The sequence below is a fragment of the Marmota flaviventris genome, chromosome 7, assembly GCF_047511675.1.
Source record: "Marmota flaviventris isolate mMarFla1 chromosome 7, mMarFla1.hap1, whole genome shotgun sequence".
NCBI lineage: Eukaryota > Metazoa > Chordata > Mammalia > Rodentia > Sciuridae > Marmota > Marmota flaviventris.
Window position 1 is genome coordinate 75,810,504 of NC_092504.1, and position 60,948 is coordinate 75,871,451.

Consider the following 60,948-nt stretch of genomic DNA (forward strand, 5'->3'; position numbering starts at 1 on the left):
TTTAAAAGCTACAAGAGAAAGGAAGCAGATTACATTTAGGGGTAAGCCAATCAGGATAACAGCTGATCTTTCAACACAGACTCTGAAAGCTAGAAGATCCTGGAATAACATATTTCAAACACTGAAAGAAAATGGGTTCCAACCAAGAATTGTGTATCCAGCGAAATTAAGCTTCAGGATGGAAGATGAAATTAAAACCTTCCACGATAAACAAAAGTTAAAAGAATTTGCAGCTAGAAAACCATCTCTTCAAAACATCCTTGGCAAAACATTACAGGAGGAGGAAATGGAAAATAACAATGAAAACCAACAGTGGGAGGTAGGACAGTAAAGGGGGGAAAATAATCAAAGAGGAAAACAAACCATGTTTAGTAACATAAATAAACAAATATGGCTGGAAGAACAACCCATATCTCAATAATAACCCTAAAGGTTAATGGCTTAAACTCACCAATTAAGAGACACAGGCTAGTAGAATGGATCACAAAACAAGACCCAACAATATGCTGCCTACAGGAGATGCATTTGATAGGAAAAGACATACATAGGCTGAAGGTGAAAGGTTGGGAAAATCATATCACTCATATGGACTTCGGAAACAAGCAGGTATGTCCATACTCATATCAAATAAAATAGATTTCAAACCCGAGTTAATCAAAAGGGATAAAGAGGGACACTACATACTGCTCAAGGGAACCATACACCAACAAGACATAACAATCATAAATATATATGCCCCTAACAATGGTGCAGCTATGTTCATCAAACAAACTCTTCTCAAGTTCAAGAGTCTAATAGACCACCATACAATAATCATGGGAGACATCAACACACCTCTCTAACCAATGGACATATCTTCCAAACAAAAGTTGAATAAGGAAACTATAGAACTCAATAACACAATTAATAACCTAGACTTAATTGACATATATAGAATATACTACCCAACATCAAGCAGTTACACTTTTTTCTCAGCAGCATATGGATCCTTCTCAAAAATAGATCACATATTATGTCACAGGGCAACTCTTAGAGAATATAAAGGAGTAGAGATAATACCATGCATCTTATCTGATCATAATGGAATGAAACTGAAAATCAACGATAAAAGAAGGAAGGAAAAAGAATACATCACTTGGAGAATGAACAATAGGTTACTGAATGATCAATGGGTTATAGAAGACATCAAGGAGGAAATTAAAAAAAATTCTTAGAGATAAATGTAAACACAGACACAACATATCGGAATCTATGGGACACATTGAAAGCAGTTCTAAGAGGAAAAGTCATTGCGAGGAGTTCATTCCTTAAAAAAAGAAAAAAAAAAAAAACAACAAATAAATGATCTCATACTTCATCTCAAAATCCTAGAAAAAGAAGAGCAAAACAACAGCAAAAGAAGTAGAAGGAAAGAAATAATGAAAATCAGAGCTGAAATTAATGAAATCGAAACAAAAGAAACAATTGAAAAAATTGACAAAACTAAAAGTTGGTTCTTTGAAAAAATAAATAAAATTGACAGACCCTTAGCCATACTAACGAAGAGAAGAAGAGAGAGAACTCAAATTACTAGCATACGGGATGAAAAAGGCAATATCACAACAGACACTTCAGAAATACAGAAGATAATAAAAAATTATTTTGAATCCTTATACTCCAATAAATTAGAAGATACTGAAGGCATCGATAAATTTCTTAAGTCATATGATCTGCCCAGATTGAGTCAGGAGGATATAGACAACCTAAACTGACCAATATCAATTGAGGAAATAGAAGAAACCATCAAAAGACTACCAACTAAAAAAAGACCAGGACCGGATGGGTATACAGCAGAGTTTTACAAAACCTTTAAAGAGGAACTAATACCAATACTTTTCAAGCTACTTCAGGAAATAGAAAAAGAGGGAGAACTTCCAAATTCATTCTACGAGGCCAACATCACCCTGATACCTAAACCAGACAAAGACACTTCAAAGAAAGAAAACTACAGACCAATATCTCTAATGAACCTAGATGCAAAAATCCTCAACAAAATTCTGGCCACTCGGATACAAAAACATATCAAAAAAATTGTGCACCATGATCAAGTAGGATTCATCCCTGGGATGCAAGGCTGGTTCAATATACGGAAATCAATAAATGTTATTCACCACATCAATAGACTTAAAAGTAAGAACCATATGATCATCTCGATACATGCGGAAAAAGCATTCGACAAAGTACAGCATCCCTTTATGTTCAAAACTCTAGAAAAACTAGGGATAACAGGAACATACCTCAATATTGTAAAAGCAATCTATGCTAAGCCTCAGGCTAGCATCATTCTGAATGGAGAAAAATTGAAGGCATTCCCTCTAAAATCTGGAACAAGACAGGGATGCCCTCTCTCACCACTTCTGTTCAACATAGTTCTCGAAACACTGGTAAGAGCAATTAGACTGACGAAAGAAATTAAAGGCATAAAAATAGGAAAAGAAGAACTTAAATTATCACTATTTACTGATGACATGATTCTATACCTAGCAGACCCAAAAGGGTCTACAAAGAAACTATTAGAGCTAATAAATGAATTCAGCAAAGTGGCAGGATATAAAATCAACACACATAAATCAAAGGCATTCCTGTATATCAGCGACAAATCCTCTGAAATGGAAATGAGGACAACCACTCCATTCACAATATCTTCAAAAAAAATAAAATACTTGGGAATCAACCTAACAAAAGAGGTGAAAGACTTATACAATGAAAACTACAGAACCCTAAAGAGAGAAATAGAAGAAGATCTTAGAAGATGGAAAAATATACCCTGTTCATGGATAGGCAGAATTAACATCATCAAAATGGCGATATTACCAAAAGTTCTCTATAGGTTTAATGCAATGCCAATCAAAATCCCAACGGCATTTCTTGTAGAAATAGAGAAAGCAATCATGAAATTCATATGGAAAAATAAAAGACCCAGAATAGCAAAACCAATGCTAAGCAGGAAGTGTGAATTAGGCGGTATAGTGATATCAGACTTCAAACTATACTACAGAGCAATAGTAACAAAAACAGCATGGTACTGGTACCAAAACAGGCGGGTGGACCAATGGTACAGAATAGAGGACACAGAAACCAATCCACAAAACTACAACTATCTTATATTTGATAAAGGGGCTAAAAGCATGCAATGGAGGAAGGACACCATCTTCAACAAATGGTGCTGGGAAAACTGGAAATCCATATGCAACAAAATGAAATTGAATCCCTTTCTCTCGCCATGCACAAAAGTTAATTCAAAACGGATCAAGGAGCTTGATATCAAATCAGAGACACGCTGTCTGATAGAAGAAAAAGTTGGCTATGATGTACATACTGTGGGGTCGGGCTCCAAATTCCTCAATAGGACATCCATAGCACAAAAGTTAATAACTAGAATCAACAAATGGGACTTACTCAAACTAAAAAGTTTTTTCTCAGCAAAAGAAACAATAAGAGAGGTAAATAGGTAGCCTACATCCTGGGAACAAATATTTACTCCTCACACTTCAGATACAGCCCTAATATCCAGAGTATACAAAGAACTCAAAAAATTAGACAATAAAATAACAAACAACCCAATCAACAAATGGGCCAAGGACCTGAACAGACACTTCTTAGAGGAGGACATACAATCAATCAACAAGTACATAAAAAAATGCTCACCATCTCTAGCAGTCAGAGAAATGCAAATCAAAACTACCCTAAGATACCATCTCACTCCAGTAAGATTGGCAGCCATTATGAAGTCAAACAACAACAAGTGCTGGCGAGGATGTGGGGAAAAGGGTACACTTGTACATTGCTGGTGGGACTGCAAATTGGTGCAGCCAATTTGGAAAGCAGTATGGAGATTTCTTGGAAAGCTGTGAATGGAGCCACCATTTGACCCAGCTATTCCCCTTCTCAGTCTATTCCCTAGAGACCTAAAAATAGCATGCTACAGGGACACTGCTACATCGATGTTCATAGCAGCACAATTCACAATAGCAAGACTGTGGAACCAACCTAGATGCCCTTCAATAGACGAATGGATAAAAAAAATGTGGCATTTGTACACAATGGAGTATTACTCTGCATTAAAAAATGACAAAATCATAGAATTTGCAGGGAAATGGATGGCATTAGAGTAGATTATGCTAAGTGAAGCTAGCCAATCCCTAAAAAACAAATGCCAAATGTCTTCTTTGATATAAGGAGAGTAACTAAGAACAGAGTAGGGACGAAGAGCATGAGAAGAAGATTAACATTAAACAGGGATGAGAGGTGGGAGTGAAAGGGATAGAGAAGGGAAATTGCATGGAAATGGAAGGAGACCCTCAGGGTTATACAAAAGTACATACAAGAGGAAGTGAGGGTAAAGGGAAAAAATAATACAAGGGGGACAAATGAATGTCAGTAGAGGGGGCAGAGAGAGAAAAGGGGAGGGGAGGGGAGGGGAGGGGGGATAGTAGAGGATAGGAAAGGCAGCAGAACACAACAGACACTAGTATGGCAATATGTAAATCAATGGATGTGTAACTGATGTGATTCTGCAATCTGTATATGGGGTAAAAATGGGAGCTCATAACCCACTTGAATCAAAAGTTGTAATATGATATATCAAGAACTATGTAATGTTTTGAATAACCAACAATAAATAATTTAAAAAAAACCAGTTGACTAGAGATGAATGGGTTTACTTCCATGCATAGAATTTACTCTCTAGCCCAATTAAACAGTGGAACAAAAAGGCTGTTTTCTAATAGGACTTTTTAACAATAAAAGAATAATTTGAGCCAGCCACAGTGGCATCCACATGGAATCCCAGCAACTCAGGAGACTGAGGCAGGAGGATTACAAGTTCAAGGCCAGCCTCAACAATTTTGTAACATCCTAAGCAAATCAGCAAAATTCCCTATTAAATATTTAAAAAATAAAGGGGCAAGGGACTGGGATGTATCTTAGTGCAAAAGTGCCTCTTGGCTCAATCTGCAGTATGGGGGTGGGGTGGCAAAAATCTGACAGGACATATCAAACTCAATATATAAATTATAAATAAGTTAATGTGTGCTATAATGATTATCAGCATGATATGGAGCTTTTATATTCTGAGACATAATATACCCCTAGGAGGGTTTTGTAAACCCTATTTTCCTTTTCAACAGTTAACTCTCTCAATTGTAAAACATGTGAATCGTCTGCAAGTCATGAGCTTGCTTCCCTCTGGGACATCTTATTATGAACAATTCCTTAAAAGCTGCTTGTTATATAGCCTGCCTTGCAAAGGCAGAGTTTTTTAATTGCCAGAGTTTCACTAATAACATCAGGGAATTTTTAGAAAAGTTATAACTTATGGGAACTATTTTAATAAGAAATTTGGTGTGGGTTGCAGCATTATTGATCTCTTCAAAGAAAATAATCCGAATTATGAAAATAATTAAGTATTACAGCCTTGTGGATGTAAATGTGGACCCATTTAACTTGTAGCACATAATTGTCTAATACACAGTTGCCTACTTACTTTGTTAATGAGGTCCCATGCCATGTACCATAATGTTCTACAAAGTTCCCCTCCCCAATAGACAGTTTCCAATGTAACTACTTGCACAGACACTGCTAGGCTCTGGCTCTCCACACAAAATCCATGACCATTGTCAGTGCATCACAGTGCACTAATGTCTCAGGAAACAAAAGCTTTTGATGCAATTGGTCTCTGCTGTGGTCTATGGCTGCTGAGAACAGGTTTTATAAGTGCCTTCAGATTTAAACAAATTCGTTTTTCTCCTGTCCCAAAGACAACTTCCAACCTCACAAATTTAAGATTGTCTTTTTCACTACTGTTAAATAATCTGGGATAAACTGCTGAATTTTAAAATTACTTGATTTCATACTCAATTTTCTGTAGAATCTCCAGATTTAAAGTTAAAGCTTAGAGAGCAGCATTTATAATCAGAATGTTGAGGTTTGTAATCAAAGCCCATTCTCACTGACAAGATAACTTTATGATAGATGCTTCATATCTCCAGTTTCTCATTTTTCACTATGACTCACAGCCTGAGTGGTAATGAATCAGGATCACTCTGTGTGGTTTTGGCAGAGAAAATGGTCTAGATAGATAAAGCACTACTATTAATATAATAAGCACAAATAGTATCTATTTATATTATCATAAGCTATGGGTTGAATGTATGTTCCCCCACCCCAAAAGTCACCCTAGAACCTAAGATTCAGTGTTAAACTATTAAGAGATGTGGTCTTTTGGGGGGGTTTATAAAGTAATGAGGGTGGAGTCCTCATGAATGACCTTAGTGGCCACAATCCTAAGACCTTTTGCCTTTCCATCTTTCTGCCATGTGATGACACACATTTGTCTCCTCTGCAGTGACATTTTGCAAGCAGAGGGCAGCCCTCATCCACATCAAACTTTCCAGTGTTTTGATCTTGGACTTCCCATCCTTCAGAAATAGAAGAAGGAAAAAAAATGCTTTTGTTTTCAATTACCCAGTCTCAAAGATATTATTATAGAATCACAAATGAACTGAGAAGGAAATCAGTGCCAAGAGTGGGGTATTGCTATAGCAGACAGCTAAAATTGTGGACTAGTTTTGAAACAGTGTACAGGGTTAAGGCTGGAAAGGTTTTGAGGTACATATAGCGAAAGGTGAGATTGACAGTAATAGAATTAAAGGCAATTCCAGTGAGGACTCAGGCTCAGAAGAGAAGAGTTGTAGGGAAATCCTCTCTTCTCAGAGACTACTTAAGTGGTCATGAACAGAATGGTGTTAGAAATATGAACAATAAAGCCCATCCTGATGATGTGTCAGGCAGAAATGAGAAATATATTACTGGAAACTGGAGTAAAGTCAATCCTTGTTAGAATCTAACAAAGAGCTTGACTAAATTTTGTCCTTGTCATAGCCTTTTGTGAAAGAATTAAGAGACACCAATATCATGTAAACCTTAATAGTATTTTAATAAAATATTATTAGAAATTTAACAAAAATATTTATGTGAACAATGCTGAGCACTTTGTGTTTTATAAAATACTTTTATCTTAGTATTTCCAGAAATCTTGTGAGAAAAGATTCTCCCCATTTATTTAAAAAATAAAAATAAAGTGCAGAAAACAAGGAGCTTATCTGAGATTATGCAGGTAGTTATTAGTAGAATCAGATTCCAAACCCAATAAATTTTTTTAAACATTGTATTTATATATTTAAGGTACACAAAATTGTCATGAGTAAATGGGGACAGGAAGCTTCAAGTCTCATCTCTTGTGTTCCAACAAAAGAAAATGTAAAGTAAGGCACAAGAAGCCAAGCAAGAGACTTTTATTTTAAGTAAAGTAATTTTCAGGCAACAACAAAAACACTCACAAGAGAGAGTGAATTGTATCCAAGTGGAGGAAACATAATGCTTCTTCCAAATTTATGACTGTTTGATGTTTGGCAGGAAAATGGGAGTACACCTTCTGCATGGGCCGCGTTGTTGGGGACAAAGGAAACGTGGCGCCGTCCATCAGAGTGGCGCGAAGGAGCCCATGGTGGAGAGGCTGGGAGTCCTGTGAAGGCCCAGGCCCTTGAGAGGGGACAAAGGCCCCACCTTTGGGGAACTGTTAACAATGACCCAGGAGCTTGGAAAACACGGTTCTGCAGCCCTCGCCTGGAATTCTGGTGCAGGGAGCAAGCATTGTAGTTCAGCACCTGGATAGATCTATTGCACGTTTTGATAAAGTAATAAAATATCACTGAAATGTAAAAAAGACACTGACTTCCCTGAAATTCCTCCCAGGGAGACCACTGCATTTTGCTGGAAGCCACTTCTTCCAAGCGCTGAGTAGAAGTGGAAACCACCTGCCTCAAGGGAAAATTGGCTAGATTTGGAGTGCCTACCTGACCAGAGCCAAACTGCTGATGAAATAATGATGAAAGGCTGAGCTCTGCCTGCAATACATGCCCTTCCTCGCCTTAATCCTTGGCTTTTTCTCTAAATGAAGAAATACTTAAGAAATTTCAGATTAGAAGGGCCACACATTAAAGTTGTCTGATTAGAAGCAAAGAAGTCTTACAACCTCACTGTTTAAACAATATGAAGATGACTCAGGGAAAACTGATTCAAGAAAGCTAATATTTTCATCTGTGTTAGTGGAAGAACTGGCAAACCCCTTCCCTTGATCATCATCAATCAGAATAAGGATTAAAATAAAAATAATGAAATGGAGTCTTTCGAAAAGCAAGCAAGCAAAAAAAAAAAAAAAAAAAAAAAAAAAGCTTGAAAAGATTATACCACTCAATCAATGTTCTTTGACTACGATGGAATTAGAAAATAATAATAAAAAGATATACATTTGATATATATCTTTTTAATATGGATGCTAACAGACAACAAGAGGAGAGAATACAAGTTTAGTGCATTAGATAAAGCGGAATGAAGGGAAGGCAGTAGAATGAATCTGACATAACTTTCCTATATACAAATATGAATACAGTCAGTGAATCTCCCCATTCTGTGCATACACAAGAATGGAATCCTAATTAAAATAAGATATACTCCGTGTTTGTATAAATATATCAAAATATACTGTACTGTATACTTTGAGCGAATAAAGTTTATAAAAATATCAAATTAAAAAAATATATATATATTTGAGGTGAATGATATGCTAATTATTCTGATTTGATTATTATAAAATGTATACATATATCAAAATATCAGAGTGTACTCCATAAACACACAATTATCATGCACTAATTAAAAATGAAATAAAATTAAAAAGTCTATATTTTATTTCAAGAAGCTAAATAAATGAATGAGTGAATACTAAAAATAAACATAAAAGTGCAATAGAAAAAATTCAACACATCTAAAACAGTTATTTGAAAGTGATAAACTCAGTAAGATGAACATTGCCAAATTAAAAAGTAATATTATACACACTATCAGTGTCAAAAATTAAAAGGTGTAATTACAAGAAATTTTTACCAATGAATTTAACAGTTTAGGTGAAATTTGTGAATTATCTCAATCCAAAAATAATTTACAAAAAAAACTCTAGGTAAAAGAAAAATTTGAATATTTTGATAACGCGTATGGAAAGCTGAAGTTGTTATTTAAAATCTTTCCAAAAAGGAAATACCAAGTCCAGATTTTGCTGGTGAATTCTAATAAAAAAGGAAGCAACTATCACAATCTATACAAATTCCTGCAAAGAAAGAAAAAGGGAGCCTTTATCCATTTCCTCTATAAGGAAAGAATAACTTTGACTTATACTTGAATGACCTAGGAAGGAAAATTCCAGACTATTCTGATTCATGAATATAAATGCAAAAATCTTGAAATACATATATAATATGCAAAGTAACAAATCCAATTCTGCAATATATATACATATGAACATTTATATAAACGTATATATGAATATATACTCAATGTACATATTAATAAAACAGAAACTATATCACAACCAAATAAAATATATTTCAGGATGCAAGACTAAATTAATATTCAAATATTAATAAACACAATATCCACATTAGAGAAAGAAAAGAACATCATAATTGCTACTACACTTCATAGGTTCAATTCCCAATCATGATTTAAAAAAAAATAATTCCTTGCAAACTTGTAATACAAGAGGAATTACTTTACTTAATAAAGAGGAACTATAAAGCCACTAAAATAAAAGATCATATTCAATGTGTAAATATGAAAAGTTTCATATCAGGAATGAGACAAAGATTTATGTTACCATCACTTCAAATACTGTACCAGAACTTCCAGCCAATGCTAAAAAGCAAGAAAAAAATAATAATAAAAGACCTTAAATTATAAAAGAAGAAATAAAACTATCATTTTTACACAAGATATTCCCATATAATTGGAATTTTGCTATAATATGAACATATTAAGCACTAATCAGTAATGTTTTATATGCTAGCAACAAAATAAAAATAAAATTTAAATGATATTTTAATAGCATTAAAAACAACACATGCATGGGAATTAATCTACTGAAAGCTGTATAAGACCATTATATAGAAAACCATAAAACATCACTATGAAAAAATAAAGAGTATTAAAAAAATAAGGATTATATAAAAGCAAGGAATAATTTTATATATTCATGAACAGATTGAAAGACACAATATAATGACAACTTCAACTCTTCTAAAACTAATTTAGCCAGTCAATGTAATTTCAATAAAAATTTCAGAACATTTAAAAAAAATTAAATGTTGATGGGCCTCTATTTTATTCATTTATTTATATGCAGTGCTGACCATCAAACCAAGTGCTTCACACATGCTAGGCAAGCGGTCCATCAGCTTTTCATACAGGTTTTCAAAATATTCAAATGTTTCTTTTACCTAGAGTTTTTTTTTTTTTTTGTTGTTGTTGTTGTTGTTTATTATTTTTGGATTGAGAGCATAATACCAGCCCCTGGAATATTTTTTTAAAAAAACAAAATTGGCAAGTAAATTCTAAAATTTACATGGAAATGTAAAGGATAGAGAAGATCCAAAACAACCTTGTAGTAACAAAATAAAGCTGGGGACTCACACAGATATAAATATCAACATCTAAAATAGAGTTATATTAAGTAGGACATTGTGGACCTTGTGCAATGATTGACAAAAAACAAATGACAATTAATAGGAAGTCCAAAAGCAAATACACACACACACACACACACATAAATATTCATACAATTTGTTACAAAAACACTGCAGTGACAAAAAGATGTTCTTTTTCATAAACAGTGCTGGGTCAATCAGAGAGTCTTATTGAAACAATAGCTCTAATGAATATAATAAAAAATGATCAGTGAAATATTAGTAAACAATGCAATGTATAAAATGAATAGCTGGGCACATTGACACATACCTGTAATCACAGAATTTAAGATATTGAAGCAGAAGAATTGGTTGGGCCCAGCAGTTTTCAGATCAACTTATGCAGCAAAGTGAAACCCTGTCTCAAAAGTGTAAAAAGAAACACACACACACACACACACACACACACACACACACACACCAACTGGAATTTATTTCAGTACACAGTGCTGGTTAAACATCAGAAAGTCAGTCATTGAAAACCATTATATTAGAAGAGAGTTAAAATTATATCAGTTGAGACAGAAAATCTTTTGACAAAATCCAATACCCACTCATGATACAAAAATTAAAAAAAAATAACCTCTCAGCAAACTAGAAATAGAAGAAAATTATGTGAACTTGGCAAAAATCATCTATTAAAAATCCTCCAACTAAATGCCTTCTTCTAACATCAGGAATGAGGACAGAATATGTTCTCTCACCATTCATTTTTAACATAGATCTCAAAGTTTTAGCCAATGTAGCAAGGCAAGAAAATATATATACTGAAAATGAAGAAATTAAAAAGGCACTTATTTTCAGATTAGATGTTTCTCTATGTAGAAAACTCGAAGGAATTTACATTGAAATTCTTTTAACTAGTAAGTGTGTTCAGAAACATAACAAGATCTGAGAGAAATACACAAAACACAATCTCATTTTATATACTATGAACATGAAGAAATTGACTTTTTAAATACAACTTAATTTAAAATCACTCAAAAATTGAAATATTGATATAAATCTAATGACACAAGTACACAAGTTGCACACTAAAACTTCAAAGCATAAATGAAAGAATTCAAAGATTTATGTCAAAAAAGAAAATGCTGTGTTCATGGATTGAAAGATTCAACATGGATTGAAGATGTCAATTCTTTCCAAACTGGGGTCCAGGTTTAATATAATTTCTATCAAAATTCCAGAAATATTTTTGTAAAGCTAGATAAGATTATGCTAAAATTCATGTGAAAAGAGAAAAGGACTAAAGTAATTTTGAAAAAGAATAAATTGAAAGAAATATTTTTACTCATTGTCAAAGCTTATTATTTAGCTACAGTTATCAAGATTCTATGGTATTGACAAAGGGATGATCAATGGAGCACACCAAAGTACCCATAAGTAGGTACACACAAACACACTCAGGTTTTGAAAAACCTACAAAGTAATTCAACATTTGTCTTTTGAACAAATGGTGCCAAGGCAATTGGGTATAAATAGAAAAAGAAAAAATTAAACACAACTTAAATTTTACTTCATAAATAAAATGAATAAAAGTTAATCTTGGAATTATATTTAAATTTAAAAAAATAAATTTCTTAAATAAGACAGAAGAAAATATTCAGGATCTAGAGCTTGGTGAAGAATTCTTAAACTTTAAGCCAAAAGCATGACCCATAAAGAGGAAATTTTAAACAACGATCTTACCAACCCCCTAAAATAATATTGCTTTGTAAAACACTCCACTAAAAGATTGGAAAGAGATAAGTTACAGACTGGGAGAAAATATTTCCAAACCACATACACAATAGAATTCTCACAATTCAACAGTATAAAAACAAAAAAGTCCAATAAACAATCAGTAAAACACAAATAGATATGAACAGAAAATGATATGCAGATAGCAAACTATCACATGTAAAGATGTTCAACATCATTTTTCATTAGCACAGTGCAAATTAAAATAATGGAAAGATATCACCACACATTTGTCAGAAAGACTAGAATAAAAAAAAATAGTAACAACACCAAATGCTAGTAAGGATACAGAGAAAGTGGATCAAAAATTTAACATTAGCCAAGATGTAACATTCTTCAGCCATTTTGAAAAGTGTGTCACTTTCTTACTAAATTAAATATGAACCTATCATGTAAACGAACAGATGCACATCTGTGCCGCAGTCTGGCTGGGCACAAATCACGAGCCACTGAAGCAGGAACAAACTTTATTTTTGAACTGCAGGAAAACACTTCACACAGCTCCCGGGGAATCCTCCCGAACGCCACGCGGCTTGTCCAGGAACCCCCAGCCGGAACTATCTCTCCGGGAAATCCCTACTCCTGCACTTCCCCAACCAATGGGAACTCTCGGGTAATCCCCGGAAATCCCCACGAGAACTCCAAAAGAGTGCGAGAACTCAAAAGTTGCGGCAGAGGCGGATAGTAATGCCTCACCTGTCAATCAATACTGTTGGCAAAATGCCAGGGGCCATACAGACTCGGCTGTGGCTCTCAGCATCTCCCCCTTTTTGTTTAATTAAACAACAAGCAATGTGGCTTAGGGACCATGCCTGTTAGGCAGTCCAATTCAACATATGGTCCTTACCCGTCATCAGTCATCAGATGAACTGACCTCTAGGCGTCAGCCTCCTGTCTTAGTTGGTACCACTGCAATTGGATCATACCCGTCACTGACTACCAGTCCAGCATACAGCCATACTTGTGGATAGGCCTTTGCACCAGTGGGGGGGTGAGGTTCTTTGCCTCACCTCTATTGGCCCCCAAATTTGGCCTTGGTGCCAGTGGGGGGGTGAGGTTCTTTGCCTCACCTCTGTTGGCCCCCAAATTTTAGACCATCACTAGTAGAATGGAGGAGGATGCAAAATGCCATGACACTAAGCCAATTGAGGGCTCCTTTGAAAAATTGTACCACCGGTGACACCATCAGCAAAAATACTCCAGCACTACCACAATTCGCTGCACCAACAGATAGTTCACAATGCATACAAGTGATACATAGTCCAGGCAAGTTCTGGAAGCAGTTAAGAGCAGAGGAATCTGTCAATATGTCCATTTCCTCCCAAAGTAAATCTACTCCTTGATTGAGCATTACTTGTTGAGTTATTATTCATTGATGCATCAGTTTATAGAGTTTGTTGTGATAACTATCGAAGAAGCTGTAGTTTGGTTTTATGTTTGTCTTCACCGGCACTGGGATGAAGATAGGAATTCTGGCAATGATGCTAAGAAAAAAATTATGTAACATTCCAACAGGCACTAAGAAAACAATTTTTTGAACAATTTACATTATCCTGAACAGAATTATTAAATATAATGAGAAGGAAAGGTGAAAGTAAACAAACAGATCTGTTAACCTCCTTATTTGTTCACATATTAAAACAATTTTCAACAGCTGTTTACCCAATCTAAATTAAACCATTAAAATCACGTGAATAAAAAAATTCGGATCCATTTATTCATGAGTGCTCCTCATATATGATATATGGACATATGCACATATGCACATACAGACATACAACACAAAACAGAAGTGTGCACACATAACATACAACACATAAGACAATAGTGAAGGCCTTGTAGCTTTACCTAGGTGAAATCTCCATTGCAATGCTTAAAAACTCCACAGTCAAAAAATAAAACTGATCAGAAAAACATTAACCTAGGTCTGTATGAGCTCAAAAATAAAATAGAACTTTATGATGTGGGAAAAGGCAAATAATAAAATAAATATTGAAAAAAGCATCCTGGTTAATCACTGTCACAGATGTAAGAATAGCCAAACTGGAGCTCTGGATATCAGCTGTTATGGATTTGAGTCAAATCATCTTCCTTTTGGTCTGTAGAAATTGTTTTAGTTAATCTCTCTGGAATCCAAATTGGCTGCTGTTCTCCCTGTGGAAAAACACAAACAGAACCCCGACTCCAGACAATCACTGCGTCAGGACCTTTCCATTGTCCTGTTAGAATATCCTTCCAAAGTACCTTAGGCTTATGTACATTTTTTGTACACGTATGCCTTTCCGCAGCACTAAGCCCTGATGAATCCAAATTTAAAAAGTTTAGAGTAAAAAGGGTTATTTTAAGTTTATCTCTGGGTGATATATACCCCTTTCCAATTCCCTCTTTTTGCTTTAGTAAGTACATTTTAATATTTTGATGAGCTCTTTCAACTATGCCTTGTCCCTGAGGATTGTATGGGATTCCTGTTATATGAGTAATGCCAAATGATGAGCAAAATTGTTTAAAAGAGGTAGAAGTATAACCAGGACCATTATCAGTTTTTAACTGTTTTGGAACACCCACAGTGGCAAAATTTTGTAAGCAATGAGCTATAACATCTTTTTTTTTTTAATTTTAATATTCATTTTTTAGTTTTCGGCGGATACACCATCTTCGTTTTGTATGTGGTGCTGAGGATCGAACCTGGGCCGCACGCACGCCAGGCGAGCACGCTATCGCTTGAGCCACATCCCCAGCCCGAGCTATAACATCTTTAGTTTTTTCTCTGGAATGAAGGGAGCCCATCAAAATCCGGAAGAAGTATCAACTGTAACACGCAAATATTTTAATTTTCCAAATTCTGGCAAGTGTGTGATGTCCATCTGCCAAATATGGTTAGGTATCAGTCCTCTAGGATTGACTCCAAGATTAACTTGTGGTAAAAAGTCACACAATTTTGACATTGTTTTATTATTTGTCTAGCTTGTTCCTTAGTTATTTTAAAACGCTTTTGTAAAGTATTAGCATTGACATGGAACCTTTTATGAAAATGTGTAGCTTCTTCTAGTGTAGAGAAAATATGTATGTCATATGTAGTTTTATCTGCTAAATCGTTGCCAAAACTAAGGGCTCCAGGCAATCCTGTATGTGCTCTGATATGTCCTATAAAGAATGGATCTTTTCTGTCCCAGATTAGACTTTGTATAGCAGAAAACAAAGAGAAAACAGTAGAGGAAGGGGAAATCCTGCCAGCATCATCAAGGGATACTATAGCATTAACTATATACTGACTATCAGAAAATAAATTAAATACAGAATCTTTAAACATCACAATAGCCTGTAAAACTGCATTAAGCTCTACCTTTTGAGCTGATTGTTTGGGTACTAAAAATGTAAAAGTTTGATCAGGGGTAACTACTGCTGCTGTACCATTATTTGACCCATCAGTGAATACATTTGGAGCATTCATGATAGGTGTTTTTCTTGTCATTTTTGGAAAAACTACAGGATGCGAAGACCAAAAAGACAACAAAGGATTAGATGGTAAGTGGTTATCAAATGAAACATTAGATTTACACATGATTATTGCCCAAGTATTTAACTCATTAGCTAACTCATCAATTTGATCCATAGTATATGGAGTAATAATTTTACTGGGAGAAATTCCAAACACTCCCTTCGCTGCTTTTATTCCTTTGAGTATTAATTGTCCTACAGCCTCAGGATACCTAGTAAGAATAGTGTTAGGAGAATAAGATAAATGTATCCACAATAATGGACCTTCTTGCCAAAATACTCCTGTAGGAATATTTTTTGTTGGTAGTACAATAAATAATAAAGGCAAGCTTATATCAATTCTATCCAAATGCATATTTTCCATATATATTTCAATAATTTTTAATGCCTTTCTTGCTTTAGGTGTTAACATGCGTGGTGAATTTGGATCTGATGGACCTTTTAGGATATCAAATAAAGGTCCCAACTCTCCTGTTGGTATGCCTAGATAAGGCCTTATCCAATTTATGTCTCCTAATAACTTTTGAAGTCGTTAAGTGATTTGAGTTGATCTACTCGTATTTGAATTTTTGGTGGACGGACCATGGTTGAGGATAATAGAACTCCTAAATAATTAATTGGAAAATTTAATTGTACTTTATCTATTGCTATCTCTAGATTATAATTTTTTAATAATTTTTTAAGTGTGGCATAACATTCTAGCAATGTGTTTTTATCTTTGTGTGCTAACAATACATCATCCATATAGTGAAATATTTGTAGTTTAGGATTTTGATTTCAAAGTGGCTGGATTGCTTTGTTAACATAAATTTGACACATAGTTGGGCTGTTAGCCATCCCTTGAGGAAGTACTTTCCATTCATATCTCTGATCAGGACCTTCATGATTAAGTGCAGGGATAGTAAATGCAAAATGTGGACTATCCTCAGGATGAATTGGAATTGAAAAAAAAAACAATGTTTAATATCTATAGCTAAAACATACCAGGTTTTTGGCAAAGCAGACAATTGAGGAATACCCGATTGAGCAGGTCCCATAATAACCATCTCATTATTAATGGCTCTTAAATCTTGCAATAATCTCCATTTACCAGATTTCTTTTTAATGACAAAAATGGGAGTATTGTAAGGAGATACGGAAGGTTGTATATGTCCCTCCGCTAATTGTTGTTTAACCAGGTCATGGGCTGCTTGTATCTTTTCTTTAGTCAGGGGCCACTGAGGAACCCATACTGGTCTATCTGATTTCCAAGTAATTTTTATTGCCTCAGTGACCCCTTCTGAAAACCCAGTCCATGTCTCTTTATTCCTTTATCTATTTGAATTGGTGCTTCTATGCCTTGTTCTCCTAATCTTTTTTCTTTCCTGAAACCTTGTCTAGCCCTAATAGTGGGTGCATTTGGATTGATGTTATTTGTTAATGTCAAACCTAATTGATCTAGGACATCTTGTCCCCATAAATTTATAGGAAGATGATCCAATGCATATGGCTGTATAGTTCCTTCACATCCTTCAGGATCCTTCCAATCTAATACCATTGCACTTCTATGGGGATTAGTTGACACTCCTAGGCCTCAAAGCGTTTGAGTGGCTTGTTGTAACGGCCAATGTTTTGGCCATTCTTGACGAGATATGATGCTAAGGTCTGCACCTGTATCCAGTAGCCCATTAAATTCATGTCCTTGAATATTTAGTTTTAGCATGGGGTGAGAATCTAAATTTAAAGACAGCATAGCCCAATCTACACCTCTGGAGCCTAATCCCCTGGAACCTCTTTCTATAGTACTACTGGAGAATTTATCATGTAGGCTGGGTATTATTAATAACTGTGCTATTCTATCTCCTGGTGAAATTACTGACATACCCTTTGGAGAACTAGCTATAATTTTTATTTCACCTTCATAATCGGGATCAATTACCCCAGGACTTATCATAAGTCCTTTTAGCGTAGAAGAACTGCGTCCTAACAATAAGCCTACTGTTCCTTGGGGAAGAGGTCCTTTTACTCCTGTGGGAATGATTTGAACTCCCACCTCTGGAGTTAGTACTGCTCTGGTGGAGGTGCAGATGTCCAACCCTGTGCTCCCTCTGGTTCATCTGATGAGAGATCTGATGGATAATGTGTCCTTGGCACTACCATGATGGTGTTGCTGGGTTCCTCCATGGTGTTTCTGGGTTCCTCCAGTGCCCCGTACATTTGTGGTCATGGGCCCCAGAGCATTGGGCCCCCTGTTCATTTTTTGACAATGGAGCCTGATGCCTTTCTCCATGATATGGTGGGTAAACACTTGGTCCTTGTCTGTTTTTTGATAACAGAATACCCTCTATGGTGGTTTGAGAACGGCATTCATTAGCCCAATGTTTCCCTCTATGGTATCATGGGCAAATACCCGGTATTCTATTCCTTTGATACCTAGCTTTGTTAAACCCTCCTCCTATGGGGCAACTCCTTTTAAAATGTCCTGTTTGATCACAATTATATCATATTTTTGTCCTGGCATCTAAAGCCTGTGGTACTGCTGCTAAGACTTGCCCTTGTTCATTAATGTCTCTACATAATTTAATATATGTGTTTAAATCTTCATGTCTCCATGGTCTAATGACCTCTCTGCAGCAACGATTTGCTTGGTCATAAGCCAGTTGCTTTATAAATGGCATTGCCTGTTCTGTATCCCCAAAAATTCTGGAAGCTTCTTGAATAAGCCTATCTACAAATTCAGCGTAAGGTTCATTAGTTCCTTGTATTACCTTAGATAATTGACCTTGTAAATCTCCATGCCCCTGTAAAGTTTTCCATGCCCTAACCACATCTACAGCAATTTGTGCGTATATGCCAGGATCATATTCAATTTGTTGCCGTTGACCCTCATAAGGTCCTTTTCCTAACAACATATCTAGATTTCTTTGAGGGTAACCAGCTGCTGCATTTCGCCTAGCTGTCTCCCTGCAAAATTCCTCATTGGCAACCTTCCATAACAAATATTGTCCTCCATTTAGCACAGATTTACACATACTAGCCCAATCTGCTGGCGTCATGTCCAAGTTGGTAATGGATTCGACCATGCTTAGAGTGAATGGTGCTTGAGGACCATAGGTTGTTACAGCCTCCTTTAACTGCTTCACTGTTTTGAAATCTAAAGCATGGTGAATTATCTGCCCTCCTGCCTCCTCAAGTACAGGGCATGCTAATCTTTGAGGTCTTGTCTCAGGATCCCATCTATCAACTACGGGGTTTGAGGGCCACTCAGCTATCTCCATAGGGGGAGCTGTTGGTTGAATTACGCCCTCTGGTGATAGAACGGTGTTAGTAGCAGCCTCCTGTTGTAGCTTTTTCCCTAATAGCTGTTTCTCCTCTAAGCTTTCTTCCTTTAAATTTTCTTCCTCTGTCTGACTAGCTTGAGAGACCTTCTCTTTTGCTTGATCTAAAATGTCTTTCTCCATGGTCTGAACCTCTAACAATTTACTTAACACTCTTTCAGTTTGTTTTTTACTAATTTCTAATCTGTTATAAAGATAACACAACCCAATAAGATAACACAAAACAAAACCAAAACAGAATGAAACAAAAACGGAAGAAAAAATCGTTGTATCAATTTTCCTATTTTCTTGATATGAGCATTTGTGGTCTATTTCTATCTCTTCCTCTGGGGCGAACAACTTCAAACCTTGAGCCAACCATTTTCCCAATCTGCCTGAGAAAATTCTAGGGATAGGCAGCTTGAAACAAACACAAAGCAAATCAAAACAAGAACACATTGTTTTTTAAAATGGTCACCCAGTCTCTCGCCTTCCCTTAGGGGCAAGCAATTTCACTTACCCAGAAGCTTCAGACGTTCCCCAGACCGGCCGCCAAATGCTGCAGTCTGGCTGGGCACAAATCACGAGCCACTGAAGCAGGAACAAACTTTATTTTTGAACTGCAGGAAAACACTTCACACAGCTCCCGGGGAATCCTCCCGAACGCCACGCAGCTTGTCCAGGAACCCCCAGCCGGAACTATCTCTCCGGGAAATCCCTCCTCCTGCACTTCCCCAACCAATGGGAACTCTCGGGTAATCCCCGGAAATCCCCACGAGAACTCCAAAAGAGCTCGAGAACTCAAAAGTTGCGGCAGAGGCGGATAGTATTGCCTCGCCTGTCAATCAATACTGTTGGCAAAATGCCAGGGGCCATACAGACTCGGCCGTGGCTCTCAGCACATCTGGGCATTTTTCCCAGAAAAAAAAATGAAATCACATATTCCCACAAAAACCTGTGTTTATAGAATCTTTATTCATAATATTCAAAAGTTGGAATTTGTCCAAATGTTATAACATAACATCTCTATTTGGAACACTTTAATATCTTCTAATTGCATATGCTTACAAACCCTCCAGGATCTATCTGTGGCTTAGTTCTGCAGTCTGAACTTTACTATTCCTCAGATCTGATCATCCTGGGTAGTTGTCAATTCCACAAATGTGCCACAGTGTTTTCCAACAGGCACAATGCTTGCCCCTTTTTTTGAACATCTTTTACTTCCCCTACCCTCTTCCATAAGATTCATTTGTCTGGTAATCATTTCATTCCTACCTGAGCCACTTTCTCCTACTGTAACACTAGATTTTGTCATTATTAATAATTCCAACCCTCCATCATCTCAATGTCAAGCATCCTACACTCTAACTGCCTTTGACTGATTTCATTGATTACTCTTTCTAATATCTTAAGTTCTACAGTCTTCAGCCCCTAAAATCCAGTAATCTCTTTTTCTCTCCTGCAGTCACATTCCTCCTTTCTCACCTTACATTCCATGAATCATCTTTGTAGTCACTCCCTTGAATACATCCTTACATTCCTTGACCAACCTGTTTCATGTCCTCATCTGAAAAGTTCTAAACTACTCTCAACATATTGTGCATCTATACCTTGCAGATGAGCATATTGGAGGAAAACACACATATGTTCTTTTGGCCCAGATCCAAATTCATTAAAAGTCAACTGCACAGAAATCTTGGGGATACTATGAATTCAGGGGCTAGGCCTATCCCATGCTACCCCTGGCACCTAGCCATCCTGTCCTTGCACCTACAACAGTGTCCAGGACATTTCAGGTGCTTTGTATATATTTAATGAATTAACTAATGTTTTATTACCCTTTTAATGTTTGTCAATTTTATGAGGTCAGATTAGCATTTTTTAAGCATTCCAATCTGTAATCTACACATAACATTGCCTTGAATGTGATGCATAACTCAAAAAAAGGTTTCCCCACTTTACCAGAGCACATGACTATAAACTGAACTATATACATTGTTTTTAGCCATATAGGGATAGCATTTCAAAATTCATTTTTGGTATGTCCTCCTCTTGATGAGGTGAAAGATTATTTTTTTAAAAATATTTATTTTACTTATAGGTGGACACAATATCTTTTATTTTATGTTTATGTGGAGCTGAGGATTGAACCCAGTGCCTCATGCATGGTAGGCCAGCACTCTACCTCTGAGCCACAACCCCAGCCCCATGAAAGGTTATTAATCATTCATCAGCACTGGAAATAGTATTTAAAATTAAATTATATGATGGTGAATCAACACAAAAGGCAAGAAGCTACATTCCATGGACATGGATATAGGAAAATATTCTAAATGGAACTGGGGTTTTTCAATATTTTTTTTATCAGTGCATTTTAGTTAAACATAATAATGGGGTTCATTCTGACATAATCATACCAGAATATAACTTGCTCCATTTCAGTCTTCAGTACATATTTTTTCCTTCCCTTCCTCCTTTTCCCTGTTACCCTTCTTCTATTCTACTGGTCTTACTTTTATTTGTTTATTTTTATTTATTTATTTATTTTTTTAGTTGGTGCTTTACAGATATGCAGAAAGTCAGAATTTGGTCAATTTCATTTCACAATTTCTCCCTTTGCCCATTCCTCATCCTTCCACTAAATCTTCCTTCTACTAAATGAAATGGTCTTAGAGGAAGTAAGAGGTTTAATTTCAGGAAACATATACATAGTGGAAAGACATTCTAACTGATGCATATAATCAGGGATTTGGAATGTATGCATGTGAAACTACATGAGCAAATTCATTACACTTCAGTTTACAAATCTTTTTTCCTGGATAATAACACAATCCCTCCTCCACTAAAAATAATACTACAAAGTTATGTAATTATTTAAAACTGACTGCAATCTGGCTTATTATTAACACTGGTAATCTGCTACTTTGATGAGTATTGGTCTTGACATGTACTTAAAGATTACTCACCTAATTATTTTCTCTCTCCCTTGGTTCCTTCTTCTCTTTATCTCCTGTCTTTGTAATATATGAGCCCACCTATCATACCACTCTGAAATTTTCACCACTTAAAATCAAAGAGGCTCACCAGTTACTCTCACTCACCCATTCCTGTGACCTCAACTCCCTTCTGTAAAAAAAAAATTTAACTAACATCATTCTTTCTCTTTAGTCTACAACATTTTGGCCTGCACTTCCCTCTGAATGTGTCTTAGAATGAATATAACTTTCTGTTCAGAGGAGATATCCAAAACTCAGAGATAAGATGTTTCCTTGCATAAAATGATCAGAAAGAGTTCTGGATACTCAAAGCCTCTTATATTCATCTTTATTGCTAACAGCTGTATCTAAGTGTAATATTGAATCTCAATAAATCTCATCTTATTCTGAACAGAAGAAAAATAAGCTGAATCCTGTTAAACCTCCCTGCTGGCATCTTGGGCATTAACATCTGGGGATTTTCTCCCAAAGGATTTATTCTTTCCATATTCCTCTTCTCATAAATATCTCATTCTTCCCTTCTGTTTATTCATGTGAAACCACTACAATGATGATGATGATGATGATAAAAAATAAAAATCTTGCTCAGAGCCCTTTGTCAGTGAAAACAGCCCCTATCCTTGATACATCAAATATCTAGTGAATTAAGAAAATTAATATTTATTTTGTATTTATTTATTTATTTGCAGTGCTTGGGATTGATCCCAGGGCTTTGTGCATGCGAGGCAAACACTCTACCAACTGAACTGTATCACCAGCCTTACAAAAAAAAATATAACTTCAAAAACTGAAAACTGAATGTGATAAATTATAAACTGAATTTTACAGACATAGAAATGAGAAAGGTTTGGGAAGTTTATAATCAAACGGAAGAATAAACATGAGATTAATTTGGTTAACTTATATGTAGGGATTGGTGTTTATAAACTCTGCTAAGTTTATCATAGACTCTTAGAAGAAGCAACCTTACATATGAAGTCTATTGAAGTAATACAAAGCCTCAACCTAAAGTCATTATTTGTATTATTATGATTATTTGTGCAGAGAAAGTGATGCATTTCTGAGAACTATGTCAATTCATCAATCCCCAATAAAACCCACTCGCTGTCAAAGTTTTCATTTTAATATTATCCTTGTTTTCTAGCTCCAAAAGATATTTTTTCTTGCCTTTTGAAGTTTTCAAGTTGTCTTCTTTTCCAGCCAATTTCTGAAACTGTGACATATCTTTGTATGAGTGTTTTCACCTATAATAAGACTTGGTTGAAGCACCATGTAAAGTATAAATTTTTGGTAATAAATTCAGAAATTTTGTTGTGATTATGGAATCACATTTTACTCTCAGTTCTTTCAGAACTTGTATGAAGTTATTGGAAATCCTCAACTCATAGCCTAGTGTTCTTCTATCTAGCTTGCCATTATTTTTTTTTTTCATTTGTACAACTTTGTGGTAGTATGACTTTAATCTTCTAATTGATATATTGAATCATTTACTTACACAGTTATTTTTAATTTCCAAAAGCTCTTTTTTGTTTTCTGTGTATAATTTTATATAATTTTGTTCCTGTTTCATAAATGCCATGTCTTTCTTACACATTTTAGATATTATTGAGAATATTGGTAGTGGATATCTTAGGTCTCCTGATTCTCTGCTTTCATGATCCCCTGAATTTGTCCTCAAAGCCCTTAGCTCAGTACTAATTTTATACTTGTATGTGTAATTTCTTCTAAATGTGCAGTTCCCTCAGTATTGGGCATTTACCAGGATCTTACTTTTTTTCTTCATTGTATCTTGAGTGATCACATAATTCACTATAAATCTTAAAACATATACTGCATGATGAACTATAAGTTTGGTTTGGGAAGTGAAGATACACTGCCCCATATCCTCCTGAGCTCTGATGCTAGCAACATTCTGGGTTATGGAAACAAGTCATTTGCCTGGGTTTCAGAGTCACACCAACCATCTGAGGAACAGAAAATCAGCAGAATATTAGTCAACAAGACCCTGGGAGAAAATCCCTGGTTCCATCACAACTTCACTCCCTCCTTAACTTCTTTTAGTCTTCCTTTCCCTGTCTGCACAAAGGAATAAACAATCTAATCTGTTCTTGATGGGTTTGCTTGAGGATTACATTTTACCCTCTCAGTACAATACATTGCATCATTACTGGAGACATACTAAGTGTTTGCTATTCATAGCTACCACCATACTGATTGTAGCACTTTGGATTGTCCCTATTCTTCTGCTTGTTTAGTCACAATTCATAAAAACATCCTTGAATATACTATATGTATGATTATCTTCTTAGAATAAATTCCTAAAAGAAATTTCTGCATCAAAAATGGAAACACATTTAAATTGTTGAGATGTTTTGCAAAAATTTCTTGTTTGTATGTCTACCCATCTATCAGTATAGTTCTGACTTCTTTTAAGTGAAGTACTATGTGAGCTTCTATTTGTTAAGAGCTTTGAGTTGGATGAATATCTAGATAATGATATTTTAATTCAATGTCTGACCTCTGCTAATCCCAATACCAGCTACATTTTAAGAGATACCAGAGCCACCTTAACTGTAATCACTTCTGTACTTTACAACCTTGTAAGGATAAAAACTTGTTGCAATTATTCTTTGCAGTTTCTCAAATTTAAGTATAAACCAATAATAAAGTCCTGGAACAGCTTAAAAAACTAATCTAGTAGTTAAATTTAGTAAACTAATATAGTAAGTAAAAACATATTAGTTATATAAAAATTAATCTAGCACCGGGGTTGTGGCTCAGTGGTAGTGCTCTCGCTTTGCATGTGCGAGACTCTGGGTTAGATCCTCAGCACCACATGAAAATATATGAATAAAATAAAGGTATTGTGTTCAACTACAAATAAAAAAAATAAATATTAAAGAAATTAATCTAGCAGTTAAATTTAGTAAACTTGCCTTGAGTTCTAAAAGGAGGGAGGAAGAAAGTGTGGGCAAATGGGGGAAGGAAAAAAAAAAACAGGAAAAAAAGAGTGAAGGGGGGAGATAAACACTATAAAAGGGTACTTTTCACAAAAATAAAGGATGGGGGCAGTTGAGCACTACTCAGAGCAGTAGTTCTCAAAGTGTGGTATATGGAACCCTTATAGTTGCTGAGATCTTTTCACAGGATCCACAAGGTCAAAACTAGTTTTATAATATTACTAAGACTGAAATAAAATTCAGCAAAAATGGAGGCTACAGTACCAAACTTTAGTAGTGGCTATTGTATTTTTTTTTTACCACCTCTCAATTACAGAAAAAGAAAAATTGACTTTCATGCAAACTTGTCTAGGCTGAAGGATTAAAAACTATTAACTATATTAAACCTCTAGTCTAGGGTTCACATTTTTTTAAGATAACTTATATAATTAAATGGGAAATACACAGAAAACCTTCTACATTCCAAGCTGGGATGTTTACATCAATGAAAACTTTTGTAAACGGTATCAGTTCATTTTGTGAAATATCAGTTTTACTTCAAAGAATGAATGACAGAGAAACTATGATTATTTAGACTTGTATATTTGGCTGACAGATGTGCAAGACACATCTATGGATTTTAATTCAACAGAATATCAAAAGTTCAGTGACAGTTGCAAATAACTTTAAGAAGCTAAGGTGTCATTTTAGTGTAGTATCAAAGATGAATACCCACAATTATCCAAAAACATTTTTAAAAGTACTTCCTCTTACATACCAGTGTGAAGCTATTTTTTTTATATATTTCAATCAAAATTACAGGTTAAATGCAGAAATAGATACAAAAATCCACAGGTATTTTAACAAAACAGACAAGAAAAAGGACTTACTGTTGGGAGTCGCCCATGCTCCAAAGATGGCAGCTACCACCTTTTCTTCTGTACCAACTTCCCCATGCCCCAAGACAGAGAGACTGCTCTGGAAGAGCCACCCAATGGTGAGTACAGCTGACCCTCATGATCCTTACCCACCAATCAGAAAGTTTCTTGTGCCAATACCCTGCTCTGTTGAACCACCCCAGCTCTATAAATGTGCAAAGCTATTCCTCAATAAATGGGTATTTTTCCAACATCGTCTGATGGTTCTTTCACTTACAAAAATGTGAAGTGTAAAGAAGGTCCAGCCTTCTCACTTTACTGCTTTATTTTGGAAAATCGTTATTTCTCTGAAATAATATTTTTCTGTTAACAATAAGTTATTAATTGACTAGGTAGATTATTTTAAAATGGTTTAATTTATGATGTGATAAATATTGATAACTGTAATACACATAAAGAAAATTACCTTGGGGAGCCTATTCAATTCCTAAGAGCATACAGAGATTCTGAAATCAAAATGTTTGAGAATTGCTGACTTAGCACCTGAGGCAGGACTCTGAAAGACTCTGTGCCCAAAGAGTGCTCATGGAAAGAGGAGAGAGCTTAGGCTAGACAAAAATCTCAGGTTCTGGACCTGGCTCTCAGGGTCGCAGGACGGGATGGTGTGTAAAGAAGCCTCGCGTTGAGGAATACTCTAGGGGATTTCCCAGGGTTTCACTTCTCCCTGTCCCAAACTGGGTCAGTTTCCTCCTTCCTCAAGACAGGAACCCAGCACTTCTACTGGGTGTAGGATTCCTAGAGAAGCCAAACAGCGTCGCTGCAGTTCCTGGTTATGAAATTCAAAGGGACCGACCGGACTCACCCTACTCAAACATGAAGGGTCAGGGCCAGGCGCCCGGAGTGCTTCTCAGCAGCTGTTGAGAGCCCTGACCCTGACTTAGACCTTGGCGGGTGAGCACGAGATCAGGAGGAAAATGGCCTCGGCTGGGACACAGGACCCTGGGAAGCCTTGTCTCCTTCACCGCTGACCCAGACCCCTCCCCGAGTCCCCACTTCCCGAGTCGTGCCTCCTTCCCTCACCCACTCTCTTTTCTCGACCCTCCCTTTCTGTCTCACAAGCCCTAGAGCCAGGCCACTCCACTCCAGGCTTTCTCAACCTGGGACCCAAGGTACCTCTCCGCGGGAAGCCTAACACTGTCGAAATGGGCTACTTAGAGGACACACTGGGTCAGTTCCCTCTGCCTGAAACTCAAGATGGGGATGAGTTCGCCGCAAGTCTAAAGATGGAGCTAAAGACGCAGTGCATGAAACAGGAAGGGCTGGAGTACTGGGACCGGGAGACGCAGTAAGCCAAAGAGCTGGAGCAGATTTACCAATACAACCTGCAAATTGCGCACTGCTTCTACAACCACAGCAAGGACGGTGAGTGACCCAGGCCGTCAACGTCAGTGCCAGAGCCTCCCGAATCTCCAGGTCAAATATTGACAGTGATAGTGGGAGACCTGCTAATTTTTTTTTGTTTGTTTTAATTAGTTACACATGGCAGTACAATGATCTTGACATATCATACATTTGAATCAGGTGGGATATAATTTCACATTTTTCTTAGTGTACAGGTTGCAGAATTACATTGGTCATGCAGTCACATATATACCCACAGCAATAATAATGTCTGTTTTATTCTGCTGTCCTTCCATTCCCCCCCTTCCTCGCCCCCCCTCCCATCACTTCTCTCTACCCAATCTAATGTGACCCACTTCTTCTTTCCTTTTCATTTTTAACCTAAGAAAAGCGTGTGGCTCAGGTTTCGTTTTCTGTTTCAGGAACGAAAAGATCTGACACCAGTTGGCTGAAGCGAGAGCCAGAGTAGGTGGGGGGACCTAATCCTGGGAGGAGACCAGGGTTTCACACCATCCAAAGTATGGCTGCGAGGTGGGACCAGACTAGCACCGCCTCTGTGGGTTCTGGCTTAAGCCTACAATGGCGCGGATTACATTGCCCTGGAGGAAGACCTGGACTCTTGGACCATGGCTGACACTGCAGCTCAGATCACCTAGCGCAAGTGGGAGGCTGAAGGTGTGGCGGAGGCAAACAGGGTCTACCTGGAAGGGAAGTGCTTAATGACACTCTGCAAGCACCTGGGGAACAGGAAGGGGACTCTGCAGTGCGCAGGTATCATTGGCTACAATGCAAATTCCAGATCTCCTGTACATTCCCCCATGCGACAATAAGGAGGGAGAAAAATGGAATCCACATGAGAATACCGTCCTCCCTCTGATCCAAAAGGGTATGAGTGCAACTTGGTTTCCAGAAGCTGAACCAGAGAGTGATTCTAAGAACTATCTTTCTCTTAATTACAACTAAGGGGTCCTAGGACTGGAAGGAAAATGATCCTTAAAAGAAGTGATCAGTTTCCTTTGACTCTGGCAGCAACCTTGGGCATCCCACAGTGACTTTCTGGCTTTGTTCTTTATCCCAGCCCAATGACTTTGGAATTCGTTTCCTTAGCTGTCAGCCTCCATTCAGGTCACAATCTTTCTCAGAGGCTTGGAGCCTCTTCCTCTGGGCTGTCTCACCCTGATTCAGAACATAACAAAAAATAGGAATATTTCTGCAGATCCTGGTTAGTGTATGGGTTTTGTGCTCCCACCCCACACCTATTTTCCTGTCCTTTCTTCAGTGGCTGATGGGAAGTAATGCAAAATGTCCGAATTAGCTGAATCTTCTCAGCAGATTCCCCATTGACATGTCACCCACCACCCCATCTCTGACCATGAGATCACTCTGAGGTGCTGAACTCTAGGATTCTACCCAGCAGTAATCACCCTGACTTGGCACAGCTTAGGGAGAACCAGACCCAGGAAATGGAGCTTGTGGAGTCCAGGCCTGCAGGGAATAGAAACTTCCAGAAATGGGCAGCTGTGGTAGTGCCTGCTGGAGAAGAGCAGAGGTACACACGTGCCATGAGCATCATGAAGGTTTTCCTGAACCACTCACCCTGAGATGGTGTAAGGAGGGGATGAGGGCTCAAGACCTGTGATCAGGAGAGCAGGAGCCATTCTGGAGACCCTCAGCAGGGTCAGGACTGAAAATTGAGAGCCAGGGTCACTTATCCTCCCTTCCTTTCCCAGAGAGGTCTCCCCAGATCTCTATCCCCTTTGTGGTAATGGTTGCTGGCCTGGTTCTCCTGGGAGCTTTTGCTGCTATTATGATGTGAGGTAGAACTCAGGTAGAGTAAGGGTGAGGCCAGAGTTTTCTTTCCCAAGCTCCAGATAGCTTTTCTTGACTCTTATTTTTATTCTATTTAGAATTTATAATAATAGTGTCTACATTACTTTTACTACTGATAATGATTCCTTGGGCTTTCTTTCTTTTTTTCCTTGAATCATCTTGCCTGCAATTTACCAATTTTATTAAATTTTTTCAAAATTGTACTTTTTGCCTTATTGATTTTCTCAGTTATAAATTCTTTTCTATTTACTTTCTATCTTATATTTGTGGCCTGAAAACAGGTGACAATGAGGATACTTTACTGGAAAAGTCACCTCTCCTACCATCTGAAAATGACCAGAAAAATCAGTGTCATTCTAAAGCTGCTCTCCAGGAGCATGGAAAGAGCCATGACCCTGGTATGGGCAATAGAAATAAAAGAATAATGTTTCTTCTGATTTAATAGTGCTCCTTGAGGAAAATCACCAGTAATAGACAAATAAGTGTTGAGCTTTGCTACATGCCAGACACTTGTCAGGCCTGTTATGGGTGTTGTCCTCACTTACTCCTCACACTGGGATCATGAAATTGGCACTGTTACTCCACTCTACAGATATGGAAATTAAGGAACTCACTTCAGAAGTTAGAACTAGGTTGGTATGACTCTGGTGCCCAAGACCTCATGCAAAACAAGATATTCTTCTAGAACTTGTAGTAATTTCCAGCCTCCTTCACATAACATACAAATCCCTAGCAATTTGATTCATTTCACTCTTCCAAGCATATCCCCTATGATTTCTTATTATATTCTTTTCCCCTAACTATAACAAAGTATTTAAATTTGAGTTTAAATAGAATGATTCTCATTTCTCATAGATTTATGAATTAATACTACATGGCATGGCAAGTCAGAGGAGAAAGAAGTTATTATTGAATGAGGACATCTTTGTGGAATAGGTGAGATTTAATTTTGGCTTTGAGAAGTTGTCATGGTATAAAGTGCTAAGGTTAATAAAAATGTTCAGAAATTGCTGCTTAAATAATAGGATAAATGAGAGCATAATGAGGAGATAAAAGACAAATTCAATCAAGATGGTGGAAAACCTGAGATATTGTGCTACTTTAGAATTCATTGTGTAATGATTTAAGAGGAATTTAATATTAGAATATCATAGCCATAAATAGAGTTTAATTTTTCTAGAACAATCAAAGTGTTCATTGAAAAAAATAAGTCATCAAGAGAATAGTTTGGAAATTTAAAAATACAGTCACAAATACCAACATTTTAAGTACCTTGGAAGTTAGAAATAGACCCACAAGGAGTCCATGGGCCAGGTATGAAAGGCTGTAAGGCAGAAAATATACTGCACATCTAAGGGCATTCACAATCATTAAATTATAGTTTTCCCTCCAAACCAAAGACGCACTAACACCCATTCTTGCCCAGAGCTATATATTTTCAATCTTTGTTAGGGGCAAGATAGAGGATCTTATCTTGGGCAGTGCCAATGTGAATGTGATGGATGAAATGGGTTAAGAAAACACTAGAGATAGCTTGGAGAAGAGTTTCCTATGTCTGCAAGGGTAAGAGAAATCAAGGAAATTAGGGACTATTGTTACCACTCTTATACAGTGGAGGAAACTGTGAATTGGCATAGTAGAGGTATGTACTTAAACATTATCCTAGTTAATTAGATTCATAGGACTGGGCTTTGAACCCAAGCACTGTGACTCAAAATGTCAACAATATTTTTTAGAGCACAGATTCCAAAGTCAAAATTGGTACTGAAGCACAAATTGGTGCTGATACAAAAAAGTGTAAAGAAAGATTTTGATTGGCTTTAGTGTTTCTAGTAAACAACAAATTAAATACCATGCAATATAAAGTACAAAACAATGAACACAACTAATGAAGCACATGTTGAGAAACATGGAAGTTGTGTGTGAAGACTGTGGAGATAGCTGAACACAATTATGTTTTTGAAGAGTATTTTTTATAATTGTTAAGACTCACTCAGCAATTACCAGTGCCATGAATGACTTTCAGACATTTTGCATGAGTTAATTTATTTAATCCGTACTGGGTATGTAAGAACTGATTGAACTGAGGAAAATAGGTAAAGGGCATAGAGAATCATGAATGGAAAGAGTGTAAAACAAAGCTTTAAAACAAGGCAGTGTGGCTCCACAGTCCACATGTTCAAAAACCACAAAGACACTGGGAAAAGTAAGTGACTGTTAAATAGAATTGAATGCAAACTTTTGCCAAGAAGAGCCCGAATCAAGCTGAAACTACATTACATTAATGTTTAGTATTTCATTAAATTATTTAGTAATTATTTATAACAATTATTTTAAATATTTCTTGTTAAATAATAATGCATTCTCAGTAGAAGTTTAAGGAGATTCATAGATCTGGTGCTTTATGCCAAAAAATCCCTACTTTTAGAAGTTTGGTTTTGTTATTTTTTTTCCTTGAAAGAACTGAAACAATATGTACAAAATGTTTGCAATAATGTTATAAGAGGATTCTTCTTAAAAGGAAATACTACAATAATTTCTTCATACTAATATATACTTTTCAACTTTTCAAACATTAAATATTATTTTAATTCCCTAATCATGTTTGCAAGCAAATATGTATTTTGTGGGGGGACAGTCTTCCACTCTTTCTCTATACTGTATCATTGAATGGATTGTTAGTAATTTATGTTCATAGTAACCTTTTAAATATACTTAATGAGAGAGTTTGTGAAAATATTTGTGACACATATGTGAGTTTTCATGTGCTACAGAAGTTGAATCTAAATGTTCTTTTTTGAGACAATGTGGGCCACACTGTATTTAGTAAATGCAGCCACACATGCACTGCACATTAGGGAATGGTTATTTAATATTATGTCTCTTCAATAAGTTTCGAGCACAAAACGTCCATTAGAAATGTTGCTCTCTCCTCAGCAGTCTCCTCAGGGCTCCTTCCACATCCTTGTTCCTCAAGGTGTATATGAGGGGGTTGAGGGTGGGAGTCACAACAGTCTAAAAGAGTGTGAGGAACATGCCCTGGGCTGTGGCCAAAGGATCTCTGTGGTTGGATGTATATGACTGAGCTGGTCCCAAAATAAAGGGACACCACTAATAGATGAGAGCCACAGGTCCTTAGAGCCTTGCACCAAGCTTGGGATGACTTAATTTTTATCACAGAATGTGCAATGAATCCATAGGAGACAGATATCAATGTCATGGGATGGAGGAGGAGAACTAATGTAGCTACAAAAAGCTGGACTTGGTTTGCATGGATGTCAACACATGCCAACTTGATCATGGCAGGCACTTCACACAAGAAGTGGTGGAGGCAACGGTGCCCACATCGAGGAAGTCGCAGGGTGATGGTGCTTTGGATCAGAGTGTTTCCCACTCCACTGAGCCAGGCTATTCCTGCCAGGGCCTTGCAGAATGATGGGTGCATGACAGTCGTGTAGTTGAGAGGTCTGCAGACAGCCACATAGACAGCCAAATGCCATGATAGTAAGGAGAACACACTCAGTGGAACCTAAGGAGAGGGACACATAGAGTTGTAGGATATAGCCCATGGATGTGATGGTCTTGGCTGGTCCCCTCAGGTTCCACAACAGCTGGGGCACGATGCTGGTGGTGAAGGCAAGGTCAAGAAAGGAGAGATTAGTGAGGAAGAAATACATAGGTGTGTGGAGTTTGGAATCCAGGCAGGAGACCAGGATGATGGCTGTGTTGCCCACAAAGGTCAGAAGATAGGATATCAAAACTACAATGAAAAGGATGATTTTCAACTGGGGATGGTCTGAGAATCCAAGCAAAATAAAACCTCCCTCAGAGGTTTCATTGTTTTCTTCCATCAGTCTTCAAAGGTAAAAGCGAAAAATAAAATTCAATTTAGAGAAGTATCATTATTACTACTTATCTACAACATTTGAGATAAAATTTAGGTAAGGTTTTTAACCATGAAATTACACAAAGAAGAATAGATATAATTATTAAAATATATTCATGAATGCAAAGGCATTTTTGTGTCATTTTTTGGTCACAATAACTATTTGATACCTCCAATTTTTTTCATAAGCTGTCTCTTCCCCCTTATTGTCAAAAGTTATTATTAAAGACAATCCAGAGCTGCCCCCCACCTCCCCGCGCCTGCCAGGTAGACGGAACTGTGACCACCGACAGAAAAGGCCCAGTGGCCCGCGGAGGGACAGAGCTCCTAATCACTCCTGCAAGGTAGGCGGGCCTGCGACCCACCGGCAGAAGAGGAGCAGTGGCCTGCTGAGAGGCAGAGCCGCCCCCTCCCCCTGCGCCGGCAACGTAGAGGGAACTGTGACCACCCACAGAGCAGGCCCAGCGGCCTGCTGAGGGGCAGAGCCGCCCCCCACTCCCCGCGCCTGCCAGGTAGGCGGAACTGTGACCACCGACAGAAAAGGCCCAGTGGCCCAAGGAGGGGCAGAGTTTCCAATCATTCCTGCAAGGTAGGCGGGCCTGCGACCCACTGGCAGAAGAGGAGCAGCGGCCTGCTGAGAGGCAGAGCCGCCCCCCCCCCCCCGCACCTGCAAGGTAGGCAGAACTGTGACCACCAACAGAACAGGAAAGACCTGCAACTGACAAACAGAACAGGCCCACTGGCCTGAGGAAGGGTAGAGCCGCCCCCCGCCCCGCGCCTGCAACCCACCAGCAGAACAGCCCCAGAGGCCTGCAGAGGAGCAGTGCGGCTGCCTGGGCCTGCAAAGTAGGCAGAACTGCGACCACTGACAGAACAAGCCTAGCGGCCCGCAGAGGGACAGAGCCACCGCCCACGCCTGCAAGGTACGCGGACCTGCTACCGACCGGAAGAACAGGCCCAGCGGCCTGCCGGCGTGGTAGGCACATTGCCCCAATTGGAGGAGGGGCAGAGCCGCCGCCCGCGCCTGCAAGGGAGACTTTGCAACTATACAAGACCAATATAAATATATAGGGGGAAAATTCAATAGCACAAAGTTTCACCAAGCAGAAAGAAACGCGAACAGTATGAAGAGGCAAGGAAAGAAAGGACCACAAGCAATGCAGGTCAACTCAACGTTAGAAGAGGTAATACCTGCAGCAGATGGAATGTCAGATAAAGAATTCAGGATATACATGCTTCAGATGATCTGAAGTCTCAAGGAAGACATCAGACACCAAAATCAGACAATGAAAGATCACTTCAACAGTGAATTACATAAACAAATCCAAGAAGCAAAAGATCAACTATACAGGGAGATAGAGGTTATAAAAAACAAACAAACAGAAATCCTAGAAATGCAGGAAGCAATATACCAACTTAAAAACTCAATGGAGAATACTACCAGCAGAGTAGAACACTTAGAAGATAGAACATCAGACAATGAAGATAAAGTATTTCAACTTGAAGAGAACATAGACAGCTCAGCAAGACTGTTAAGAAACCATGAACAGAACATCCAAGAAATATGGGATAACATCAAGAGACCAAATTTAAGAGTCATTGGGATACAGGAAGGGACAGAGTTTCAAACCAAAGGAATGAGCAATCTATTCAATGAAATAATACGAGAAAACTTCCCAGACTTGAAGAATGAGACAGAATCCCAAATCCTAGAAGCCTACAGGATGCCGAATGTGCAAAATCATAAGTGATCCACACCTAGACACATTATAATGAAGATGCCCAACATACAGAATAAGGAGAGAATTTTAAAAGCTATAAGAGAAAGGAAGCAGATTACATTTAGGGGTAAGCCAATCAGGATAACAGCTGATCTTTCAACACAGACTCTGAAAGCTAGAAGATCCTGGAATAACATATTTCAAACACTGAAAGAAAATGGGTTCCAACCAAGAATTGTGTATGCAGCGAAATTAAGCTTCAGGATGGAAGATGAAATTAAAACCTTCCACGATAAACAAAAGTTAAAAGAATTTGCAGCTAGAAAACCACCTCTTCTAAACATCCTCGGCAAAACATTACAGGAGGAGGAAATGGAAAATAACAATGAAAACCAACAGTGGGAGGTAGGACAGTAAAGGGGGAAAAATAATCAAAGAGGAAAACAAACCATGTTTAGTAACATAAATAAACAAATATAGCTGGAAGAACAACCCATATCTCAATAATAACCCTAAAGGTTAATGGCTTAAACTCACCAATCAAGAGACACAGGCTAGTAGAATGGATCACAAAACAAGACCCAACAATATGCTGCCTACAGGAGATGCATTTGATAGGAAAGGACATAAATAGGCTGAAGGTGAAAGGTTGGGAATAATCATATCACTCATATGGACTTCGGAAACAAGCAGGAGTGTCCATACTCATATCAAATAAAACAGATTTCAAGCCAAAGTTAATCAAAAGGGATAAAGAGGGACACTACATACTGCTTAAGGGAACCATATACCAACAAGACATAACAATCATAAATATATATATGCCCCAAACAATGGTGCAGCTATGTTCATCAAACAAACTCTTCTCAATTTCAAGAGTCTAATAGACCACCGTACAATAATCATGGGAGACTTCAACACACCTCTCTCGCCACTGGACAGATCTTCCAAACAAAAGTTGAATAAGGAAACTATAGAACTCAATAACACAATTAATAACCTAGACTTAATTGACATATATAAAATATACCACCCAACATCAAGCAGTTACACTTTTTTTCTCAGCAGCACATGGATCCTTCTCAAAAATAGATCATATATTATGTCACATGGAAACTCTTAGACAATACAAGGGAGTAGAGATAATACCATGCATCCTATCTGATCATAATGGAATGGAACTGAAAATCAATGATAAAAGAAGGAAGGAAAAAGAATACATCATTTGGAGAATGAACAATAGGTTACTGAATGATCAATGGGTTATAGAAGACATCAAGGAGGAAATTAAAAAATTCTTAGAGATTAATGAAAACACTGACACAACATATCAGAATCTATGGGACACATTGAAAGCAGTTCTAAGAGGAAAATTCATTGCTTGGAGTTCATTCCTTAAAAAAAGAAAAAAACAACAAATAAATGATCTCATACTTCATCTCAAAATCCTTGAAAAAGAAGAGCAAAACAACAGCAAAAGAAGTAGAAGGCAAGAAATAATTAAAATCAGAGCTGAAATTAATGAAATCGAAACAAAAGAAACAATTGAAAAAATTGACAAAACTGAAAGTTGGTTCTTTGAAAAAATAAACAAATTCGACAGACCGTTAGCGATGCTAGCGAAGAGAAGAAGAGAGGGAACTCAAATTACTAGCATACGGGATGAAAAAGGCAATATCACAACAGACACTTCAGATATACAGAAGATAATAAAAAATTATTTTGAATCCTTATACTCCAATAAATTAGAAGATACTGAAGGCATCGATAAATTTCTTAAGTCATATGATCTGCCCAGATTGAGTCAGGAGGATATAGACAACCTAAACAGACCAATATCAATTGAGGAAATAGAAGAAACCATCAAAAGACTACCAACTAAGAAAAGCCCAGGACCGGATGGGTATACAGCAGAGTTTTACAAAACCTTTAAAGAGGAACTAATACTAATACTTTTCAAGCTACTTCAGGAAATAGAAAAAGAGGGAGAACTTCCAAATTCATTCTACGAGGCCAACATCACCCTGATACCTAAACCAGAGAAAGACACTTCAAAGAAAGAAAACTACAGACCAATATCTCTAATGAACCTAGATGCAAAAATCCTCAACAAAATTCTGGCAAATCGGATACAAAAACATATCAAAAAAATTGTGCACTATGATCAAGTAGGATTCATCCCTGGGATGCAAGGCTGGTTCAATATACGGAAATCAATAAATGTTATTCACCACATCAATAGACTTAAAAGTAAGAACCATATGATCATCTCGATAGATGCGGAAAAAGCATTCGACAATGTACAGCATCCCTTTATGTTCAAAACTCTAGAAAAACTAGGGATAACAGGAACATACCTCAATATTGTAAAAGCAATCTATGCTAAGCCTCAGGCTAGCATCATTCTGAATGGAGAAAAATTGAAGGCATTCCCTCTAAAATCTGGAACAAGACAGGGATGCCCTCTCTCACCACTTCTGTTCAACATAGTTCTCGAAACACTGGCCAGAGCAATTAGACAGACGAAAGAAATTAAAGGCATAAAAATAGGAAAAGAAGAACTTAAATTATCACTATTTACTGATGACATGATTCTATACCTAGCAGACCCAAAAGGGTCTACAAAGAAACTATTAGAGCTAATAAATGAATTCAGCAAAGTGGCAGGATATAAAATCAACACACATAAATCAAAGGCATTCCTGTATATCAGCGACAAATCCTCTGAAATGGAAATGAGGACAACCACTCCATTCACAATATCTTCAAAAAAAATAAAATACTTGGGAATCAACCTAACAAAAGAGGTGAAAGACTTATACAATGAAAACTACAGAACCCTAAAGATAGAAATAGAAGAAGATCTTAGAAGATGGAAAAATATACCCTGTTCATGGATAGGCAGAACTAACATCATCAAAATGGCGATATTACCAAAAGTTCTCTATAGGTTTAATGCAATGCCAATCAAAATCCCAACGGCATTTCTTGTAGAAATAGAGAAAGCAATCATGAAATTCATATGGAAAAATAAACGACCCAGAATAGCAAAAACAACTCTAAGCAGGAAGTGTGAATCAGGTGGTATAGCGATACCAGACTTCAAACTATACTACAGAGCAATAGTAACAAAAACAGCATGGTACTGGTACCAAAACAGGCGGGTGGACCAATGGTACAGAATAGAGGACACAGAAACCAATCCACAAAACTACAACTATCTTATATTTGATAAAGGGGCTAAAAGCATGCAATGGAGGAAGGATAGCATCTTCAACAAATGGTGCTGGGAAAACTGGAAATCCATATGCAACAAAATGAAACTGAATCCCTTTCTCTTGCCATGCACAAAAGTTAATTCAAAATGGATCAAGGAGCTTGATATCAAATCAGAGACACACCGTCTGATAGAAGAAAAAGTTGGCTACCATCTATGTACTGTGCGGTCGGGCTTCAATTTCCTCAGTAGGACACCCATAGCACAAAAGTTAATAACTAGAATCAACAAATGGGACTTACTCAAACTAAAAAGTTTTTTTCTCAGCAAAAGAAACAATAAGAGAGGTAAATAGAGAGCCTACATACTGGGAACAAATATTTACTCCTCACACTTCAGATAGAGCCCTAATATCCAGAGTATACAAAGAACTCAAAAAATTAGACAATAAGAAAACAAACAACCCAATCAACAAATGGGCCAAGGACCTGAACAGACACTTCTCAGAGGAGGATATACAATCAATCAACAAGTACATGAAAAAATGCTCACCATCTCCAGCTGTCAGAGAAATGCAAATCAAAACCACCCTAAGATACCATCTCACTCCAGTGAGATTGGCAGCCATTAGGAAGTCAAACAACAACAAGTGCTGGCGAGGATGTGGGGAAAAGGGTACACTTGTACATTGCTGGTGGGACTGCAAATTGGTGCAGCCAATTTGGAAAGCAGTATGGAGATTTCTTGGAAAGCTGGGAATGGAGCCACCATTTGACCCAGCTATTCCCCTTCTTGGTCTATTCCCTAAAGACCTAAAAACAGCATGCTACAGGGACACTGCTACATCGATGTTCATAGCAGCACAATTCACAATAGCAAGACTGTGGAACCAACCTAGATGCCCTTCAATAGATGAATGGATAAAAAAATGTGGCATTTATACACAATGGAGTGTTACTCTGCATTAAAAAATGACAAAATCATAGAATTTACAGGGAAATGGATGGCATTAGAGCAGATTATGCTAAGTGAAGCTAGCCAATCCCTAAAAAACAAATGCCAAATGTCTTCTTTGATATAAGGAGACTAACTAAGAACAGAGTAGGGTCGAAGAGCATGAGAAGAAGATTAACATTAAACAGGGATGAGAGGTGGGAGGGAAAGGGAGAGAGAAGGGAAATTGCATGGAAATGGAAGGAGACCCTCAGAGTTATACAAAAGTACATACAAGAGGAAGTGAGGGGAAAGGGAAAAATAATACAAGGGGGACAAATGAATGTCAGTAGAGGGGACAGAGAGAGAAGAGGTGAGGGGAGGGGAGGGGGGATAGTAGAGGATAGGAAAGGCAGCAGAACACAAGAGACACTAGTATGGCAATATGTAATCAATGGATGTGTAACTGATGTGATTCTGCAATCTGTATATGGGGTAAAAATGGGAGCTCATAACCCACTTGAATCAAAGTGTGAAATATGATATATCAAGAACTATGTAATGTTTTGAACAGCCAACAATAAAAAATTAAAAAAAAAACACAAATTAGAAATAATTTGGGGTCTGACATGACAAGGAATGTTAGGAATCTTCTAGACAACTTTCCATGGAGGAGATTGGATGGAAGGAAACAGAGTAAAACAGAAACACCATCAATTTTTCTCTCAGTCAGTCAGGGTGGACTCCAGGTAGAACCTGCCCCAGAAGATCCAGCTGTCGTTCCTTCGATGTTCCCGGTGATTTGTTTTTAGGTTCTTGGTTCCCCATCCACCCACCCACCCCTGCCCTGGGCCTGTGCAATGCCTCAAATTCTGCTTCCAGTCATTCCTTTGGGTTAAGTGAAGCCCCTGTCATATGCTGTCTGAGAAGGCGCTAGTTGACAATACCATTCTGGAAGCAGGTTCTATCTGGCTGCCCTAGGCAGGTGCCTGAAAACCAGCAACAATAGTAGCCAGTTTTGTTTTATTATGGGAAGACCCCAGATTTTAAGAAGCTGGCATAAGAAGGCTCTGGGGACAAAGGTGGAGGTGGGAGCCAAAGGAGACCCAGGGAAAAAAAATAAATAAAATAAAATAAAATAAAATAAAATAAAGACAATCTATTTAAGAAAAGCTTCCACTTGGTTGCAATGACAAAAATCTGATGAACATACTTCTCAAACCTGATAATATCAACTTAGAGGAGAAAAAGTTTATTTTGAGCTTATGGTTTCAGAAATTCAGTCCACAGTCAGCCAACTCCATGGTTCTAGGCTTAAGGTGATGTGGAACATCATGGAAGAAGGGCATGGTGGAGGAAACTTGCTACTTCATGGTGTTTGGAATGCAGAGACATAGAGAGGAGCCAGGGGGACAAGATATAATCCTCAAGAGCACATTAACAGTGACCCACCTCCAGCCATACCCTTCATACCTACAGTTACCACCCAGTACAATGGATCATTCAGTGATTCATTCATAAAATAGATTAGGCTACATTTCTAATAATCTAATCATTTCACCTCTAAATGTTCCTGCATTACCACAGGAGCTTTTGGAAAACTCCTCATATCCAAACCATAACAGTGGCTATTTAAATGTGAGGGGAGTAACAGGTGCATGCTGAGACTAATTTTAAGCTATCATTGAATGGATTGTCGGTGATTGTTGCTCATAGTTACAGAAATTGCAATAAAAAATAGTGGATAACAGTGAAGAATTTGGTCGGGGAAATAACTAGAATCTATTTTGTGTCTTTTTTTGTCTCACAGACAAGGTGAATTCTGATGATGTTTCTTACATTTAATTAACTGATGTGAGAGATATGGCGTTAGATTCAGGTGTCAATATAGAAGGAAACTAAATAAAGCTACATTATCTTTAATAACATACTTAGGAGTGTTTACATAAAATCTTTTACCTCTTAAAAGTGATGAAGAAATAGGTCATATATACATATGAAAACACACAAGCAGAAAATCTCAGATGTGCACACATATCTTGAGACAGATAAGTATGAGTTGTTTTTGATATAAATAAGGGGGAAATCTATAACCAATTCCTTTAAAGACAAGGTGCTTGCAGTTTTTTTTTTTAAATCATGAGAAGGCAAATCATATCTTGTTCAACTCACTTTGCATTGCTCTGCTTAATAAATAAAAGGAGATTGGATCATAGTACAATCCTCCCTGCTTCTTTACATATTATTTTTTATGATATCATTTGTGCTCCCAAATTTTCTGTCTCATGATAGCATCTTCTTGATTCATTTACTTTTATGAATAATGAAGGATCATTTTTTTTTGTTTTATTCAGATGTATTTGTATTCAAACAGTAAAGTTGTGTCTGGAATGTGGGGGGAATAATGTCTTAATGCTGTAAATTCTGGACCTAAATTATACATATGCATAGCTAATAAGAATTCAACTCAGAAAGCCTGAATAATATGCTATATAGAGTTCCACATTCTGCATATTCCTAATTCTGCTTAACATAAAATGGTAATTTGTCTCAGACTGGTATGTTTTTAGTTTGAGTTACTAAAGTAACTAATTCAGTAGTTTAAACAAATGCTCAGATCTAATAGAAGTATAAGTTTTACCCATTTCCTTAAGAAAATAACACAAAGTATATACTTTTAAAAACTTTAGAATCATTTTAAATTTGAATGCTTTCAGAATGTAATGTTTTCTTAAATATGTTTATTCATAAGCATAAATCAGAAATTTCCACTTTTCTATATTTGAAAATTACATAATTTGATAGGATATTAGGTTTAGAAGCAACTTTATAGATAAAATTTTAGTTTGTTTTCTTTTTTAAGATTTTAAATGCAGAATCAAGTATGTAACATATCTGTTAAAATTAATAGAATTCAAAAGTGCTGTTAAAACCAATTGAATTAATAACCTGATTATGTAATATTAAGATCATTTTTGTTTGTGCAATTCATATCCCACACTATTTCCAGTGAATTTTTTACAGCTATACTGAAGTACTATTGATAAATATAAATTGAACATATTCATAATATACATGATGTTTGATACATGTAGTCATTGTAATATGTTTACCACAAAACAGCAATTTAATTTTAAGTTTATTTAGGTAAATAACATTTGTGTATGTGCTTATGAGTCTACAAGAATCTTAAATATGTAGGAATAATCTAATTATTCCTCTCACATTTTACTATTACAATACTCAAAATATTGTTAAAACATTGGAATTATAAGTAATTTTTCAAGAAAAGCTTTCCACTTCTACCCATAAATTATTCTATTTTTTTTATTCTGATTAGGTGATTAGGTTGAAGAATAACTATTCTATCCAATCTCCTGAGAACCAGCTCCTAACTCTGAAATGGGATGTGTAGGAATTTGCTTTCTCCACAGTTCAAGACTGACTTGAGGTTTGAATGGAGTCACTGAACAAGACCTAGAAAGGAGAGTGGTCAAAAATGTTTGTTTGTTTGTGTGTGTGTGTGTCTGTGTGTTAAAACCAAAATAGAATTATAAAAACCTCTTTTCAAATCTTATATATGAACAAAGGACTGAAGTACTATTTGGAAAATAATTGTCCAGAGAAAAATCCATTTTTTCTTTTGGCAAAAAGATCAAGAAATTTATTCTCCCCAAGGTGTTTTATGATAGTTCTTATTGTGTGAATACAGTTATTTTTAATGAACATGCAGAGGGAGAGAAACAGTGACTCAATCAGGGAAGTAGCTAAGTTGGTGCTGACTAGTGTGATTGGAGGCAGCTCAGAGTGGGAAGACATGGCAATGCAAGACATTCAGAGGATTACTTACGTCCTCTAGGTCATCTCTCTCTTTCCCTTTCACACTTATTTGCATGTAGAGAATATTGCTGGTGATATGACCTTAGCATAATAAGGTTTCTCTCTTGGAGTGAATATAACTGCCCTATACCCAGGTGAAAGTAAATATGGCTTGAGTAATTTTCCCTGGAGAAACTCAGATTAGAATAAATGAAAAATACACAGGATACAGATTCTCTCAAGACCATCTGGATCTATATTTCTAAATTTCTAATTATCATGGAGTTGATTAGTGTCCAGAACTTTTCTCTCTCAAGAGAGACACACAAAGGAAGGTATTTCTCAACAGAACATTTTTTTTTGTTTTTCCTGACAATATCAAAGGAAGATTCTCTTATCCATATTCAGAACTCTTACATACATATGTTCTTTAGTTCATTGCTATGGGTGCTATGGGTGCTATGAATGAAGTCTGTATCATTGCTATTAGAAGTTAACTACATAATTGAGTAAATTAGCCATGTCTCCTTTGTAGGCTAGTTACTTTCACTAACAAGTATAAATATTTTTCAGTGTCAGAAAATATTAACCATAGATCATTGCCTCATTAACACTCCATTATAAGGGTTTACCAAATTATTTGTATAAATTCCACATTTATAGTCATTAGATTTGCATAAAATATTACTGTACAATATAAATTATTGAAATCAATATTTCTTATAATTAAGTATATGCATTTTATTGTATATTTAATAAGGCAACTTAAGTGTTATCTGCCTCAAGAAACTTTTCAAATCCCAATTCTATGTGAATATTTATGCAAGTATTATTTGTCTTAATTTTATCCCTATTTATTGATATTCTAAGTTTAAAGTAAGTTCTTTATCTATTTCATTCTTTCATATATATTTGTTATTCTGGAAAATCAGATATCTAATATTGTCTTTATTTTGGTGGATCATTACTTGATCCACTAAACAATATATTTCTTCACTAACTTGAAATACTATTTGTATGGCATGTTGCTATTTCAGATATTTGTACCTTTTTACAAAGTTTATGAATTTTTCATTATATATTTCCAGAGATATACCCAATGATTACATCTATTCATACAAATTTTATATTATTTTTGTTACTGTTGCCATTTTATGATTTAGTTTTTTGGGGGGAGTACTAGGGATTAAACCTAAGGATGCTTAATCACAGCCACTTTTTATATATTTTTATTTATTTACTTTTATTGTTTAAAAAACTAAATGATAACAGAATGCATTACAATTCTTCTTGCACATAAAGACCACAATTTTTCATATTTTTGTTTGTATAAAATTATGTTCACACAAAATCGTATCTTCATACATGCACTTTGGATAATTGTGTCCATCACTCTCCATTATCATTGCTAACCCCCTGCCCTCTCTCTTCCCCTCTCACCCCTCTGCCCTATCTAGAGTTTATCTATTCCTCCAATGTTCCCCCTCCCTACCCTACTATGAGTCAGCCTCCTTATATTAGAGAAAACAATCACCATTTGTTTTCTTGGGATTGGCTAACTTCACTTGGCATTATCTTCTCCAATGCCATCTATTTACCAGCAAATGCCATGATTATATTCTCTTTTATTGCTGAGGAATATTCAATTGCACATGTATATCACTTTTTTTTAATCCATTCATCTATTGAAGGACATCTAGTTTGGTTGCACAATTTAGCTATTGTGAATTGTGCTGCTATAAACATGGAATGTGGCTGTGTCCCTGCAGTACGCTGTTTTTAAGTCCTTTGGGTACACACCAAGGAGAGGGATAGCTGGGTCAAATGGTGGTTCCATTCCCAGTTTTCCAAGGAATCGTCATACTGTTTTCCATATTGGCTGTACCAATTTGAAGTTCTACCAGCAAGGTATGAGTGTGCCATTTTCCCCAAATCCTCGCCAACACTTATTGTTGTTTGTCTACATAATAGCTGCCATAATAGCTGGTTTCTTAGAATAGTTTTGATTTGCATTTCTCTACTTGCTCAAGATGATGAACATTTTTTAATATATTTGTTGATTGATTGTATATCCTCTTCTGAGAAGTTTCTGATAATGTCCTTGGCCCATTTATTGATTGGATTATTTCTTTTTTTGTTGTTGTTTAGCTTTTTGAGTTCTTTATATACCCTACAGATTAGTGCTCTATCTGATGTGTGAGGGATACACATTTGTTTCCAAGATGTAGGTTCTCTATGCACCTCACATATTGTTTCTATTGCTGAGAAGAAGCTTTTTAGTTTGAATCCATCCCATTTATTGATTCTTGGTTTTAATTATTATGCTATAGGAGTCTTATTATGGAAGTTGGTGCCTAATCCCACATGATGAAGATTAGGGCCTACTTTTTCTTGTATTAGATGCAGAGTCTATGGTTTAATTCCTAGGAACTTCATCCACTCTGAGTTGAGTTTTGTTCATGGAGAGAGATAGGGGTTTAATTTCATTTTGTTGCATATGGATTTCCAGTTTTCCCAGTATGATTTGTTGAAGAGGCTATCTTTACTCCAATACATGTTTTTGGCTCCTTTGTCTAATATATGGTAATTGTAGGTTCGTGGGTTAGTCTCAATGTCCTCTATTCTGTACTGTTAGTCTACTAGTATGTTTTGGTGCCAATACCATGCTGTTTTTGTTACTATTGCTCTGTAGAATAGTTTAAGGTCTGGTATACTGATGCCACCTGCTTCACTCTTCCTGCTAAGAATTTCTTTAGCTATTCTGGGTCTCTTATTTTTGCAGATGAATTTTATGATTGCTTTTTCTATTTCTATGAGGAATGCCATAGGGATTCTGATCAGAATTGCCTTAAATTTATATAGTGCTTTTGGTAGTATTGTCTTTTTGATAATATTAACACTGCCTATCCAAGAGCAAGTTATATATTTTTTTCATCTTCTGAGACCTTCTTTGATTTCTGTCTTTAGGGTTCTGTAGTTTTCAATGTATAGATGTTTCATCTCTTTCGTTCAGTTTTCCCAAGTATTTTTTAAGGATATTGTTTTTTTTTTATTTTATTTTTTTTTAAATTATTTATTGTGGGTTGTTCAAAACATTACAAATTTCTTGACATATCATATTCCACACTTTGATTCACGTGGGTTATGAACTCCCACCTTCACCCCATACACAGATTGCAGAATCACATCAGTTACACATCCATTGATTTACAAATTGCCATACTAGTGTCTGTTGTGCTCCACTGCCTTTCCCATCCTCCACCCTCCCCCATCCCCACCTCTCCCCTCCCCTCCCCTCCTCTCTCTCTACCTCCTCCACTGTATAACCCTGAGGGTCTCCTTCCATTACCATGCAATTTTCCTTCTCTCTCCCTTTCCCTCCCACCTCTCATCCCTGTTAAATGTTAATCTTCTTCTCATGCTCTTCGTCCCTACACTGTTCTTAGTTACTCTCCTTATATCAAAGAAGACATTTGGCATTTGTTTTTTAGGGATTGGCTAGCTTCACTTAGCATAATCTGCTCTAATGCCATCCATTTCCCTGTAAATTCTATGATTTTGTCATTTTTTAATGCAGAGTGATACTCCATTGTGTATAAATGCCACATTTTTTTTATCCATTCGTCTATTGAAGGGCATCTAGGTTGGTTCCACAGTCTTGCTATTGTGAACTGTGCTGCTATGAACATCGATGTAGCAGTGTCCCTGTAGCATGCTCTTTTTAGGTCTTTAGGGAATAGATCAAGAAGGGGAATAGCTGGGTCAAATGGTGGCTCCATTCCCAGCTTTCCAAGAAATCTCCATACTGCTTTCCAAATTGGCTGCACCAATCTGCAGTCCCACCAGCAATGTACAAGTGTACCCTTTTCCCCACATCCTCGCCAGCACTTGTTGTTGTTTGACTTCCTAATGGCTGCCAATCTTACTGGAGTGAGATGGTATCTTAGGGTGGTTTTGATTTGCATTTCTCTGACAGCTAGAGATGTTGAGCATTTTTTCATGTACTTGTTGATTGACTGTATGTCCTCCTCTGAGAAGTGTCTGTTCAGGTCCTTGGCCCATTTGTTGATTGGGTTGTTTGTTTTCTTATTGTCTAATTTTTTGAGTTCTTTGTATACTCTGGATATTAGGGCTCTATCTGAAGTGTGAGGAGTAAAGATTTGTTCCCAGGGTGTAGGCTCCCTATTTACCTCTCTTATTGTTTCTTTTGCTGAGAAAAAACTTTTTAGTTTGAGTAAGTCTGCTGCTGTTTATTTATTTATTTATTTAAATCTATTTATTTATTAATGTATTTTGATTGCTTTTAATTTTTAAATACATGGCAGCAGAATGCATCACAATTCTTATTACACATATAGAACACAATTTTTCATATCTCTGTTTGTATATAAAGTATGTTCACAATTCATGTCTTTATTCATGTACTTTGGATAATGATGTCCATCATATTCCACCATCATTGCCAAACCCCTGCCTCCTCCCTTGCCCTCCCACCCCTCTGCCCTATGTAGAGTTCATCTCTTCCTCCCATATTCCCTCTCCCTACCCCACTATGAGTCACTCACATTATATCAGAGAAAACATTCAGCATTTGTTTTTTTGGGATTGGCTAACTTCAATTAGCATTATCTTCTCCAAAACCATCCATTTACCTGCAAATGCCATGATTTTATTCTCTTTTATTGCTGAGTAATATTCCATTGTGTATATATGCCACACTTTTTTAATCCATTCATCTACTAAAGAGCATCTAGGTTGGCTCCACAGTTTAGCTATTGTGAATTGTGCTGCTATAAACATGAATGTGACTGTCCCTGTAAAGTCCTTTGGGTACACACCAAAGAGATGGATAGCTGAGGTAAATAGTGGTTCCATTCCCAGTTTTCCAAGGAATCTTCATATTGCTTTCCATGTTGGCTGCGCCAATTTGAAGTTCCACCAACAATGTATGAGTGTGCCATTTTCCCCACATCCTCGCCAACACGTATTGTTGTTTGTCTACATAATAGCTGCCATTCTGAATGGAGGGAGATGGTATCTTAGAGTAGTTTTGATTTGCATTTCTCTAATTGCTAGAGATGATGAACATTTTTTCATATATTTGTTGATTGATTGTATATTCTCTTCTGAAAAGTTTCTGATCATGCTCTTGGTCCATTTATTGATTGGGTTATTATTATTATTATTTTTTTTTTTGGTGCATAGATTTTTGAGTTCTTTATATACCCTAAAGATTAGTGCTCTATCTGATGTATGAGGGGTAAAAATTTGCTCCCAAGATGTAGGCTCTCTACTTACCTCAAAGAGTGTTTCTTTTGCTGAGAAGAAACTTTTTAGTTTGACTCCATTACATTTATTGATTCTTGGTTTTAAATATTGCACTATAGGGGTCTTGTTAAGGAAGTTGGGGCCTAATCCCACATGATGAAGATTAGGGCCTATTTTTTCTTGTATTAATGCAGAGTCTCTGGTTTAATTCCAAGGTGAGTTTGTGCATAAAGAGAGATAGGGCTGCCTCTTTTTCTATTTCCTGAAATAAATTGAAAAGTATTGGTATTAGTTCTTCTTTAATGATCTTGTAGAACTCGGCTGTGTATCTGTCCTTTCCTTGGCTTTTCTTGGTTGATAGCCTTCTGATAGCATCAGTATTTCATCACTTGATATTGGTCTGTTTAAATTGTGTATATCATCCTGATTCAATCTGTGGAAGTTGTATGACTTAAGAAATTTGCTGGGGGCTTCAATATTTTCTACTTTAATGGAGTGTAAGTTTTCAAAATAATTTATAATTATCCTTTATATTTCTGTAGTGTCTATTGTGATGTTATCTTTTTCATCACTTATGCTGGTAATTTGAGTTCTGTCTTTCTCTTTGTTAGCATAGTTAAGAGTCTATCAGTTTTATTTATTTTTTTAAAAGAACCAACTTTTTGTTCTGTCAATTTTTTCAATGGTTTCTTTGTTTTGATTTTTTATTTCATTGATTTCAGTTCTATTTTAAATATTTCTTGCCTTCCACTGCTTATGCTGCTGATTTGTTCTTCTTTTTCTAGGACTTTGAGATGTAAAGTGAGGTAATTTATTTGTTAACTTTTTCTTCTTTTAAGAAATGATATCCATGCAATGAACTTTGCTCTTAGAACTGCTTTTATAGTGTTACAGAGTTTTTGATATGTTGTGTCTATGTTCTCATTTACCTCTAAGAATTTCTTAATTTCCTCTTTGATGTCTTCTGCAACCCATTGTTTATTCAGTAGAATATTGTTTAGTCTCAAGGTGTTGGAGTAATTTTTATTTTTTATTTTGTCATTGATTTCCAATTTCATTCCATTATGACCTGATAAAATGCATGGTAGTATTTCTACTATTTTGTATTTGTTATGAGTTGCTTTGTGGAATAGTACATGATCTATTTTAGAGAAGGATTCATGTGTTGCTGAGAAGAAACTGTATCTGCTTAATGCAGGTTTAAATATTTTATATATGTCAGTTAAAGTCTAAATTATTGATTGTATTATTGAGTTCTATAATTTCTTTATTCAACTTTTGTTTCAAAGATCTATCCATTGGTGAGTGAGGTGTTATAAACTCACCCAAGATGATTGTGTTGTGATCAATTTTACTCTTGAACTTGAGAAGAGTTTGTTTGATGAACATAGCTGCACCATTGTTTGGGGAATATATATTTATGATTGTTATGTCTTGTTGATGTATTGTTCCCTTGAGCAGTATATAATGTCCATCTTTATCCCTTTTGAATAACTTTGGCTTGAAGTCTTCTTTATTTAATACAAGGATGAAAACCTCTGCTTGCTTCCTCAGTACCTCAGATTTGTATGATTTTTCCCAACCTTTCACATTCAATCTGTGTATGTCTTTTCCTATCAGATGAGTCTCCCATAGGCAGCATATTGTTGGATCTTTTTTAAAAAAATCCAATCAGATAGCCTATGTATTTTGATTGGTGAGTTTAAGCCATTAGCATTCAGGGTTACTATTGAGGCATGGTTTGTATTCCCAGCCCTAATTGTCTATTTTTGTTATTTAACATGATTGGTTTTCTTCTTTGATTAGTTTTTCCTTTAGGGAACTACCTCCTTCTGCTGATTTTCATTGTTGTTTTTTGTTTTCTCTTCATAGAATATTTGTCCAAGGATGTTTTGTAGTGCCAGTTTTCTAGCTATAATTTTTTTTTATCTTTTGTTTTTAATGGAAGTTTTTTTTTATTTCATCTTCAAATCTAAAGCCTAATTTTGCTGAATACAAGATTCTTGGATGGCACCCATTTTCGTTCACAGCTTCATATATGTTTTTCCAGGATCTTCCAGCTTTTAGAGTCTGTGATGAAAAATCTGCTGTTATCCTAATTGTTTTTTTCCTATATGTCATTTGATTCATTTTTTCTCATGGCTTTTAAAATTCTCTTTTTATTCTATATGTTGGGCATTTTTATTATAATGTAACTTGGTGTGGATCTGTTGTGATTTTGTACATCCAGCATCCTATAGGTTTCTTGAATTTGTATTTACAATTCATTCTACATGATTGAAAAGTTTTCTGATATTATTTCATTGAATATATTGTTCATTCCTTTGGTCTTTTATGCCTTCCTCTATCCCAATAACCCTTAAATTTTATCTTTTTATGCTATTCCGTATTTCTTGAATGTTCTTCTCATGGTTTCTTACCATTATCAAGTGTGACCTATTTTCTTTTCAAGATTATGCATTTTGTCTTTATTGTCTGATGTCCTATATTCCAAGTGGTCTACTCTGTTGGTGATGCTTTCATTTCAGTTTTCATTTGATTTATTGTTTCTTTCATTTCAAGGATTTCTGTTTGGTGTGTTTCTTTGTTTGTTTGTTTGTTTTAGAACTTCTATGTTCCCATTGAGGTGATCTTTTGCTTCCTGTATTTGTTTATGTAGCTCCTTGTTGAAGTGAGCTTTCATTGCCTTTATTTGCTCTCTTATATGTTCCTTCAGTTCACAGAACATTTTAAGCATGTACATCCTAAACATCTTCTCTGTAATTTCTTCTGTTGTGTCTGGCAATGATTCTAATACTGTGGTGTCTTGATTTGTTTGGGGGCACTTTCTTCCCTTGTCTTTTCACGTTGCTCATGTGTCTTCCTTTTCATCTCTGTGGGTCTTGGATGTTATTGTTTTTACCTTATAGGTTTGTAGTGCTCTTGTAGAGTTCCAAGACCTCTCCTTTGTGGGAAGAACAATGTTAACAGATCCCAATATAAACAATATACCACCTTATGAACAATTTGTTGTTATTAAGATGATTACAGCTTAGCCTCAATGTACAGAAATGTTGGATTCAATTATTTTCTAAAATATAATCAGTAGTTTTGTAAAATGGTTTACAAAAAGGTTTCTGATGGTGGAAAATGAACAGGTTGGGGTGTAGGATGATATGCTGAGGAGGTAGGATGTGAGGATATAGAGTTAAAATATCTGAGGAAGTGTGAAAGAGAAATCTAATGAAGAGGGTTAATAGCAAGAGAATAGACAAGATGTAATTTAGGGTAGACAAGTACATGGGAAGATAGTAGAGTACATAAAACAAACACACATATGTATTTAGAAAAATATAGGATGTTAAAATAGTAAATTTGGACATGGAAAGAAAAATGAAAGAAAAAAAGTGAAAAGGGGGCATATACAAAACCTCTATATTATAATTATTTAGATGACTCAGTCTTCAAAATCCTATTTCATGCAAAGTTTTTGGTTTCACATATGTTGGGGTTGTGAGGGCTGGAGGATAGAACACTAGAAGAGAAAGAGAAAAAAATACTAGAAGTTAGAAACCAAGATTGTTGCTAGTTTTAGAGAACAGTATCTTTTCTGCTTCTCTTCTCATCCAACAGGTGGGGTTGTGTGTTGTAAGCTGGTGTCTTTGCCCTATTTATGGTGGAGGTATCCAGGGAGGGAAGGCTAGTCCTGGTGCAGGACACCTGGAAGCAGGGAGTGGTACCCACCAGTCCCTACAGGGAGAATGCAACTCATGGTTCTCTTTCTGGGACTGCTCGTATGAGTTGAGCACCCAGTAATATCTCCCTATCTTGTCTGGAGATTTCCCAGTTCCTTGTCTCTCTGTTAGGCTCCAAACTTTAGCCCCTCTCCCTTAGCAGTTCTCAATTGAGGAACCTCTTACACTGGGGTTCCCTTGGGTGGTCCCCTGGTCACACTGCATACCTGTCCAAGTGAGAGTTGTTTTGTGTTGGGCAGTTGCTGTGTTGGGTTACCGCTGCTGTGGAAAGGGTGGAGATGAAAACCTGGTACCTGGCCAGCTGGAGATCCAATCTGGAAGCTGCCCCCACCAAGTATGATGAGGAAGGTGAGTCATGATGCAGGCAGTCTGCTTCCAGCACCAGTGTGTCTGGTGAGATGAGGGGAACTGGGTGATGACGTTGTGCTATGGGTAGGTAGTAGCTGAGTGACTTGAGTAGGAGTGGAGTTAAGTCTGGGAGTTCTGCAGAGGTGCTGATAGATGATTCTGGTAAGATACTCTCGAGCTCTGCTTGGATACAACTTCAGACTTTGGGTGTTGTGGGCCAGGATTCCAGAGTCCTGATCAATGCTAAGGCTCAGAGCCCTGCATGTGGTCTCAGTGCTGGTGATTTCTGCAGAAAGCAGTTGTATAGGGATCCTCTAACACTTTCCAAGATGCAGTATTCCGATTAGGTGAGATCTGGATCACAGAGAAACACAGAATGCTGCCTCCCTCTCTCCTGCAATCTTCAAGTCCACCACTTGTTTATATTTTATATAGACAGAGTCTTGCTGAGTTTTTAGGGCCTTGCTAAATTACTGAGGCTGGCTTTGAACTTGTGATCCTCCTGCCTCTACCTTCTGAGCAGCTGGGATTACAGGCATGTACCACCACACCTGGCATTATGATTTAATTTCACATGACTTTTAACATATATGTAAATCTACTTTTCAGAATTCTCATCCAATTAATGTTTTCAAACTACTCAGACAAATGTCATTGGTATTTTGATGGGGATTGCATTGATTCTGTGTAATGATAGCAGTAGTATAACCATTTGATAATATTAATTTTGCCCTTCCCTACTCCACAGATCTTCCTTCTATTTTCATGGTATCCTCACTTCCACCACCCCTCACCCTCCTTATTTTGTTCTAACTGTAATCATTGCCTTGGTAGCCACCATCACCTCCATAGCCACTGCAGCTGCTTTGCTCACTCAGAGTATCCAGACTACTCAGACTGTTGTCTACTGCCATGACAGAAGCCTTTGTCATTCAAAATGACTTAATAAACTGTCCTGAGCTGCTATTTAAGTCATTCAGCAAGAACTAGACCTCCACCAGGAACAACTAGATATTCTGTTTATGTTGCACAGGCTCACTTGAGACCCTGAATTTCATAGTATTTGTATCACCCAATATGCTGTATCTGAAAATGTAACCTTACACTTTTCTAATTTTTCTCAGTATTTTAAGGGAACTTGGGATTCTTACTATGTTATGATTATGCATAACCTTACTAAGACAATTTTCAAAATCAATGAGATAAAGGTGTCTGTATTGACAACCTCTTAGTTTTTTCCTGGGATGGACTGAACATTGGAAAAACATGATAGCCAAATTACCTAATCCTTATAATGCTATTACCCTGGCCTTACTGTTTATAATAGCAATGATTTTTTCTTATGTTGTGAGACACTTATGCAACCATGTAAAGGCCACCGAATGAAAAACAGCAATCCTGGCAGAAATCCTTGCAACACAGTGAGATTTGGGGACAAGTGCATGGAATACTGCATACATGGCAGTGGCATAGGTTAAGGGCATGTGAGTGGCAAATGACTCCCCTGTGCTAGGTGTGTGAGTGGCAAACTACTTACCCTGTAGGCACAGCCCTGGGCATGAGGTCACATGTTGTACTCCCTGTGCTTGCTCCATGGCCGATTCCTTGATTAGTCACTGCAGGAACAGTTGGCCAGAAATTGTATTGGTGGCTTCTTGTAATCTGCTTAGCTACTGCCTGAGTATATATACATGGTAACTGAACAATAAAATCAGACCTGATTCCTGCTTGGTCTCCAGAGGTCTTGATGTAGCAACTCCACAGCCACACTCTCCTCTACCCTGTTCCATGGTCCTACGTGCTGGACGAGACAGAGAGCTCATGCAGATGCCAAAGAAAATTAGGCTTATATTTTCCTAATGGGCTATATAATTATCTGAATCTGAACATAACAATCTAAGATTTATAGATTTATTTGTTTTCTAGTTAGGCTGTTTGAGACCTAATCATAAATTTTCATTAGAAAGGCTTTTATAAAGGAATATTTATAATATCATAGTTAATCAATATGCTGCAGGGTGTTCTTTGGGAACCCCAAAATTGACCAATCAGAAGTTTGAATTTTCATAACTATACCTCTTAACTTTGCAAGTTAGTAGTTTGAACTATACTTATACAGGATATATAATTTATTTTATAAAAGGTCAATGGATTATATTAGTTCTCTCTACTTTGTGTATCTTACAATTAAAACATCTTAAAGTGTGTGGCCTTGAGTTAGATTTTAAAATGAATTAGATTTTTCTAGAGAGAAATATTTATAAAGCAGAACAATACCTCCAATAGAGAGATCACAGAAGACTTATCTTAATTTGATTGTTGATTGTACCTTCAGTAATTGATTGCTTCTTAGAAAAGTAATGAATATTAATGATAGACGTATCTAATAGCCCCTATTTCATATTATAATTATTCTTACTGTATCCCGAACTCTAATTACTCTATGTATTTTTTTTAGTTTATGTATCTATTATATCTGTTGTGTAACTATTATGTATTTATGCATATAGAAATCATTTTATTTTCAACTTGCTTTGTTTTTTGCAGTTTGCTCATTGATGGCATATGTATTTCATTTTTAGGTAGTTCAGTATATATCTCAACCCTGTTTTGCTATATGACTCTAATGTCTATTTTATGTTTGTATTTGGGATGTTCATGATATGCATTTGTCTCCTATTCTATGTAACAAAACAGTTTATTATTACATTATTTTATATGTGTATATTGTTTCTTTGTATATCATTCCAGTAATGAAATGCTCAAGTTTTTGTTCATTATTTTTTTATTGATTACAGTATAGGGCTTTTATTCCCACAGGAATAAAATAGAAATTATTGAGAAAGATAACTCACAATTGGGAACAATGAAAGGAATCAATTTTAGCAACCCTGCATATTTTATCTTACTGGGATTTTCTGACCAACCCCAACTGGAGATGATTCTTCTTCTTGTCACCTCTGTTATCTACATTTTGACACTGCTGGGGAACACAGCAATAATACTTGTTTCACACTTGAACCTCAAACTCCACACACCCATGTATTTCTTTCTCTCCAATCTCTCCTTCCTGAACATCTGTTTTATGACCAGTATTGTACCACAAATGCTTTGGAATCTCAAAAGCCCTGAGAAGACCATCAGTTACACATTGCTCTGGGATTGGGCTCCCCAGAGTGTGTCCTCCTGACTGTTATGGCCTATGACCATTTCAATACTATCTGTAGATCTCTCAGTTATGATGTTATCATGTACCCAAAGCTTCTCCAGTAACTAGTAGTTGTGTCTTGGACAAGTGCTTTTGTGGAGTCCACAGTTCAGACCACCTTTTTTTCCAACAGCTTATCTGCAGCCACCACAGAGTGGATGATTTTATGTGTGAGGAGCCTGCACTGATTAAAATTGCTTGTTTGGAAACAACCTTCTTGAAATATGAGCTCTCCATAGCTACTGTCCTCTATATGCTCACACCTTTGGGGCTTATCCTATGGCTGCATTGTTAGGAATATGTGGAGGATAAAATCCACTGAAGGGGACTGGGATCTGGCTCAAGTGGTAGCATGCTTGCCTGGCATGCACGGGGCACTGGGTTCGAGCCCCAGCACCACATAAAATAAAGATGTTGTGTCCACCAAAAACTGAAAAATAAATATTAAAACACACTTTCTCTCTCTCTCTCTCTCTCTCTCTCTCTCTCTAAAAAAAATCTTAAAAAGGAAACAAACTAAAATTTTATCTCTAAAGTTGCTTCTATCAAATTATGTGATTTTAAAATACTAGAAAACTGGTAATGCCTGGATTTATGCTTTTGAATAAAAGCATATTTAAGAGAACATTACATTCTGAAAGAGTTCAAATTTAAGATGATTCTAAAGTTTTTTTTAAAAATATGTACATTTTGTTATTTTTCTTAAGGCAATAGGAAAAACGTTTGCTTCCATTAGAGCTAAGCATTTGTTTAAACTATTGAATTAGTTACTTTAGTAACTAAAACTAAAAACATACCAGTCTGAGACAAATTATCATTTTGTGGTAAGCAGCATTAGGAATATGCAGAATGTGGGACTCTATATAGCATATTATTCAGGCTTTCTGAGTAGAATTCTTTATTGGCTATGCATATCAAAGCATTTAGGTCCAGAATTTAAAGCATTACGATATTATTCCCCCACATCCCAGACACAATTTTACTGAATAAAACAAAAAACTGATCCGTAATTATTCCTAAAAGTAAATGATTCAAGAAGATGCTACCATGAGAGCAGAAAATTTGGGAGCACAAAGGATAACATCATAAAAAATAGTAAGTGAAGAGTCATGGAGGATTGTACTATGATCCAATCTCCTTTTATTTATTAAGCAGAGCAATTTAAAGTGAGCTGAACAAGATAAGATTTGCCTTCTCATGATTTTTTTTGAAAAAAAAAATGCCAGCACCTTGTCTTTAAAGGAATTGGTTATACTTTTCCCTTATTTTTATAAAAAAATATTTCATGGTTATCTGTCTCAACAAATGAGTGCACATCTGAGATTTTGTACCTGTGTTTTTTCATATGTATATATGAACTATTTCTTCATCATTTTTAAGAGGCAAAATATTTTATGTAAGCACTCCTATGTATGTTATTAAAGAAAATGTATCCTTATTTAGTTTACTTCTATATTGACACCTGAGTCTAACCCCATATCACTCAGATCACTTAATTAAATGTAAAAAACATCATCATCATTCACCTTGTCTGTGAGACAAAAAAAGACACAAAATGCATTCTAGTTATTTTCCTAACCATATTCTTCACTGTTATCCACCATTTTTTTTATATTGCAATTTCTATTACTATGAAAAATGATTACTAACAATCTATTCAATGATAGCTTAAAATTAGTCTCAGCATGCACCTGTTACTCCCCTAACACTTAAATAGCCACTGTTGTGGTTTGGATATGAGGAGTTTTCCAAAAGCTCCTGTGGTAATGCAGGAACATTTAGAGGTGAAACGATTAGATTATTAGAAACATAGCCTAATCTATTTTATGAATGAATCACTGAACGATCCACTGTACTGGGTGGTAACTGTAGGTACATGGGTATGGCTGGAATTGGGTCACTGTTGATGTGCTCTTGAGGATTATATCTTGTCCCCCTAGCCTTTCTCTCTCTCTCTCTCTCTCTCTCTCTCTCTCTCTCTCTCTCTCTCCCAGACACCATGAAGTAGCAAGTTTCCTCCACCATGCCCTTCTTCCGTGATGTTCCACATCACCTCAAGCCTAGAACCATGGAGTTGGCTGACTGTGGACTGAATTTCTGAAACAATAAGCTCAAAATAAACTTTTCCTCCTCTAAGCTGTTATTATCAGGTTTGAGTGGTATGTTAGTCAGATTTTTGTCACTGCAACTACATGGAAGCTTTTCTTAAGTAGATTGTCTTTAATCTAACTTTTGACAATTAGGGGGAAGAGAAAGTTCATAAAAAAAAAGAGGTGGTGTGAAATAGTTAATGTGATCAAAAAATGACACAAAAATGCCTTTGTATTAAAAGACATTCCGAAATGTCTTTTAATAATTATATCTTTTCTTATTTGTGTAATTTCACTGGTTAAAAATCTTACCTAAGATGTTATCTCAAATGTTGTAGATAAATAGTAATAATGATACTTCTCTGGATTGAATTTCTATTTTTCTCTTTCACCTTTGAAAGACAGAAGAAAACAATGAAACCTCTGAGGGAGGTTTTATTTTGCTTGGATTCGCAGACCAGCCCCAGTTGGAAATTATCCTTTTCGTGGTAGTTTTGATATCCTATCTTCTGACCCTTGTGGGCAACACAGCCATCATTGTGGTCTCCCGCCTGGATTCCAAACTCCACACACCTATGTACTTCTTCCTCACTAATCTCTCCTTTCTTGACCTTGCCTTCACCACCAGCATCGTGCCCCAGCTGTTGTGGAACCTGAGGGGACCAGCCAAGACCATCACATCCACGTGTCCCTCTCCTTAGGTTCCACTGAGTGTGTTCTCCTTACTATTATGGCATTTGACCACTATGTGGCTGTCTGCAGACCTCTCAACTACACGACTGTCATGCACCCATCATGCACCTGGCAGGAATAGCCTGGCTAAGTGGAGTGGGAAACACTCTGATCCAAAGCACCATCACCCTGCGACTTCCTCGATGTGAGCACCGTTGCCTCCACCACTTCTTGTGTGAAGTGCCTGCCATGATCAAGTTGGCATGTGTTGACATCCATGCAAACCAAGTCCAGCTTTTTGTAGCTACATTAGTTCTCCTCCTCCATCCCATGACATTGATATCTGTCTCCTATGGATTCATTGCACATTCTGTGATAAAAATTAAGTCATCCCAAGCTTGGTGCAAGGCTCTAAGGACCTGTGGCTCTCATCTATTAGTGGTGTCCCTTTATTTTGGGACCAGCTCAGTCATATACATCCAACCACAGAGATCCTTTGGCCACAGCCCAGGGCATGTTCCTCACACTCTTTTAGACTGTTGTGACTCCCACCCTCAACCCCCTCATATACACCTTGAGGAACAAGGATGTGAAAGGAGCCCTGAGGAGACTGCTGAGGAGAGAACAAAATTTCTAATGGAAAACATCAAGGGCAGTGACTTTCTGTGCTGGAAACTTATTAAAGAGGCACGATATTAAATGACTACTCCCTAAAGTGACTGACTGCCTCTCTAACTGCATTAACATACAGTGTGGCCCACATTGTCTCAAAAAAAAAAAAAAAAACAAAAAAAACAAAAAAAACAAACAAAAAAAAAACATTGAGATTCAATTTCTGTAGCTCATGGAACCTGTGTTTTAAAAATATTTTCATAAACTTCCTTATTAAATGTATTTGAAAGGCTACACATATAGTAAGAATGGAAGATTTTGTAGATTTTCACTGCACATATATACATATATACCTGCATAAATAATTAGGGAATTAAAATTATATTTATTGTTTGAAAAATTGAAAAATATATATTAGCATGAAGAAATTATTGTAGTATTTCCTTTGTAGAACAATTCTCTTGTTATATTGTTGCAAGCATTTTGTATATATTATCTCAGCTTTTTCAAGAAAAAAATACAACATCACAAAACTTCAAAAAGTGGATTTTTTTTGGCATACAGCACAAAATCTGTGAATCTCCTTAAACTACTACTGAGAAAAAAATATTTACTTTTAACAAATAATAATTCAAATAATTATAAATAATTATAAATAATTACTAAATAAATTAATGAATACTAAACATTCACATAATGGAGTCTCAGCTTGATTCAGGCTCTTGGCAAAATCTTGCATTCAATTCTATGTAACAGTCTCCTGCATTCCCAGTGTCTTTGTGGGAACCTGTGGGTCTCTGGAGCCACACTTACTTTGTTTGAAGGTTTGTTTTACTCACTTTCTGTTCATGACCCTCTGCTCTTTACCTTACCTGTACATTTCTCAATCACTTCTGACATGGTCAGTGATGATTAAATAAACTTAACTCATACAAAGTGTCAAAAAGTCATGGCAGTGGTAAATACTGAGTGAATTTAATAATTATTTAAAATATTTTCAAAAATAGAATGATATGGGCTGGGGTTGTGGCTCAGAAGTAGAGTGCTCTCCTAGCACATGAGAGGCATTGGGTTTGATCCTCAGCATCACATAAAAATAAATAAATAAAATAAATGTGTTGTGTCTAACTACAACTAAAAAATAAATATTAAAAAATATGGTGCTCGGAATTCTCCATAGTCTTTCCACACAACCTCTGTCATTCTCAACATGTGCTTCATTGTGTGCTTGTGTTTGTTTTACATTTTATATTGAATAATACTTAGATTTTTTATTTGTTTGTTTATTTGTTTATTTGATTTTATTTATTCATTTGAATTTTATTTATTTATTCATTTGATTTTTCCTGGAAACACTAAAACCAATCAAAATCTCTCTTCACACCTCTTTGTATCAACAATAAATTGCAATCAAGTATCAATTTTGACTTTGGAATGTTTGCTCTAAAGAATATTGTTGAAACTTTGAGTCAGAATGCTTGGGTTCAAAGCCAAGTCCTATTAAACTAATCAACTAGAATAATGTTTAAATACATATCATATTACAACAATTCATAGTATCCTCAACAATACAAGAGTGGGAACAATAGTTCCTAACTTAACTTGACTACTGTGATAAGTAAATTTGATTGGGATACAGTTAAACTCAGAGCTATCTATTATGTATTAATAACAACCATCCAATAATTGTGAATTACTTCTACGCCAGTTATACTATTCCAAACTTCATAACTTGATTGACCTTACTGATTTAATGATTTCTCTACGTCTTCAATCACTTCCTTGTATTTAACTATGCCCAACTATTCCCTATATTTTTTGTAGCTCCTCTAACTTAGTGTAAAGTTGGAATGTGGATCCTGCTTTATATTTAGACTTCCCTTATCATCACAGCCATAGGAAACTCTTCTCCAAACTATTCCTAGTTGTGTCTTAACCCATTTCATCCATCACATTCACGTTGCCACTGCCCCAGTTCAAATCTTCTATCCTGCTCCTTAAAAAGATAGAAAATATATAGCTCTGAGCAGAAACAGGTTTACGGTCATGTTTGGTTTGGAGGGAAGATTTGGTTTAATGACTGAAACCCAGGAGAGTGTGCAAACTGAGAGAGAGAAAGAAAGAAAAAGGGGGAGAGAGAGAGAGAGAGAGAGAGAGAGAGAGAGAGAGAGAGAGAGAGAGAGAGATTATGGAAAGAAGCTAGAGGGAAAGGAAAGGATATACAAACCAGTATGGGCACTGATATG

The 60,948-nt window shown here is 36.6% G+C and overlaps 3 pseudogenes; 2 read left to right on the forward strand and 1 right to left on the reverse strand.

Annotated features, from left to right (window-relative positions):
• The first annotated feature begins 27,165 nt into the window (after positions 1-27,165).
• Positions 27,166-29,003, forward strand: LOC139701382 (popy Class I histocompatibility antigen, A-1 alpha chain-like; annotated as a pseudogene).
• A 3,104-nt stretch (positions 29,004-32,107) lies between these two features.
• Positions 32,108-33,045, reverse strand: LOC139706370 (olfactory receptor 2G3-like; annotated as a pseudogene).
• A 19,005-nt stretch (positions 33,046-52,050) lies between these two features.
• LOC139706371 (olfactory receptor 2G3-like) lies at positions 52,051-58,727 on the forward strand (annotated as a pseudogene).
• The last annotated feature ends 2,221 nt before the right edge of the window (positions 58,728-60,948 follow it).